General features: G+C 39.2%; 6 protein-coding genes and 1 long non-coding RNA gene across 11 annotated transcripts in view; 2 read left to right on the forward strand and 5 right to left on the reverse strand.

Moving 5' to 3' along the window:
• Positions 1-8,641: 8,641 nt before the first annotated feature.
• On the reverse strand, positions 8,642-20,061 carry trmt11 (tRNA methyltransferase 11). Of its 2 annotated transcripts, XM_078253474.1 has the most exons (13): positions 19,952-20,061; positions 18,316-18,381; positions 17,942-18,015; positions 17,690-17,771; positions 17,484-17,576; positions 17,256-17,390; positions 16,789-16,945; positions 15,840-15,920; positions 15,464-15,628; positions 15,192-15,264; positions 14,783-14,917; positions 11,104-11,224; positions 8,642-8,988 (listed from the first exon to the last, which is right to left on the reverse strand). In XM_078253474.1, exons 1-13 carry the CDS (start codon positions 20,027-20,029, stop codon positions 8,848-8,850), a joined length of 1,401 nt encoding a protein of 466 aa, XP_078109600.1. In that variant the 5' UTR covers positions 20,030-20,061; the 3' UTR covers positions 8,642-8,847. The 2 variants fall into 2 exon arrangements, with proteins under 2 accessions (XP_078109600.1, XP_078109601.1); XM_078253475.1 differs by lacking the exons at positions 17,484-17,576; positions 17,690-17,771; positions 17,942-18,015; positions 18,316-18,381; positions 19,952-20,061 and having other exon boundaries at positions 17,233-17,306.
• Positions 20,062-20,621: 560 nt separating this feature from the next.
• LOC144519940 (actin-binding Rho-activating protein) lies at positions 20,622-23,016 on the forward strand. Its single transcript, XM_078253476.1, has 2 exons — positions 20,622-20,811; positions 21,210-23,016. Exon 2 carries the CDS (start codon positions 21,218-21,220, stop codon positions 21,755-21,757), a length of 540 nt encoding a protein of 179 aa, XP_078109602.1. The 5' UTR covers positions 20,622-20,811; positions 21,210-21,217; the 3' UTR covers positions 21,758-23,016.
• A 103-nt stretch (positions 23,017-23,119) lies between these two features.
• On the reverse strand, positions 23,120-27,477 carry hint3 (histidine triad nucleotide binding protein 3). Its single transcript, XM_078253477.1, has 5 exons — positions 26,847-27,477; positions 26,141-26,258; positions 25,844-25,913; positions 25,132-25,258; positions 23,120-24,179 (listed from the first exon to the last, which is right to left on the reverse strand). Exons 1-5 carry the CDS (start codon positions 26,976-26,978, stop codon positions 24,132-24,134), a joined length of 495 nt encoding a protein of 164 aa, XP_078109603.1. The 5' UTR covers positions 26,979-27,477; the 3' UTR covers positions 23,120-24,131.
• Positions 27,478-29,740: 2,263 nt separating this feature from the next.
• On the reverse strand, positions 29,741-32,356 carry ncoa7a (nuclear receptor coactivator 7a). Its single transcript, XM_078253478.1, has 6 exons — positions 32,208-32,356; positions 31,716-31,868; positions 31,416-31,568; positions 31,205-31,300; positions 30,874-30,947; positions 29,741-30,643 (listed from the first exon to the last, which is right to left on the reverse strand). Exons 1-6 carry the CDS (start codon positions 32,274-32,276, stop codon positions 30,505-30,507), a joined length of 684 nt encoding a protein of 227 aa, XP_078109604.1. The 5' UTR covers positions 32,277-32,356; the 3' UTR covers positions 29,741-30,504.
• A 23,857-nt stretch (positions 32,357-56,213) lies between these two features.
• LOC144519943 (uncharacterized) lies at positions 56,214-59,670 on the reverse strand. 4 transcript variants are annotated; one of them, XR_013502156.1, is made up of 4 exons: positions 59,591-59,670; positions 59,453-59,509; positions 58,766-59,022; positions 56,214-56,684 (listed from the first exon to the last, which is right to left on the reverse strand). It is a non-coding gene; the product is annotated as an uncharacterized LOC144519943 (long non-coding RNA). The 4 variants fall into 4 exon arrangements; XR_013502155.1 differs by having other exon boundaries at positions 56,214-56,687; XR_013502157.1 differs by lacking the exon at positions 56,214-56,684 and having other exon boundaries at positions 58,655-58,819; positions 58,974-59,022.
• Positions 59,671-67,862: 8,192 nt separating this feature from the next.
• Positions 67,863-69,766, forward strand: LOC144519036 (zymogen granule membrane protein 16-like). The gene is made up of 5 exons (XM_078251918.1): positions 67,863-67,911; positions 68,071-68,200; positions 68,778-68,865; positions 68,987-69,091; positions 69,632-69,766. The coding sequence occupies exons 1-5, from the start codon at positions 67,863-67,865 to the stop codon at positions 69,764-69,766; spliced, it is 507 nt and encodes a 168-aa protein (XP_078108044.1).
• A 119-nt stretch (positions 69,767-69,885) lies between these two features.
• cmtm8b (CKLF-like MARVEL transmembrane domain containing 8b) overlaps positions 69,886-71,095 on the reverse strand; it is a 5,859-nt gene continuing 4,649 nt past the window's right edge. The window contains exon 4 of the mRNA XM_078253480.1: positions 69,886-71,095. This exon is cut by the window's right edge and continues 647 nt beyond it. The gene's annotated coding sequence lies outside the window, so the exon portion shown is untranslated.

The following is a 71,095-nucleotide window of genomic DNA, read 5'->3' on the forward strand; positions in this document are numbered from 1 at the left end:
CCTCCAATCATCCTTTCTTAACAACAACTCTGTCTGGAAAGTTCTGATGAGGTGCTAAATGTCTCATAAAGGTTGATATAAACTCCTAAAATCGGGACATGACTTCTTCCATACTTCTTTAACAATGTCTTCATCATTTGCCAAGGAATGTGCCCAATTCTAACTGGCAACACAGATGGTCACTACACCCACTTAAATGTCTGTTTTTAAACAACTAAACCATCAACGGAATAGTTACTGAGGCTTTCTGAACCGCTATACTCTTCAGTTCTGCCTCTCTGCAGGCTCATCAAGAGGTTGGTAAGTAAAAAGTCAAGTTTGTTATTTGCTCACGTAATGGCTATGGTCAACTGCATTGCCAGAATGGTCCACAAAGTACAACTGAGGAAAGCTAATCACCTCCCATTGTTGTTTGCACTGCTGGATCCTCTGCTTGTGGTAGCCTACAGTATAAGGTAATAGGAGAGCTCAATGGTGGTCCAATTTCAAGATTAAATAGACAGACTAAATGTGTTACTTCAGGCATTTCACCCACTGACACACACACATATGTTCAAGCAAAAAGCAAAAAAAAAAAGTTTTATCATACGATCACTCCGAGAAGCCGTGACAATGATGTGCTTTCATCTGAACACCCGCCACCTGTCTTTGGAGCTTCATGATGTCTCTCTTAACATCCTGCTGTGTTGCTGGAATCCAGAACCATCTGGCTCAGTTCTCAGAGGAACCATCACAAACTTTGAAGTGTGGAGATGGCTGGAGCCTGCCTACAAAACTATAAGAGAACTCAAAATTAATGTCAGATAAAATCAGTGTACAGGTCAAACAAAACTCAAATTCTAAACTGATTTGGTCAAACAGAGTTTGCACAAAATGAACAGTCTAAAAGTTTCTCAAGTGTTTGTAGCCATATGGGAACAAGTTAGCAAGAGAAAAACAGATTTTTGAAGAATATTCGAAGAAAATGACCATTTCATTTCAAACTCAAAACTGCTTTAAACTGTAACACGTTGCATATTGTGACAATATTTTTTAAAGGATCATGGTGAAAGACCAGATGCCTGCCATGCATGGTCCATTGTTTTTTTTTTATAAATCTGCTTTACATGTGGAAAACCCCTGCCACAAAGAATGACCATGTTACACCTTGATTCAAATCAAATCCAAATAAAACAGAGTGGTGGTTTTCATACTACCGGGGATGGTTGCTGTTTTATGGCAAATGCTGAATCATTGCATGAGTCTGGCAGGTGGGAGTAAAAACGCATCAGAGGGGAAGGAAAACAAGAAGAGTGCAGATTTCAATGGGGGCAGTTGGGAGGAACATTTGCAAGCAAAGAGAGAGATGTTCTGGAAAACCCCCATGATAAAAAATGTACAGATAGTCAAAATCTCTCTCACACACACACACACACACACACACACACACACACACACACACAGGAATACAAACACAGTCATGGGTGTGCAGACACCTAAACACACTAACATGCTCCTGCATGCACACGCAGAAGCTTACACAAACACATTGTATTTATTTAGATACATAAAACCTCAAAATGTTCAACACAAAGCATGCAAGAATGAAATTAAACACAGCAAGTAAACAAATGAAATCACCTTCCCACCAGTCTCATATTACACGCTATAGATTGTAACATGCCATCTACATTCACATCAAAGCCCTTTTTTTTGTTTCCAGGTGAATTAGTGAGTCAGGCTTTGTTCATAAGGTTTTTTGTTATTCCCCATCTCATCCACAAGTATCACCGAAGTGTGTAGAACCATGAACTAAAGGAAAATAGAAGAAAACATGCATTTTATATGTACTAGATATCCCAGCAACCTGGCAGCCTAACAAGCAGGCCCTGAGACACCAGCAGGGTCTTTTGCGGTCTGCAAATTGTTTATGGTGTTACGGCAGGAAGAGGTAGCAGAGCAACACTGTTTAAAAACAGTAAAAAAAAGAAGAATAAAAATAAACTGCATTTCTTGTGGTTTGCATGAGAATGTTGAGTTTCTGTGTTACTGTAATCTGCCCGTAACAGTTAACTGTATATCAACCATTTGAAATGCCTCAGAAATCCTCTTCCTCCTGCCCTGTGCCTGTTGTTGCTTAGTGGTGAAAGTAAACACATATTAAAACTTTATAGACAATTGAAGCTTGAAATGCAGATCTGTTTGAAAAGACTAATTATATACAACTTAGAGACATTTTACCAGCATTATAGTGTAGTTTTCCTTGCTGCCTTATGATATAAAACCATGTTTGTTACAGCTCTGGGCAGCTCTGAATGCTACATGGATGAAAGTCAGTGTTGGTCCTGGCCTGCGCCAAGCCAAAAAGCTGTAACAACAAGAACAAGCACTAACTCAAATCTACAGGGTTTATTTGGTTTGAGTTCCACACTGTCAGATACTGGCGAGGTCGTTTTTGGCCACACAGCACAGCAGAGAGGAAAATGAAGTTAGAAAAGTTCTTCATCCAAGCACCGTTATATGTGCTGGTTTATCAGATCAGTAAAACTGAATGGAAAAGAACATGATTACGTTGTCTAAATACTGACGACAAGTTTTTATGTAAGGTAGTGGTTATGAGGCTATACAGTGGCCTACTTTTTTTTTATTTAGAGAGCATGAAATATGGTTGAATACAGTATGTGATTATTTTTCATTTTATTCTGCATGCATTCCCTGATGCAACTCCTTTCTGCATTCAGAATATTGTTTAGTAGTTCAACATTTGCTTTCTTTCCGAATAGTGTATTTCTCTCACCAGCGACTCTAACTCACCAATTAACACATTCTATGTTGTTTGTTTAATCTGTACAAGAACGAAAATGTAAAAACGAGTCTTGTTGTAACGGTAAGGTTGTCAAGAAACCAGCAGAGACTCCAGGAAGTTACTGCGCCGACCACAAGAACTGTCCAGCACATATATATACATATATATATATATATATATATATATGTATATACCTGCCTGTAGCACCACAAACTGTTGTTTTAACATTTCGTTTTGGTACCAAGTAAACAAACAAGATATAACATGTTGATTAGTGAGCTTTATAGACGCTGGGAGGTGGACCTTTGGACAAAGCCAGGCTTGCAGTTTTACACTGTTTCTAGTCTTTATGCTGAGCTAAGTTAGCTTAATTTAATGTACAGATGTGAGTGGTATTCATCTTCTCATCTAACTCTCTAAAAGGCAACAGTTAAGAACATTTTCCAAACAGCTGAACTTTTCCTTTAATGTCAAGTTAGATGACAGAACTCAAATATCACTGGGAATCACTAGACAGTTCAACGAGGAGGGACAGGTGTGAGTGTGGTAGCCAGGAGGCACCTCACAAATTCACCAAGCAGTCATAGGGGTGTGATAGTCTCCGCGGGTCCCAGAGGAGAAAACATTTGAGCATCATGCGTGTATCCTGGCCCTGACTAACGCACACCCCCATGGATAACACATTCCACTCAGCTAAACAGCCGTGAGAGCGGTCGGTGGGATCAGCAAAGTACATATCTACGCAGCCTTGTTCACGGACACACAACTGCCTGCAGTACACTGACACACACACACACACACACACACACACACACACACACACAGTGCCCCTACACCTCAATCAAACCCTCTCAAGAGGCACTGAGGTGCATCACTGAAATTCAAACCCAGCACAGACCAGCACTCTTCACTGCTGAGAGGCAGAGCAGTTCATCCTGAAAGATGTAATTTCTCAGGGACAGGAAAGATGTGGGGGATGCAGGGGCCGTGCAAAGTGGGCTGAGGTGGGAGAAATAAAGAGTGGACTTCAGGAATAAAAAGAAATGGAGGAATGGGCATCTGTTGTGTGGAAGAAAAAGTTCTCTCAGGTCCAATTCAGTGGCTGGTTCAGATGAGTTTTATTTACTGCGCAGTGGAAACAGAAGTTCACAAGAAGCAGTAGGATTCTCTCTGGCCAGAATGAGTCTAGTCTCTAATCTAGCAAGGGTTTAACACAAGGTAACAGGAAACAACAGATTAAACAAAAGCTGAGAAGACATTCAACTCACAAGTCTGTCTGAGTAGATTTGCCTAGACTCAATACTGTCAGCTTCAACTAATCAAAATAAATTTTTGTTGGAGCCAAAATGGGCTCTAAACAAAAGGTCTCACTCACAGTAACCAAAGTAAAATGCTTTGTTTTAACACTATAAGCTAGAAAAAGACAGACACTAAAAGTTTGTTGATCAGGTAAAATACTAGGTACTTAATCAGTGAACAGGAAAGAGGATATTAGGAAAAAATTAGACTAAAACTGTTAGGTAATTCATTTTCTTCTACAGCTGTTACTTTTGCACATACAGTGTGAAAGACATAGTCCAATAATGCAGAAGGGAGGTTCTAGAAACTGCAAACTACTGTAGATATATCATGTCAACTAAAGCACAGAGGATATTGATATTTCCTTTTTGTGGTGTTCTTCCTGTGTTTAGATATTTCCTTTGGCAGCTCCAGTTTCCTCCCACTTTGCAAATAGGCTACATAAAAGTCTGGTGAGACTAGAGACTCAAATTTGCTCATTAGTGTGAATGTCAGCGTGAGGGCCATGCCTTCAGTCCAATGCATGCTGGGTTAGGCTCCCAGTATCCCTTAACAGGAAGCTAACGAAAATGTATGAATGGATGAATAATGCCCTCACTACATCCTCAATGGTGTCATATATAAGGCCCAGTTAGAGACATTAGTGCTTTATGATCCCTGCAAGAGTGGAAAAGGAAATATGTCACTACCACCATATTTGCTGTGTGTGTGTGTGTGTGTGTGTGTGTGTGTGTGTGTGTGTGTGTGTGTGTGTGTGTGTGTGTGTGTGTGTGTGTGTGTGTGTACCCACTTGGCAATTAAGAGTCATTAAAAAAGGGCGTAAGGGAGCCATCCAGCGGTTTCTTGTCATTAATGAAGAACAGCACTGACGACTGCAAGAACCCGCACATACACACAAACACTATAAACACAAAATGAAGCACATATGCACACATCCAAATACAACCTTTGACTGTTTGTCTTTGGCATTTGCTTCCTGCTGCTCTCTGCCACTAACGCTTTTTTTCTTCTTTTTCTTTCCGGTCGTATTAAGTGTGATGACTCCATAAACACACTGAAATACATGCACACACAGACAAACATGTAATTTTACAAAATCAACATTGCGTGTGTGAAGTGCTCTGGAGGACTTAAGGGTCATATGCGAGAAAAATAACAGGAAAACATGGAGCTGCACAAACCACAAACTGGGATGTCTGGGGATTTGTTTAAAGTAAAGCCAAGTGGCTGTAGCTTAGTTTCCCCAAGCTTTGCTCTCTGTGATAAAAAACCTTGCGTGATGATACAACAGTCAAATATGGTCATTATAAATGGATAGGTGAAAAAGGATGAGGAAGTTGTGTGACAAGCCGTTCAGTCACCCCCTTTACTTCCTGGGCCAACAACCCTCACCACTTCCAGACGAGTATCTTTAAAGAGGATGTTGTGTGTTTGGAGCTGCTCTGCACTTTCTCAACCACAGCTCTATCACTTCAAAAGCTTAGCCCCTGAACTGTTTGTTTACAAGCTGAACAGCATTGATTGTATGGCAAACAGTCTGTAGGCTGGAGTACAGTATACACAGGAACTCTGGGGGACTCACGTTTTTTTTTTTTTGGGGGGGGGTACTTTAAATGCCAAGTCTGCTCAAGGCTGTCATCTAGTGGCACTCAATTTAATGATGCTGGAAAAAGATGCACCAGATTTATATCCTTGATTATTTAAAAAAAAAAATGGGAAAGCCTATAATCTCAAAATATTCTACTCTCCTCTCTTCTCTGACTGCTCGCTCTTCATTCCTCGTCTTCCTGTTCTACTTTACTCTGAGCATGGTTTGAGTTTCACACAGCTGTGTGAGGTGGGACTCCTGTGGTGATTTGTAGCATTATAATGGCTCTTGTTCTGCTGTGCTTCTCCTCCCAGACATAGAGATAACAGCTCTCACCTTACCTCGATCAACAACTGAGGAGCTGCGGTGGGCTTCCCGGGGTCGATGAGGGCCGCGGGGTGACCTGAGGGCGGGGGCGGCAAGGCGAGAATGGGGTAGAGAACTTGCAGGTGTCCAAACTCCCCTGGCTATGGACAGGTGCACTGCACCTGTGCCACATATGTTCAGACAGTCAATCACACGTGTGTGTGTGTGTGTGTGTGTGTGTGTGTGTGTGTGTGTGTGAAGCTCAGACACTCCTGAATGCCAGCTGTGCGCTATGAAGTCTCTCTCTCTCGCCTTCACACACTTACCACCCTTCCTAAACACCCCCACACAGACAGACACACAGACAGACACACACACACACACACACACACACACACACACACACACACACACACACACACACACACACACACACACAGCCTTCACATACAATCTCCCTGTGACAGACACCAGGTGCCCTACACACGTGTGAATGGATCAATGTTTTAGCCAGTGGTACGGGTCAATAATTTTCCATCAGATCTGATGGGAACATCTTGATAGATGGGGTTGCCTTCTTCTTCAAGTGGTTAAAGGAATAGTTCAACATTTTAGGAAATTTTTGATTGATACCACTTATGAAGAAGAGTGGTATTGATCCTCTCATCTCATTCTGGACAAGAAAGCGAATTATCTAATTTCCCAAAATGTCTTGTGCTTCAATCTGAAAACAAATGAGATGGACATTTAGCGACTTAAGTGATTTTGCAAAGTGCAGGGATTTTGACTGGTGCTCTTCTTAAAGGAGTTGTTTTTAAGGCTAGTGGTGGGTTTAGGTTAAAGTTATAAATTGGTTGTGTGTGTGTGTGTCCTACGGTTCTGTACCAGCTGATTCAGCAGTCCAAAGGTCACTTTCAGACAGAGGGGAGTTTAATCAGGAGCCATTGTTCCAAAACAGCGGTGCTCTCCTCCTACAGGGAGTTCCCCTTTGAGTTAAAAGAGAGGTCTGTAGATGACAGAAGAGAGAGGAGGAAAGGGCAGAGGTGAGGCAGGTGAGGAGGTGAAGAGGAGGCTGGGAGAGCTGGTGGAGGTGAGGGGGAGAGTGAGAAAGGATTTGGGGGAAAGGATGAATGGAGGCGGAATAGAGCCTCTGTTGCTATACAGTAAATAGAACTTTATAAATGTTTAAAAAAAAACACACACATATACACATTTTTAAACAGTAGTATAAAGAAAAAAGGGATTACGGGGAAAAGAACAAGTAAGAATGGAGAATGAAGTAAAGACGGACCAAACCAATATTTAACTATTATTTACAGGTTAGGTCTCAAATTATTTTATTGCCACTAAATTACACCAGGAAACTGCTCTGCTGCAGTGAGCATCCAACATAAAACAAAACCAGATCTCACAAACAGAATTTCCACAACGTCTGGACAGCATTACGAGTTGTAGATCTAATTTTAGTCTGCATCATTGGAGACTGAGGGCTCATGAGAACATAGTTTATCACTGTATTGTGGCAGAGAAAACACATAGCACTCCTCAAACACAGTAATAGAGGGACTGTGTTAAAACTACCATCTTCTGTTGTGGCAAACACATGGTCTTATTTACACGTGACAAGCAAAGAATTGCCAAGAGAGAGAAGAAGACCGATGTGATGAGTAGAGAACAGCGAAGTCTCTTACTGGCTTATGGAATCATTTGATTTTGCTTGATGATGACAGACAACAAAAGGGCACTGTGGGAACTGTAAACAACATGCACTGCAAACGATGGTGAGCCGGGTATCATGTAATCGTGCCTGGAACTCTCTCCCTGTGAAGCACGGCAAATGTGGAAGTGTGGTGGAAAGGCAGAGGCCCAACTGATAAACAGTGCAAAGGGGTAATGTACATAAAGGCCTGCTGTGTCGCTCTCAGAAGATGGATAATGAGCCAGGCTGCATGTAAACAAAATCTGCTGACTAACTGTAGTGGTGTGTGGCGAGGTGGGGACGCCCTGTCATTTGGGCTCTTCCCTGCACAGGGAGGCCTCTCTCGCCTAAACATGCCGCCTTTGCCTGAATAAAGCAGGATTGTGGCTCTAAATGCAGTTAGACATTCTGTTTATAGTGTTCAGGCTCTGCTACTGATTAGTATCTTCCTTAAAAAAGTAAAAATAACAGAATCTGGAAATCCTAACATTCAATATAAAAGTAATTGTAAGAGAATGAATGAATTGTGAATATAATTCAGTAAATAGGAGGAAGTAGAATGTATGTTACCTATGGAAGATTTTAAATGCCTTAAGAAAAACATGGGGAGTACTACTCAATAGCCTGTGAAAACATTCTAAGCGGCTTTGGCAGAGCTGTGTTTGAAAGACAGGTGTTCAGCAGGCATAGAGTAATGAAAGACATTGCATTATGGGGAGTTGAGGATCCATTGATTTTGGAGTTTAACCTATATTTGTGAAAAAAAGTCAGGATATCGCAGCCTCTGCTGCTTCGACTTTGACGATTTTGTCTTTCAACCTAATGGAAGTGTACAACGTAAATCACCTCTTTAATGTTTACACCACAAAGAATTACAAAAGCTGCGTTTACCGTTTAGGCAGTCAACCGTCTCGGTGTAGTAACTGTCTTGTAGTTTTAGTAGTCAGCACTCAGTTAAGGACACTTGTATTTTATCAATTTATTTGCAAAGCAATAAGTACAGGCATAAAAACAATCATAATTAAAATAGTGCGAAAGATTTAAAAAAATTACAACTGTAACAAAAACCTGTGATCAGTTTGCTTCCCTCTTTGAGTCCATTGACAACCACGTTCTGATTCTTGTGTGCGGTTGTTTTCTGTATTCTATAAAGACAGGCAATCGATTCGTTCACTCTCCATTGACAACAGTTTTGCTGTCCTCCTTGCCACACTTCTTGTTTTGTCCACTGAAATACTTCTCTCTGAAGGCGTTGTGCCCCTGGTAAGGGCTGAAGCGTGGGTCTGCTAGATGAGCCAGACTGTCTAATTCCTGTAAAGAGACAAAAGTAGAGGTTATCGTTTTTCCCAATTAGAAAAAAAGCTTCTTAGAGCATTTAGCCACATTATAACGTAGTGGAATACATGTATTTCTTTTTCACCCTCCACTGTTTTTGATAGTAAAAAGCAAGACTTTATCCAGCTTCCTGATGCATCTTGCTATTCAAACTATAAATGTTAAATAATGTTGAGTTCACAAGAATGGGACGAACGTATGACAACCCAAAATCATAATGCTGCAGCTACTGGTTATGCTCAAGTACCCCCACCGCCCCCCCTTCACCAAAAGGACCATGTGTTGAGACTAAAAAATGGAGAACACTAAAACTAATACAGAGGTAATTGTGGATGTTAAAGTTGAAGCAGCTCTTCCTTTTTTCAGTCGATGAAGCAACTCCCACTAAATGTCAGTATAATATTGGCATCACAAGGTTTTCATACTTTTTCAATGTCTGCATGTAGGAACAAGACTGTGCTTGTGTATATTAATAATGTATATGAACTGTTATGAATCCCTTCAGTTAAACAGTTTGTCTTGGCTGTAAGGTAGCCGCTGGTCAACAGAGGGATGGAGGGATGAAGGGAGGAAGAGAGATGCTAGGAAGAGGAATAATGAGGTGAGTTGAGTTGGAAGTGATGACTCCAATGCTGGGCCTGTAATTTGTCAGCAACACCTCTTTTGCTTGCTGATGCTGCCAAGCAACCTGAAAACAGTTTCCATGACCACTCTGAGGGAAAACTCCGGGTAACAAGACTGACAACGTAACCATGACCCGAAATTAATGGATAGAGGGGCATAACTACACACATCTTAAAAACAGTGGAAATAACCAATCAATCTTTGCCAACAACCATACAGGTGGAGGGTTGTAAATGCATCATAGGCAAACCACCCACCCACACCCACCTGCTCGCACACACACATACACACACACAGACACACACACAAAGCTGTGAACCCTGATGCATGAGTGCAGATAGGTGCAGATTGAGGCCTATTTGGAATAGAAAAACTCTGTGACCTGAGATAGATACCAGTCAGATAAGATCAAACAGCTGTGTGTTTGTGTGTGCGTGTCATACAGGGCCCTTTATGGGAGCAATTTGGGGTTTTGAAGTGGAATGGATGTCAGATCCAAAGATGGATTGTTTTCCATACGATGTGTGATTAAGCCATTTAGAGTTCCAGTATAAAAGAAATGAGCCAATCACAGCCAGATGGTGAGGATTTGCCCCAGGCAGACAGAGAGACACCATCACTTCCATTAGGATGACATGTAAAAAACATACACATATGCACAGAGTGCATACATTTACATGACACATACTTTTGTGGTTATATATACAAACAATTATATAAACTACACGTAGAAAACATGAAAGAACAGGCAGCACACATGCTCTCATTTTACATAAACCAAGTCATATCTGTGTTACTGTTCATGCTCACACATAACGGTAAACAAATTCTGCAGCACACACAGGTTGGTACTGTGCACATATGTTGTCATAACTATGCAACCTTAATACATAACTTGTTAAAGACGTTGTGTTTCCAACAAAAGGATGAATAAAATTAGATGATATGGTCAACTTTAAAGTCATACACACATCGGACAAAAAATCTGTTTTGAATCCTGTAAAAAAAAATCTTTTCTGCACATTAACCAAACAACAACGCTAGAATACATGTATGCTACTGTGTGTACAAAACCTGTTGGAAAAAATACAGTTATGAAAATAAGAATGTAATGCAGAATTGCAGTGTTCTTTAATGAAGCACCCAATAATTATAATTTTCTTAAAATAAGCAGCATAGCATCTCCAGATGTCCTCAAATCCTTTATAAGCTCAAACACAGGCCTTCATGAAAACTAGGTTGGCAACTAACGATTACTTTCATTGGTGATTTTTCTGCCAATTCTTTCTCAATTAATCATTTTGTGTCGGAAAATAGTAGTTTTGTAATTTCCCAGAGCCTAAGGTGACTGATTGAAATAACCTGCTTTATCCAACTAACAGATGGAGAAAAAAACAAGTATGTTCCAAGATATTCAGTTTACTTAAATATGACAAAGAAAAGCAAGTGGAAACAGTATGCACACACCTCAGGGTTCTTGATCTTCTCCATGGTGATCAGGCGCCGTGAGGTGTGGCTGGAGAGTGTCTGCTCACAATTACTGATGAGCCGGAGACATGGGTGGAGAGGTACCACCTCCTCACAGTACCTGAACAGGGGACACATACACACTCACAGTTACACATCAGTCTACGTGAGGAGCAGAAAGACGGAAAAACAGCGGTAGAGCAATTCCAATTACACCTACGGAGCTAAATGAGAGGATTGTTTAAGGCACTAGTGAAAACAATGCACTTCCTATTCTGTTTGGAGTCCATAAAAAGACTGCTGGGACACATACAGAAACTAATCCTGTTAAAATTACTACCTAACTGTGCCAACCATTCCAGTGTATTTCCTTTCTCCCTCCATTGCTCTGTTTCTCTCTCACCAATCAAACCACTAAACATTTGACCAGCGCAGTGTAACCACGGCCGGTAAAGCTAAGGTAGCTCATTTTGTGCAAAGATGAAGATGGAAAAAGTGACTCTGACCTGACAGGTCGACTGCTGGCTCTGTCATCACTAGCCAGGCCAGGTTATGGCCTATTAACAGCGGATGATGTATGTGTTTGCATATATGTGTAGCACTTTCTCCTAACCACCATCACAGTAGCAACAGTCCTGACTCAAAACCAGATTTGCACGTCACCGTTTGTCTGCCCTGTTGCCATGGCCACATGCGGGCCTCTGCGGCGATGCAGCCATGTGATAACTCTCTACTGCCAATCAGGAGTTTTACAAAAAACATGTGATTTAAAATGCATCTAATACATTTTAAAACAATATGTGTATTTGTCCCATAATATTTCAAAATCCATCCAATTTATGCTCTCAATTTCACATCATGCAAAATCTGATGCTGTGAAGCAGAGGGCATTGGCCTCTAGTAGAAGAGCCTGTATCACTAAATGAGAGATTTGCCAAAATGTCCAGAAATTTACACTGCAGTAAAGACTTATGACCTGAAAATGAAAACATGGCTAATTTATACTCATTTACAAGGATACCCTTACTTCTGACAACAGAGGCACTTTATTTATTCTCTTCACTTGTTTATGTTGTAATTAGGTCACTTTATGGCTATGATGACTGATATGCCATCATCTGTCTTGATACTTTTTCTTCCTTCATTTATTTTTTTAAAAGGGAAGAGAGTTTAAGGGGTCTGACCTGGTCTAGACGCCGTCTTTTGCTGACAGGACTTTGTGTCACCTGTCATCACGCGCACGCACGCACACACAGCCTTCCCATTCTCATGAAGCAGATACAAACACACAATCCCCACTGTTTCTACCACAGCCATGGACACAGATATGTGGGGGTGACAGAAACATGATATATCCCCTGTAGAGCCCCAGATTAGGCCCAGGAGACAGGCTACGTCTGGGTTTACACACACAGACACACATATCCCAAAACAAATCATTGTACACAGAAACACACACACACACACACACACACAGTTCACATATCTGACTTGCCTGACCTCAGACATTTATTTTGGCACAGCGATCTGACAGGCACAGAGTCAAGCACCGGTAGATGAGTAGCAAAGACAAATGTGTGAACATGATGACATACATGTATGGAAGTTCTCATACACAAGACCACACACATTCATGCATTATATATGGATGCACACACACAGGGACAAACACACTTATGTTGCAAGTTGTGTGTGTAGTAGTGTACATTTGCTTGTTCTGTCTCTCACACACATCCATGATTATCTCATCTCCTCCCCGGTCCTATAATCAGTGACCAGAAGGATTTCCAGCCCTGCAGGGTTTTTCTCCCCCAAAACGTCCGTTGCTGCCGCTGTCTGTTGTGGTTCATACCTTTACAGTCAAACACCTGCACTTAGAGTAAGCAGTCAGCACTTCACTTTCTGCTAGTGCACACAACATTTAACAATGTGTTGTTCTTTGTTTCAGAAGATCTGTCGTATACAGCAAACGTATAAAACAGCTGTCGGTTGTGGTTTACTGTGACCCAGCTGTTTGGGCGGGAAAACTTTTACACACCTGTACACTACTTTGTATAAACACCATCATTCGCTCAGACGGAATGGGAAGGACAAGGTTTTATAGGAGCGGTAATGGAATAGCGCTACAGGGAAATGCTGGAAGGTAAAAAATCCAAGTGGAAAAGTCCTTTGTGTGCCAGTTGACTGGACTCCAACTGAAAGAGCTACAAACACAACCAGGTTTTAAACGCATTTAGCAGCTCATTAACTAATCTGTCATTAGTCAACTGATTATTAAACAGACATTCACTACGGTCTGTGTTACATTTACACTTGGCCATCATTTATTTACAAATTGAATTAGATTTTGTAATTAGATTTTATAAAATGTAATCATGTTTACATTATAATCTGTCCTTGCCTAATGTTGTTGTTGTTGTTAAAGAGGTGCTATGCAGTTTTGGCCATTTGCTCGCTGTTTTCTCGCTTTTTGCTTGGAGGTTTCTCTTTAGAGCTCCCCCTACAGCTTCAGAATAGATATTTGACAGCTCCTATATTTACTTGTGTCTGACTCCTCAGTGTCAGTCTGCCGTTTCCTCTTTCTCTGTTCCTCCGACAATGCTTTCCTAGCTTTCTGCATCTTTTTTGCTGGCTCAACCAAGACAATAGTGTGAAAAACTCCATCGTTACCTTGTTAGCCGGCTCCTGAATGGGCGTATGTGTGCAGTCCCATGAAGCAATTTGTTACATCGTGAGACCTGATATCATACGGTACTTCCTGACGCTGAGGCCAGCGGCTCGCCAGCCAAAAGTTGCAAGGGTGGTTTTTCCGCTCACAGGTGATGGGGGAAAGCGAGACGACCACCATTCAACTCGAAAAAAGTGATATAACCATTCCAATGACTCCAAAGCTGTTCAGTTAAGGTAAATTAAGCTAAAAAAAAAACTGCACAATTCCCCTTAAGGAAAAGAATTAGGCCAACAATAGATTTAAAGGTTGTAGATTGTACTCATGATCTGTGTTTGGTGAAAGTGGTTTTAAAGTTGTTGAACCCTCATCTTGGTGTGAACTACAGTCAACTAAAACTAGATTATTTTATTAGCAAGAAATATTTTAATAACAGGATTACCACTCAATGTAGATGTCCTGTTACTGCTAATTCATTGTTTGACGTAATTTGCTGTTTTGTTTTTAGCCTGTTATTTGTTCTTTTATGTGAAACTCTTTGTGCTTCTGTCGTGGCCGGGACTCCCTTGTAAAAGGAGATTCTGAATCTCAATGGTAATATTCCTGTTAAAATAAAGGTTCATTTAAAAAAAAAAAAAATAACAAGACTGTATTCTGGTTAGTTCTGGTTCATGGTTTGAGCCTGCCCCCTATTGATACAAATTATTATTTGGAAAACAGCACCAGCAAGAGGAGTTTCCAATCCAAGCCTATGAGGACAAAGTAAAATCTAGTATCAAAATATAAATCTCCATGCACTGAAACCTGTTTTTAACAACAACAATAAATCGGGTCACAGACTGGGTTTGACTGCTCGAATAACAGAAATGAGTGAGCTTTAAAGTGCTGGATGATACTGTGAGAGGCTAACGCTTCCTGAAATAGTGACTATCTGAGAGCAGCAGGCTCATCACTCTAAAAGACCTTTATATTATCAGCTAATGACACCGCACAATAAGTATGTTTACTCACTCTGGTCTGTAGACAGGCAGCCAATAGACGAGCCTCCCGCCCAAGACCAGGTGGTGGGCAGAGAAGTTTAACAGATCTGTGAAGATGTCACTCAGGTGGTACGCCTGTGAGACAGGGACGTGAGACTCTGCATAGCTGGGCAGAAGAATCAAATGAACACAGACGGGTTTAGACCGGAGCAACGCACATAACATTTAACATAACAAACAAAACATTAATGGTTTTCTCTAAAAGCATTTCCATTTTTCACAAGTCTTTCATTCATTTTTTCAAGTGCACCGAATTGGGAAATTTACTGAGAACAAATAATCCCAGGCTAGCCCTGCTGTGGTTAGTAACTGATATTCATGCCATGATACAAATTAAGGTGAATTTTCTCATTAAGTCATAGAGTGTCAGGTGAACTTACAGGACATCAGGGGGTCTAGTAATGTCTTTGTGGGAGCCTGTTCTCCTTGTGGACTCACGGATACCGTACGGAGCTGACGTCAGAAGGGCACACGGGAACCACAAACAACAAAACAAAAGACTAAGTTTATCCCATTATGAGAGGACTGCAGCTGGAGCACATGCTTGCTGCAATACTGCTTCAGTGAAGAAAACACAAAAACACACACATTTATCACGTTTTCATACCCAAAGCGTTAATAGTGGTCTGCTAAGAATAAACTAAGGACCTACGATCAGTAATGATGGCATCAAACAGAGCAGCCTTCCTCCACACAGGCTTGGATGCATCAGACACCATTACATCTACATACATCTCCTCTGTTCCATACTGCCGCAGGTTGGCTCTGATATTCTCATCAGGCCCTCGCCACTTCTGGTCTTTGCGGCTTGACCGACCTGAAAGACAAAGGCCCTTTTAGGAAATTTGGATAGCATCTGAAACTCAGAGCAGGATCCTGCCACTGTTGGTTCGAACACAGAAATGACCTGAAGCAATATTTGCTAGCTTGAATTAAAACATAACTGAAGTATAAGACGATGACACAATCTTACAATATAAGAGACTGCAGTTGATGTGCCATATAAGCTCTAAGTAGCCAAAACTTACCTCTGCCATGAATGGTGTTGTAATCAATATCCATTCCACAGACGTAGGCTCTAAAATGAGAACATGCTACCAACAGGCTCCCTAAAACAGATCAAGAGACAAAGAACTTTAAAAACCATGGATTGACCTAGAGTTCCCAAAGCGGGCAACTGTCTATAGCTACAGTGGGGCAAAAAAGTATTTAGTCAGCCACCAATTGTGCAAGTTCTCCCACTTAAAAAGATGAGAGAGGCCTGTCATTTTCATCATAGGTACACTTCAACTATGAGAGACAAAATGAGAAGAAAACAAAATCCAGAACATCACATTGTAGGATTTTTAATTAATTTATTTGCAAATTCCTCGGGAAAATAAGTATTTGGTCACCTACAAACAAGCAAGATTTCTGGCTCTCACAGACCTGTAACTTCTTCTTTAAGAGGCTCCTCTGTCCTCCACTCGTTACCTGTATACCTGTTTGAACTTGTTATCAGTATAAAAGACACTTTGTCCACAAATCCTCAAACAGTCACCCAACTCACTATGGCTAAGACTAAAGAGCTGTCAAAGGACACCAGAAACAAAATTGTAGACCTTCACCAGGCTGGGAAGACTGAATGTAAAACACCAGCAACAGTGTGTGAAAACCTTGTGAAGACTTACAGAAAACGCTAACTTCTCTGTCATTGCCAAAGGGTATATAACAAAGTATTGAGATGCACTTTTGTTATTGACCAAATACTTATTTTCCAACATAATTTGCAAATAAATTACAAAAAATCCTACAATGTGATTTTCTGGATTTTTTTCTTCTCATTTTGTCTCTCATAGTTGAAGTGAACCTATGATGAAAATTACAGGCCTCTCTCATCTTTTTAAGTGGGAGAACTTGCACAATTGGTGGCTGACTAAATACTTTTTTGCCCCACTGTATGTATGTAAGTGGGAGTCAGCAACAGGATTATCTCACCTGTGCCAACAAACGGGTCAAAGACGAGATCATTCTCATTGACTTTAGCGTGGTTGGCCATAATGAATGAGAGCCCAGCATCCATACTGGTGTTCCCTATGAAGTGTCTGTTCTTCACACTGTGGGAGCGAATCAGTTCACGCTGTCCATCCGCTATCTGGTGCAGGGGTGGAAAAAGATGAAGAGTCTTCAGTTGCAGATCAGTTCTTACTCTTACAGTTCTTTTAAATCAAGGCTGAAGACCTTTCTTTTTGATGTTGCCTTTCTTTAAATAATTGTTAATTTCTTATACTGCACTGTAACTTTTATTCTCGAATTTTATTGTTTTTTTTATTTTTTTAATCGTTTTTAACTGCTCTTTAATGTTTTATGTAAAGCACTTTGAATTGCCCTGTAATGAAAATGTGTTCAAATAATGTTTATGTACAAATAAAGCTGCCTTGCCTTACTAGTCAAATGTATCTCACCCATCGGCCAAAATAGATGTAGTTTGGATGCTCAGGGATGTCGTTGGGGTCTGTGCCGTAATCTTCCAACAAACAGAAGCAGTGCTGAGGGCTCTTCAGGCTCACAGCTCCTTCAAACGGAAGAAACTCCATAGCCTGGTGAGAGAATACTAATGACATTCTGTACATACAGGCAGATTCATTTACACACACACACACACACACACACACACACACCTAAATACTTACATCAATCCTTTTGATTCTGTCTGCAAACTCCAGAGTCTTGTTGAAAGTATAGACATTGATTCTGTAAGTTGAGTCTTTTTGCATGAATGGTGACTGTAGGGCAATGTGGAGGAAGAGCACAAACAGAAATTAAACATGTTAGCTTCAACTCATGTATGCTTCATATGAAAGTTTACCTAAAATGTCATTGCTGTAGCATCACGAACCATGTTCTCTGATGGGTAGTTCAAGAGGGATGTTCTAAGTTCACTGTGTGTTTTTCCGTGGCCCCAAAGTTCAAAAGCAGACCTGCAAGGATAACGCAACATGAACTACAGCTTCATCTCAGCCACTATAGTACAGCCATGGAAACAAGGCACAGATTAAGAGGGATGACAATATGTGCAGCATGTTAAGGTCATTCTATCACTAAAGGTGCACGGCCATCACTTACTTTGCGACAAAGCTAAAACACTTACTTTGCACAAACTGATCTGGACATGACACTGCAGACATCCTCCTCAGACAAACCATCCAGACACCAGAAAGGAGACTAGAGAGAAGAGGCAAGAAGACGAGTGACTGTGCAGAAATGGGAGTCTACAGGACAGAAACCTTCTGATGTGGCTGCTGTCGAATAATCAATCATCATAGTCAATCACTTTATTAGAAACATTAGATAAGATATTCTTCATTATCCCTTTAGGGAAATTTGTTTTGGACCCCAAGCACACATACATAATACCTTGACAGTTCTATACAAAACAATACAGCACCAATTGTATCAGTCACAACAATAGATTGCACAGATGGGAAAATAAAGATTCAAAATACGTGCGTTTGATTTGCAAACCTTTTCTTTGAAGTTTACACTCGGATGGAATGGTTTTCCTCTAAGAGCCAGCAAGGCCTTAATCTCCTGCAAGAATGAACAACATATAAATCATAAATACTCATATATGCATTACAGTCTAGTTTTTACAGTCTTGTTTTGAGCAGTCCTCCTGTGTAAATTGAAACATGAATGTGTATCATCAGTGAGGATCCCCTGTGGGGTTAAAGGACACCACAGGAGCACAGTGGAGTACATTAAAAACAACTCAACATAGGGCTGGGCAATATCTCAATATTATATCGATATCCATATATGAGACTAGATATCGTCTTAGATTTTGAAAATCTAAATAATGGGATATGGCATAAGGGTTGTCTTTTTCTGGTTTTAAAGGCTGCATTACAGTAAATTAATGTAATTTCCTTCACTTACCAGACTGTTCTAGCTGTTTCATTATTTGCCTTTACCCACTTAGTCATTATATCCACATTATTGATGATTATTTATCTAAAATCTAATTGTGAAAACATTTTGTTAAAGGTCCTATGACATGCTGCTTTTTGGATGCTTTTATATAGGCCGTAGTGGTCCCCTAATACTGTATCTGAAGTCTCTTTTATATAGGCCTTAGTGGTCCCCTAATACTGTATCTGAAGTCTCTTTTATATAGGCCTTAGTGGTCCCCTAATACTGTATCTGAAGTCTCTTTTATATAGGCCTTAGTGGTCCCCTAATACTGTATCTGAAGTCTCTTTCCCAAAATTCAGCCTTGGTGCAGAATTACAGCCACTAGAGCCAGTCCCACAATGAGCTTTCCTTAGTATGTATTTCGGTTGTTTATTCTGTTTAAATGCTTGTTATAATTATTATGACTGTCATTTATATAGGTTACATGAATGCCTTTGTGTTTGCTAATCTTTAATTGATAGCTCATTGCATTCTAGTTATTATTGTTAGCCATTAACATTGCTCTGTGCATGCTATTCGTAAATGGCTATGTTTAGCTTAGGTTTGTCTTGCTATTGGTCTGTAATTATCCTTTCTAAACAGTCTGTATTGCTGTGCTTTGTTGTTAGAGAACCACACACACACAGAACACAAGCCTATTTGTTTATATAAACCATCTAAACCGCAACCCTGGACTCTGCATCTCCTTTCTCCCCACACTCTCACCTGAACATTGGGGCAGTGTCCTGACCCGACACCCTGAAGCGATTGCTGCCACACCTATTAACCCATATTTACACATTCTATCATACATCTAGCTATATGGAATATATATCCACTTGCCCAGGTGTGCGAACATGCATCTTGGTCCTATTCACGTAGTAAGATTTACAGATAGGCATGCATTTATGATTAAAGGCTAGAGAGTGAACTACCACTTTACCAACATGTCGATGAAGTGCTAATGTGTTATTATCATGTAATAAATCATCGAGATATTCTCACGTGAAACCAAAGCCTTACGCCGTGTTGACAGTTTAACTTAGCACATGTAGCGTTAGCTAACTAAAGTTAATGCAGCACACCACGGGAGCGGGGACTCGTCTGCCAAATTCTGCTCTTTTCACGAACAACTAACAATAAGAGACACATATAAACTGAGAGTAGTTTAGTTAGGTTAGAAGGTAGAAGGTAGTTAGAAGGTTACCGGCAACCTGAAGTCCAAATTATCTTGGGCAAGGTGTAACAGATACTGGAGGCATGATCGACTATTGGAGGTCGCCATATTTGTTGCAGATTCAAAATACGTCCGGTTTGAAACCGGGCTGTAGGAACAAAGTACTGCTTGGGGACCGAATGACCATAAATGGAAAAGAATGAGGTTTTCTCTTTCATTTATGATACATTCAATTGTGCAAGGCGTTTGTTTTTTTGTGCTTTTTTAAACGTCTACAGGCGACATAACATAATTAAAATAAAAACAAAAATAAAAAATCACTCATTTTTATTTTTATTCTTATGTATGCGTGATATATGTGTGTATGTGTTTGTTGTGTTATGGTTATCTAAGCTACTGGATGCCTAAAATTCCCTTCGGGATGAATAAAGTATCTATACTGCACTAGCTGCTGTTAGTTTAACATTATATTTGGCGACCATGTCAAAATGTACCTGTATTGTTGTTGATGTTTAATCTAAACAGTTTATGTCGCCTATAAGCAATTTATTATTACCCATGGGTGTATTTTGCGCTTATGTCCCAGGATAAACCCTTCTCATCTCCGGCTGTAATCTCCTTTACTTCAGAGGCACTTGTCCTCGCCTCCCTCTCTGATAAGTGATTCGCTGTTCGGATCTTTTCTAACAGGCCACTGGCCGAGACAGATGTCCATCAGAGCGGTTTTTCCTTTGGACAGAAAAGCATCCGCACTCTTGCTACTGTCAGCAGTGTTGCAGTATTGTTAAGTTGTTCTATAGTTACAGTGTAACCACCTGATTTTTTTTAGCACTTTGGCTACAATGAAACATTCATGCAGGGGAAGTGAGGTTCGAGTCAGTGTGGGACATGTAAGTTGGATCATGTTCGATAATTGTTTACACCAAATGTCTGAAGGGCTGTAGGGCCTATAGACATAAGTCACTTTACAAAGCTGTGTGTTCTAAAAAACTTGTTCTAGTTGTGATGATGACTGATATTGATTTTGTAAAATAATATGTTCACTTTTATTTAGTTTTTATGAATTGTCAATTTCATTTGTTGCTCAGATTGTGGACTAAAACTGTCATCCGAAAAACCCAACAAATAGCCTACATAACAGGAAATCAATAATTAGGCGAAATATAATGTTTATCCTAAAACCTAGAGATTATTTAGATTATTTTAGTTGTTATTTAAATAATAAAGTAATAAAAACAGCAAAGTGCTATTTTACTCCTGTATTCCTATGTAATCTTCTCCTCAACAGAGACAGTGATGGGGCAGGACAGCCAGATCACCACCATCATGGAAACTGAAGATGACGTCCTACATCCTGCTCAGTTTAGCGATGACACTGCAGCGTGCTTTGTTTCTGTAAAAGGCTTAAAGGAGAACTGGCAGAAGTGGTCTGACGAGCACCAGGAGCACCAGAAGCTCAACCCCTTCAGTCACGACACTAGGCAGTGTGTGGCGGTCCCTCAGAGGGGGCAGGACCACTATGGGAGACCCCTGCAGGGGTCCATGACGGAGCAACGGGGGAAGGATGCTCACACACACATCAGCAGAGAGGTTGAGGAGCTGTGTGAAGTGATAAGGAACATTGGAGAGCCAAGAAACAAAGATGGGGATGGAAGCGGCAGCGAAGGCAGAGATATCACTGTGAAATTTGGGAAACTGTTTGAGCATTATGTGACGATCTCTAATAAACTGGTAGGGATTCTTCTAAGGGCGAGGAAGCAGAGGCTGGTTGACTTTGAGGGGGAGATGCTGTGGCAGGGGAAGGATGACCATGCAGTTATCACTCTGTTGCAGTGATCAGAAACTTGGATTGGTGTTTATGCCATGATTCATGTTACATACACGCAAATATGGAGCTACATCATGGCAGCGCTCACTGTGGTATTCAGATAGCAGGGGGACTGCAGTAATTGTGCCTTAGTCACGTAATGGCACTCTTGTTAAGAAAAAGATAGGTCTATCAGTGGATGATAATTAACTCTACCTTACTGAGGAGTGTACATTAGGCTTACTAATGCATTTTCTCCTCATGCTAAAAAAAACCACACGTTTCTAAAGTGCAGATACATGCAGAGGCTAGAAAAAGTCATGTAAAAACCTGAAATGAATGCAATGACATAGTTAATCACAATAGCAAACGTTACAAAATTTGGGTCATAGCAGGTGAAATGCCAATTAGCAGCATTTGTCAGAAAGCAAAGAGGTTATCAGCATGTTGGCACATGATTTAAAAAGCATTTAACAGCACTTAAAAAAGGCCAAACTGGTTGTACCTAAAATGAAGGTGCATCAGAATCAATCAAATAATTAAATATCAAATAACAAAAATCATATGTCAAAGTGAATGAAATCATGACAGGATATGCACAATTAAAAGTAAAACACAAATAAAGAGAAACATTGGTCATACTGTATGTTAAAACAGAGATAAGACAAATATACTTTCTGTATGGGGGGGTTTAACCTAATATATGTTCCTAGGGTAACTTAGTTACTTCAAAAACAGTACATTTTCATGTATTCACATATACTACACATTTACCGTGTTGCTAAAATAGGATCTTAGCTGAACAAATCCTTCCCTATATTTCCTTGCTAGCTTTTTAATGTGGGGAAAGTGGTGGAGTGAGCAGCTGAAATGAAGTCAGAGTGGTTAATGAGTCTGAAGCAAATCCAAAGAGAACATGAGGCTGCCTGTGACAGACAATATGGTGCTATAGGATGACCTTGATCTGACTTGGCTTAGGTACTTTGGAGCATGTATTTATTACAAGTCTGCTTTGTAATTAGAGAACCTTGTTACAGTTGAAACTTTGTATACCTGCAACACACTGAGATAGATGTACAATAAACTACAAAATGCTGCTTTAATGAAATGAGAACTCCACAGTACACTATGCACTGACTGATAATATATGCCATAATATCCGCTGCTATTAAAACTAATGGCCATGCAAAATAAATTAATGTTTTTTTTAGCATAAGGCAGAAGTAGACTGATCAATTAGCAAGTACTGCTTATGGTATTATAATAAATAAAGTAACTGCGACCTGCATGTTATTGTGTTACTGTGGATGCTTTGTGAACTGTAAGCACTGACTGGAGTAGTTAAACTAATGACTGGGAGAAAAGTGTAAACTGATATCTAGGACTCACTATAGTAGGAACACACGAGGAGCAGCAATGTATTATTCATTCCAAGTTAAATTAATTCTTAAAGTGCATACACTTGTGTACAGTACATACAGTTTGGTTTTCTGTCTTTACATTCCTTAATATACAGTAGTATCGTATGGCATATTCACTTCATGCACAATACCGTTAGTTCATCTTATATATCTTAACACAATCCTAGGACATTGCATCAAATCAAACGTGAGATGAGCATGTATAAACAGATAAATGGCTATATTTTAGTGTTTGTTGAGATCATTTAGCATACTTTACAGTGTTAGAGGATCACTTAGCTGCTTCCACTGTAAAGGAGCCTTGTAAATAGTTAATAATACTCTGGGCTTTGACCCACTTCACCAAGGCCACAAAATTATGAGATAACTCAACATAGCTGAGGAACCTTCGGTTCACAACTATCCAACATGTTATGTAAAAGTGTTAATTAGACAAATTAATTTGTCTTACTTATACTTTTTTCTCAATTACACATGCATAAAATCTGATTTTCAAAGCATTAAACATGCCAGGAAATAAAACAGCTTGTGAATTATATTGGCTATCTACTGTTGTACTCACCTTTCCATTCAGTAAAAAGAAATAACGCCTTCAACATTTTCTTTGGCGATTACCAGATGAAAACAGGGGAATCACACCGTATGCTACTTGGTCCATAAAGTAAATGCATTTTTTACGGCGGATTAATTGAGATTTAATTAACTCCTTCTGTAAAAAAACATTTAAAAAATCATTTGTGTGACATGTCGCAAGTAGCAAGAAACAAGATTTGGCTTCATTCAAGCCTTCATTTTGCTTCCAGTCTGAAAGGTGGTCTCTGGTTACAAACATGTCACCAGTTTAAAATAATGTCATTAGCTCTGACCAAACAGACAGCAACTTTACGTGAGAGTGTATCATCCAACATGACATCTGCAAGAAGGTGGATGTTTCAGTCACATCAAAGTCAAATACTGTCAGAACTGGATCCAAAGCGAGGGATTAGTTGGTCTCTCCTTTAGAGTTGAGAAGCTCAATCAGCTGGTCTGCCTGGAAAACAAATGTGGACAGAATGGAAATTAGATTTAAAACTCCACTTGCATAAACTAAAGTATGGTGGCACCACAGGGTTGTTGTCACTAATTACTAAACTAAATAGCATAATATAGTAAAATAAATAGTCATTTACATTTATAATAACAGCTTTTAGAACTGTAAACCCCTTGTGCAACAGGGGGAAGAGCCTGGCTTTCATTTCAAATGAAGTGTAAGTTTCAGTTTCAAGTTGTATTAGTCATGTGTAGGTTAATACAGGGTCAAGGGTACAATGAAATGTATTTGATGAGAGAACGGGTCAGCTCAGCAATAAAAGCACTAGTTGCCGCAATAAGAGCACTAGTCATATAAAAGATAAAATAACATAAAATTACAATAATAAGATATGACAATAAGATGTAAGATAAGCTGGGATGGCATCAATAAAATATAGCACTAAATACATATATGAAAATGAGGATTGTGTGTAAAAGTGACATGTTTATCCAACAGTTAATATAAGCCAATAAATCACTACATTTTTTATACACACAAAATACTTTTGAACTTTGTGCAGAGGAAGTGAACACACTCTACTGCATTGGTTACTGGTTGAGACGCCTAAAACTACTAATTTCAGAATGAGAAAAAGAACAATAAAAGACAAAGTGGGGTGGGTCATTCATCAATTACTAAATCACTTTAACAGTCCTTACACAATTACTAAATCACTTCAACAGTCCTTACACATTTAAACCACGCTGCCTGCATGAGAGAGACACTTTATGAAGAAAACACATTTTCACGTGGTAAGATGACAGTTGACCTATTTTGCTTAAATGTAGCCTGATGGTGCACACACACTTGAGATTGAGAAGCAATTATTTTATCTTTACTAATCCTTAATTTATATACCATTGCATGTTTAGTACTGGAGCACAGAAGAAATAATGATTAGGAGGCTTACCGTAATAAACCAATAAGAGTTGAGCCTGTAGAAGAGGCGGGACATGAAGCCAATTTGACTGGCAGGTGCCAGGACATGAAGGTGTAGGTGTGTGACAGAACAGAATGGGGGCCAGTGGAAACCGAACCTGCAGACAAGGGAAAGGGAATCAATGCACACAGGCACCATGGTTTAAGATATGATAAGCGTTTTCTAAATTGTTACGTCAACAAAGCAACATACAGTATATGTTAGCAAAGCTTAATGATCAGTCAGTAAGAATTATACATCAGTCTACATATCAATAACAATTTCCTTTAGATTAAGTACTACTGTTCTCTAGGTAAAGACAGTTCATAGTTTACAGTGTTGAACTGATACTGTGACTATGTGTACTGATGATGAGTATAATGTTAAAATCAGCTCCTGGCATCACTGTGGATTGTTTGCTTGTTCTTCTGTCTAGACGGGCATGCTGTAGTATTGATTATTAGTATTGGTTGTTCTTAAAGGGGGACAATTCACCTCGAAATAATTTGTCAGTCACTATTTCTAAACAGAAAACCTGAACTGGGTCTTTACCTGAGGTTTATGTCATCGAGTGACAAAAGTTGTTTCACTAAAAATGTTTGGGGATGTTCCTTTTGTGGTAGTCACATCGTAGCACTTACATTCCTGAGCCACTAGTGTGAAGAGCTGTGAACTACAAAATGTACCACTGAATGTAGTTCACCTGACATCGCTGAGGTCTGTTACGTTGTTTTTCTGGAGGATCTCCTTCCCTGTCTCGACCATCCGCTTCACTGGTTATGACAACAAAAGCAAAAACACATGTATTTTGCCATTACAAATAAGCCAACTATATTTTATTCAGCTGCAGAGTAGTTAACACCAGTCCACATGATCGGTTAGCAATGGCCTGTCAGTGCAATTGAATTTAGCAGCAACATGCAGTAATCTATACAATTATTTTCAAAGTGCAACCGTTTCAACAAGCATCGGTAAATACGGTGTGTAGTTTAAACCTTACCCAAAGGCACATGCTCCTTGCTTAGTGTTTTACAATTCCCTACATGTTTGGTTGGGATGACCAGGTAATGGTGGGGAGCTCCAGGTTTAATGTCTCTAAAACATGAGATCTCCTCATCCTGCAGCGGAGATAAATGAGCAAGTCAGCAAATACAAATGAATAAATCAGCTGGAAGGAAAGAAAGGGTAGAATAGTGGGGACTGTGGTGTTAAGTGCAACTTCTTTTTTTTAACTACATGTTAGTTAGCTTTGTTGTTAGTTTATAAATAACCAAGTCACCTAGCGGCAGTCTCTTTTCAGCTCTTTATCATCTCTCCCAAAGCTGTGGTTTCCAAACTGGAAGCTCCAGTGAGTGTGTCTTTGAGGGGATCCCATAAAATGTATTTATTTAGAGTCCTTATATGTGAAAACGTTTGAGTGCTGAGGTACACCCTGCAATAGACCAGCATAAAACTACAAACTAGCGTAGTTAGTAGTTAAGCACTCAATAAAAATGTGGTAGTTCAATTACTGCACACAACTTACGTCTTAAAGAAAATTAAACAATAAATCTAGCCCAATACTCAAAAAGCCACTAACGCTATGTGTTACAGAGCTATATTGCAGTGCCGTCACGCTGCTTCTTAACCCAGCTGTTTAACAAGAAAGCATGCTAAAGCTAGCTAGCTTAGCACTTCATATTGTTTAAACATTGCGATATTCTTACACAGTGAAGAAGCTCCGTGCCCATTTCATTGTTTACGATCTTGCAGAAAATACATTTCTTTTCATATCCTTCAGCTGGCACGCTGCTGGTTTTGGAAACCTGATCAGGTTGTGTAGCCTCGACTCCTGCCATTGTTGTACAATGAACTGTCAAAGGTAAGACCTGCACAGTCGATCCCAGAGGTCGACGAGCTCACAAGGGGAAACCGAAAGATTGTCGATCCACCGTTCTCTTAAGTGTCCACATCAATGCCGTTTTTTGACGCGAGGAGTCGCCAGTGATGGCGAAAGCTTCGTGATAGAAAGCTTTATTCTGAGTATTATGTGATGAATTTGATAATTATTTTAACCAAATTTTATTTACATAAGTCAAAGTTTTTGAAAAAGAAGCCAAGCTTTTTGGAGCTGACTGCCAATATTAAATAATACATTTGTTTCCATTTCCACCTGTACAAACAAAAAAGCTGTTAGATCATATGACCTTTGTAAGCTTTACAAAATATTTGTATGAATTGTTTTGCTTTGTTTTGGTTTTGTTTTCCTTTAGTAACCCCCTGGCTCGTCTAGAACATAGACTGTTAAGATGTACAGAAGACGTTCCTTCCTACTGTATGTCCACATTCTCCAATAAAGTTTAAAAAGCTTCGTGACGCATGAAGCTTTGCAGCAAATTGGTTCATTTCCTTCTTATATACTGTCTATGTTCATTTATAGAGGCTTTACTGTAAATGCACACAAAGCCACCTGTTGGTCCTGTTGGTCAGTGTAAGTAAAAGTAAGTCAAACAGGCAATGACTGCCAAACAATGAAACAATATATTTTGATGTAATCCATAATAGCACACCAATTCGGGTCTATTCTGATAAACATATGATTGTATACCAATTCATTTCGATGAAAGTATCAGGTAAAAAAAAGGGCTACAAATGAGATCTCTGTGAGAGACCAGCAAACTCCTAGCAAACTATTATGTAGCTCAATGCTGGACATTTCACCCCAAATTCCGGTCACTTTACTGTATTTGTATTTGTTTAGTATTTGGTTTAGAAGCCTTTATTGGTGATTTTTTTTACGGTACAAAGTCCTGCTACATACGTACATATATAGCTAGCTATATGCTCCGCTATGTCGCGTTAGCATGCAGCTACAATAGTTAGCTATGAGTATGCTAACGTTAGATTGTAGTGGAACGAAGCAGCACTTTCTAACGTCAAAAATCGCAGATAAAGGCTTCTGAACCAAACACTACACAATCGGACATGTTTAAGCAGGAATGTGACCCGGAATTGGGGAGAATCTAACGACATTGCCAGCTAAGATGACATGTTTACTGCCGTTAGCATGTAGCTACTATAGTGGTATACAGCAGTGGTGGCTGGAAGAGCTGTCATCCCGTCTTCAAAAGGACACTTATGTACGTTTACACTTCATCACAAGTGTCGATTGTTTGTAGCTATGACTATTGTATAATAAAGATTTCATAAAAAAGTTGTGATGTTTGGTCGTAAAGTGTTTCAACGCATGCGTGGTACAAATCGCACAGGGACATTGTTAGTTTTCTACATAGACATATATACTTTTGACATTGTTGTTTGTTTTCTACTACGTAACTATGCGCATGCGCAGAACGGATTTTACAGGCGGTAAGGATCGGGTACTGACAACGTAAACTGTTCCAGAGAATGCCTTTGGCGCTGGCTTTTCTCTTGTACACCCATGGTGTAGTTCCCGGATTTCAAGCCCCGGGACCACAATGGCGGCTCGTTTGGAAACTTATTTTACGAAAATAGTTCACCAAAATGTGTTTCTGAAAACAATTTGAGCGTGAAAAAAACTATGCAGTTGCTAGATCTGTCTTTATTTTAAATGGACAACAGTCAGTTTAAACGATTTTCGGGAGTTTCAAGAGGTGGCGAAGCCTGCTGGAGTCCACTGATTCGCTCCTTATGGGAAACCAGAGAGTTGTTTTTTTTTTTCTCGGAAACCAGAGAGTTGTAGAACGTTTTTGGGGAAGCCTGGGAATGGCGTTACTGTGGACATATTTTACAGAATGGGCATGTAGCTAAGGGAAGAAGCTGCCCACAGAGAGTATGGCTCTGATTTAACCATAGACTGTTAATATATACAGTCTATGGGTTTTACCTATGGGTTTAACATATACTTGGTAACTCATTTAACCTGATTTTCAAAATTTTCTACCTCTATTTTCTGGCATGATGGACCTTAACATTCAGTTTATCAGTGTACATTAACTGCTTAGTATTTGTCTTCCCAACATTTTAATTCACAATTTTGTCACATTGTAATGAGGGTTGCTGACTCTGTGGATATGACTGTTTCTTAACACCCATATGCTAGATAAATCAAATCAAACATATATATATATATATAATACTTGAAACTATTTTGTTCTTGTTGGGAATTAAAATAAATCCTACTTTGTTAAGTAAAAATATTTTGCTATCAAACATACATTTAAGTTGCTTCACTATATCTAATGTGGTCTTTTTCTGGCCTACATTATATATATATATATATATATATATATATATATATATATATATCACAAATGAACGCAAATATTATAAATACCTGATCAGATTTGGTATCAGCAAATCATATCGACAGAATACACACTTTTTAGTTTCCGTTGTTGTTGACTGATTTGCACACAAACATTAAAATGTGAAATAAACTATACAAACAAATGTTGCTTTTCGGTTTATATTTTCTTAAAATACATTTCGATAAATTGATAATAAAAATATGTAAAAAATGTTCCTATATTGTCTATTCATGCAAATATGCAGGCAGGTGTCCCACTTTCCAAAAACAAAAGTGACAGTTAACAGTTGATGTCTCTTCCTCCACAAACCGCACACACGACAGACGATACGTTGTTTATAGTGCAATCTAATGCTTTTATTTTTCAACCTGAGTGGTTAGGTCTTCACCTGCAGAAGTAGTTTTCAAATGGAGAACAACATTCACCAGCCAGACATCACGTTAGAAAAAAAACAAGTACAATTAGAGTCCATTTAGGACATTGTGCGTACTATCATGTTACAGTGTTTTTACAATAAATTAATTGTTTAACCTTTTAGTTTATACGGCCCCTTATGTGCCAAGTATGTTTCATAAACCTTACATATACTGTAAACACATTTTACATTTCACAAACATGTGGCTGTTAAACAGAAAAAGTTTTTTTTTTCTCCTTAAATCCTGAATGCGCTTACAGTCATTAAAAACTTTTTTATTCAAAAGTGTTTTTGTGAACTTTGTATTATAATGCTCCCCACAAGAAAGGGAGGGCATGGAGGGCTTAAAGCATCAGATGCCAGTGACTGACTGGTCTTAGCACAGGGCTTTTGATGAATAGCCGGTAGTTTAAAGCAGCAGGACCCTGAATTACAGGATTTCTTCTGGCCACTTGTCTTGAACAGGCACAGATCACACCAGCATAAACAGAAAGTCCAGCATGAGAACCAAAAGACTTTTACTTCTGTATGTGGGCTAATCTGAGCCAGGTGCCCAGATGACAGCACCTGCTCTTTCAGGTTTTGTACAGTAGTGGCCAAAACCACATGTACGCCTTGAAATTTTGGAAGTTCTGTAACTCCAGTCAGGACAGTGGGGTCTTTTCAGATGTTGTCCCCTTAAGTTCCCACAGTCCAGACTTCGAGGTCTTTTATAATGAAGTCTTCCTGTGTGGAGAGCGACGCATTGCGGAATGTGGGACAGGAGAAGCTTGAACCATGGTACAGATCAGCATCCAGCCACAGGCCAAATCCGCCCCTACAGACCAAGAAAAAAACAAACACTTTAATGTCAAATCTTTTAAAAGTTGTTAATGTTTTATGCTTTCAGATACCAGGTGGTTGTAATCTCGGCTATGTCACAGTTAAAGTTATTATTTTATGATCTTGCTTTTATTTCTTTATAACACCGACAGACCTAACTGCTTTCTTTTTTTTAAGTGTGTATGTCTATATTTCATAGGGGCAATCAACAACCACATAACTTACCCCCCTCCACCAATCTGCAGAGATTCCAAGTTGCCGCTCACAAAGTAGGAGTTCTCGCCGCTCCACCTGTATACCTGGGAAAATGCCAAATAAAAGACTTAAGACACTTGTACTCAAACCCATTGCACAAGTTTCAAAATATGTCAAATGCACATGCAAAATGTATTTTTGATCCTTTTCTGAAAGTTATTTCTTTCCAGAGATTGTGTTTAGTTTCTTAGCTAAAGAATAGCTCTTAAATAATTTCAAACTTTACTTGTACTATGAATACAACAGTTCTCAGACTAGCTGGTAGATACTTTTCTAACCACACAGGAAACTCCACTCTTACCTGGAAGTCAGGGTTGAAGCTGTACAGAAAGGTTTCCCCTGTGCCATAGCAGTATTTACTGACTTTGAATGGATCAGAAGAAAATGCCCCAAACACCTGAAAAGACCAAGACATTGGGTCATTAAAGGAGTACTCACATATACACTATTAACCAGGGTATCAGTCATTTGTTTAATTAAAAGCAGTGGAGAGTTAAGATAAAGAGGCCAACCTTATTATGCATGTCTTTGATGACCAGCAGCACAGGGCTGTCCAATCTTGCCATATTCCTGTAGATAGTCTTCAGACTGCTCCCATGGATGGCTGTGCTGTAGACCAGTTGCCAAGGATAGCCCTGGGTCCTTGCTGGCAGGTGAAGAGCAAGCTGTTGGGAAAAAAGAGATGTTAATCAAAAGACGTCATACTGAAAGATATAAAAGTAATTATCACAACAAAACGAGTTGATGGCTGTAAATCATTGCTAAATCACTTACACAGATTTTATTTTGAAATGTTGCCGGGTATAACTTACTTTCTCCAGGTGTTGGTCACCCAGCAGCTGGCTGCGGTCACACAGGACAGGGAGAGCACCTTCAGCTTCCTCCTGGTACTCGGGCTCCTCTGCCTCAGAGTCCACCGAGCTGCACAGACTCTGGCGCCGCTTGGAGTCCTTCAGTGTGATGATCTGGAGGAGGACACAAGATGAGACAAAATGAGACTTTCCTCTACAGTACATACAGAAACTTGTGGTTGAACAACTCATTTACAGACAGTGCACACGTAAATTCTAAAGGGTAAATATTTTATTCCAACAGTAGATGCAGGAACAAGTTTAACACAACTTCATTGGCAGTAAATTCACAACTGGATTGCTGAATTCATAACTGGACTTACTGGATCGCAAGCTGTCTAGGAAGGATGGATAATGATGACAACATTTTTTTTTACCCCAGGGTAAAGTATATTTTACCCCATAAATACAGCACATCTCCTAACATAATAACATGCAGTATAGTGGTCCTACCTCAACATACGGCTCCACACAGTCACTGGCGAAATAAAACACCTTGAAATTGTCTGAGAGCAGCTTCATTCTTCCTGGTTTCTCTGTCAAGCTCTACGCTCTGCAGTACCATATGTACCACATCCATCCCTTGTGTTGCATGTGGGCTACCTCTACTTTGTAAATGCTATTGGCTGGCAACTTAAGTGGAGAGGCTTCTCATTGGTTAGCTCTGATACGTAATAGTTTATTTTCTCTCAAACAGGAAAGTGAAGTGTGGCTCTAGGAAAATGGGAAGGAGATTGAGATAGGATGTCCATATATAGAGAGTGGGATTTCCCACAACCTCTGGGATAACTGCCAGGCACTTTGGTGCCTCAGTTACTGTAAATCAGGGATACTTGATGTTCTTTATAAACCAGTGCATTTACAAATGTTAAAAAAAAATGTTTAAACTGTAGAGGTTTATTGTCCTGCCCTGATGTTATCCTGCAGTTAAAGAGCCACAGAGGGCTTTTATTTCATATTTAACCGTGTGTGTGTGTGTGTGTGTGTGTGTGTGTGTGTTCATGCAAACCTTACCTCCCAGTTTTTAGCAGTGGGGTCGACAGGTTTACTGAGGCGCTTGTTGATCACAGCCACCTTGTTCTTCTTCACTACCAGATAGCGCTTCTGATGTTTCTCTCTGATGAAGAAACGGGGCTGGCGGTGCTTCTTGTTGCCCTTAGTGTAGATTTCTGGGGACCACTGTACAAAGAAGGTGTAGAGGTGGTCGACCCTGTAGAATGCAAAATGAGAATTCTTTTATGAGTAGACAATCACCGTTTACCTGAACAGATTTATTCAGGTGGCCTGCTATGGCTAAAATGAGTAGTTTTTTAATAGGAAAAGCAAAGGGCTTATAACATCAATCACCACTTTGAGGTTACAAATAATTCAACTAAAGCAGAATCACTGTGTGTTACATAATCTTAACTGCATTTCAGTAAATCAATCCTCACTTCTTCTACTGGGCATGTCACTTCACTGCAACTGTAAAGCATTAATGACAGTTAACCCATCCTTTCCCATAAGAAAAAAACAAATTGAAAGTTGAGCAACTGCTACTCACAATACTCTATTATCTTTTGAATCGTGCCTGGACATGATTCACAGGAAAGTGAAGCATGCTTTAAATGGTTTAAGCGTTAATCATGCTGGGCTAGGAATATCCGAGGTGAGGACAGAGTGAAAATTAAGAAGCCCTTTTTTTGGAGTTATTTTTTAAGATTCTGCCACCTACAGATTTCCAAAAGAGAGCCACTTCTGAGTAATTCATTACTGAAATCCAGAAAATCCATTTAATATTGAAAAAAGTAGTAATTTTTTTGTCTAAACCTACTTTTAATACCCTTTTTCTCTTCCTGCCAATCTACACTGCAACAACCGCTTTCTACCATGGAATGACTGGAATAACTCCCTGTTTCTTCCTTTGCGCACGTAGTAATACATACACCACCAAGAACTCTAATCACTATACCTTTGCAAAAGGTTTACATCCCATGCATGACCTCGAATAAACTTTTAAAATTGTGTTGTAATTAAAACTTTTGTGATTCTAAGCTCACATTTTCTTGCTTAAATGTTAAAACAAGCAAATCAAAATACTGTGTGATTAAACTCAAGATAACATCACCATATTCAGGACCCAGCATAACAATGTTCACAGCTCTCTTGATGATTCGTTTCACTTACTCTCCAACGCTGTAGGCAACTCCCATGGCTGATTGAAGATGAGGGTAAACTGTAAGGAGAAAGAGAGAGTAGATGGTTTGGAGGTTCAGTGCTGAAGAAGCGCATCCACTGTCCCTGTCCAGAGTCTCAGCCCCCTGAGCATTTTATACCAGTGGGTCAATCACTGAGATAAGCCCCTTTCATCATTAACCCTCCCTTTCTCCCTAAACAGCTTTACATGTATTTGACATGAGGATTTCACAATGGTCCTGAAAGCCAGAGTTAGTGAATCATTAACGTGACCTGCTCAGTCTCTCTGTCCTAAATCTGGCTGGAGTTCAGTTACTGTGTCAAGGTAGTGGCTCGGTGACTGAATGAGGTGGCTTGACAGAAAGTTAAAGGCCTATATGTCCGTCTGTCTGAGTGTCAGATTGTCTTTTCATTGTGCCTTCCTGCCTTTGTTTCTGTCTCTCAGTCTTACCAGATGTCTGGCTTCTCTTTCCATCTCCTCAGAGATTAAAAGTAAACTAATTACATTTCCAGTTAAGTCAATTCTGAGGAACTGTACTTGTACTTTACTTGAGTATCTGCAACTCCACTACATTTCAGGGGGAAATATTGCAGTTTTTTAACTCTGCTACATTCATCTTACTGATATAATATGTAATATTCCTGCAATAAAATGTCTATAAACAACTATACCTGTATTATATATATTTTAGTTGTGTACTTACACTATCCCAACTTTTTCCAACAAGCCAGAGAAATCTGTAACTTCAATCAATGACACGGAGTGTGTGGTTTGGTTGCCTGTCAATGGTGTCATATATAACCTTTGACCCCTGGTCTACATGTCTTCTGCAGTTTTCAGGCATTGAGTTAAGCTAACCGGCTGTGGCCGGTATACCTTGGTAATGATCGTCTCTCTTACTCTTGACAAGAAAGCCAATGTGCATATACCTTTACAGTATATATAAATATTGTATTTTACATTGTGGTATTGGTACTTTTACTTCTGCTTCTCATCATCACATTCATCCCTTTTACTTCCTTTTTCTTTTCTCTCTTGCAGCCTGTTTCAGGTTTTCCTTGAACAATATAAAAGGGAAAGTGTTTAACGATTTGTTCTGCTCTTTTAAAATGACAATTCTAAGAGAAAGAAACGTGCATAACGGATGGGTACATAACATTTGGAAGGTTTTGGGTCTATGCACCATCAGGAAGTTTTGATGATAAATGGTTTGACGGGGTTGTGTTGTCCTAATTTGGTAGCAGAGAACTGCTATTCATGTTTATGATGTGTGTTGTATATATGCATGTGTCTGAGTTGTTGTTGGCTTTTTTTCCCCACATATTGAGTTTGAGTGCACGCAATCACACGGAAAGTTACAGATGTAATCTGTCTCCCTGCAACAATCATTAGAGGCCGTTATTTTAACAGGCCCCACTCCCACTCTATAAGGATTATTGTAACAGGCTCAAGACATCAAATCAAGATTTAATCAAAGAAGCACCATGTAGTGATTACTGATTGCAGTGTTGACCACTGATAAATGATCTATACAAGCCATTCAGACTTGATTAATTTATGTTGAGTATTATCTCTCTATACTAATGCTCAAACAGAATCACAGAGTTGTCTGTTTCTTCTATCTGCAGTCGTTAGGATTAACTGAGTAAACACAAATAAACTCAATGGGCCAGATCATCTGAACATGCTGAGCTGTTGAAGCAATAAAGCTGCTTTGTAGGTGTTATTTCCAAATATCTTCACTTGTTCAACTAGATTTTGTTACAGTCTTGGGCAAGTACAACATATTTATATGTGTGTGTGTGTGTGTGTGTGTGTGTGTGTGTGTGTGTGTGTGTGTGTGTGTGTGTGTGTGTGTGTGTGTGTGTGTGTGTGTGGTGAAACAAGGAACAGCATCAATGAAAATGACATTCAAAAACTATCAGCCATTCGTAAACTCAGAGGACTTTGTGTCATTCATTCGTGTTGTGAATAAGAATGTCTAGTCTAAAGTCTTCATTATTCATCCCTCCCCCAACACACATACACACACACACACACACACACACATACTCGTTTATCGGTGTTTTAAGCCCCCAACGTCGCACTAGGATTAGGCAATGGTTAGGGTTAGGGTTAAGGTCAGGGTTAGGTGCCTTGAAGTCAACGGTCACAGCGCTGCCTGGAAGGAGACGTTGGGGGCTTAAAACACCATCGAGCCACACACTCACACACACACTGGTCTGACATACCCTCCCACACAGACGCACACAGACACATAGACACACAGAGACACACACACACACACACACACACACACACACTTCCTAGTATCATATTGAATATGATGTGCAATGGGCTATATCACTGTAGATGTCTACTATCAGTTATACTGCACCATACAAAGATTGCATACATATTACTATTCCTCATAGCCCTGACCAAAATACCATCAGATCCTAAGTTTTGGTGTTTTTGTACTGTCCCTCTTATTAAACAGTCCAGTTGCTGAAGGAACAGAAGACTTGGTAAACCTAGCTGTTCTTATTTTCCTCTGCAGAATCCTTCCATTGCCCTGACAGCTTAGTTGGAACCTGTTGAGCAGAGGGTGAGTAGGGTCATTGAGGATGCGCTCAGCCTTATTCAGAATAAGGTCCTTACACAACGGAACAGCTGACATCTGGTCACACCCAATGACCCTACACGCCATACTGATCATGAGCTGCAGCCTATGGGATGTTGCGCATGTTTCCCAACACACAAATCAGGCCAAAGGACAGGATGCACTGTAGGAACAGCTTTATAAAACAGTTGCAAAACATAACAATCCAAATTAGAATTCTGTAAGAAAAACATTTGCTGTTGCAGTTTTTTGACCTTCGCAGTGTTGTACAGCCTACATCAAACTTCAGCTTGTCATCAATCTCTATCCGAGTCTCTCTATTAGAGTCAGCGGGAATGTCGCCCTGTCTACCGACAAGACTGTATTTAGCTAAATTACAAATTGATAATGGTTCCAGTGCTCAAACGCATGTTTGTAAAAGATATCAGGTCAGGAGATTACAATAGGGACACTCTGGGGTCATCAATCTTTCACAAGAGAAGTAGCAGGGAGATCAATTTGAGTCGCACACAAGATCATTAAGTAAACACAGGCACACAGATATACACAGTTAAAATACAGATATATAAACGCGTATGTGCAGACACGCATGTGCCCACACTCATATGCACACCTGATGCATGTCAGTCCTTTGTGCACACATTCTATGTGCAGAAAAACTCTCACCATTACTTACTGACCCATTCAAGTCTGCGCAGAAAAAATACAGCTGACATTTTTCTCAAATTTATAATGTAATTCTTAATTTGATGAGATTATGTTTAAAGTTCCTCTGCATTGCTGCTCTGGGAATGTTTTGTTCTCGTCTTGAATCTGTCTGAAGCACTGTTAGTAAAAAGGATGTTTAGCATTGAGAGAGACATTTGTTGCTCAGTATTTTTATTTTTTTATTTCTATCTTCATTTTATGTCTTTTGCAAAATCAGCCCACTGGTTTCCATGACAGCAGAAGTCTCTGGTTTGGCTCCCGCTAAAAAATGTTTTGAAAGTGCAACAACTGTGCTGTATTTTTTGTCATCAAAGCAAGCAAGAAAATGTTTTGTCACCGAAACTTGCAACTGCACTTTAAGAAGATGAAAGTATTGGACAATTATACCTATTGTATATTGTAATACAATGGCAATTGTAATTTTCTGTTTAGATTTTTGCTTTCACATAGCTTTTTCACATAGGTTTATGCCCTGCAGTGCCCTGCTACGCCCTGCAGTGCCCTGCTACGCCTTGAACTACTACAACTACTATTTATAGTCATAGTTCCATTATCTTTATTGTGACTATTATTGCCACTGTTCATCACACCCCCAACCGGCACCGTCAGACACCGCCTACCAAGAGCCTGGGTCTGTCCGAGGTTTCTCCCTGAAAGGAACTTTTCCTCACCACCCGAGGTTTCTTCCTAAAAGGGAGTTTTTCCTCGCCACTGTCGCACTTAATGCTTGCTCTTGGGGGAATTACTGGAATTGTTGGGTATTTGTAAATTATAGAGTGTGGTCTAGACCTACTCTATCTGTAAAGTGTCTTGAGATAACTCTTGTTATGATTTGATACTATAAATAAAATTGAATTGAAAATTGAATCGAATAGCTGGGCATGTGATTTTGGATTTGTTGTTGAAAAAATTACAAACAATAAATATTCCGCATTACATTTTGATGCAAACTACACATATACAATCAGACTAAACTGTTTGTTTGAGTACAGCACAAATATTTTTTTAATTTCACTTGTTGAGACACGATAGTGAGACAAAGTGACCAGGAGATTAGGAGGTAATGGTCTATTGAGATATGTGGCAACATTTTTCCACTATGACTGCAAACAACTGTGTTGATTAAGAGGTCCCTGTATGAATGTGCACAGACCATCAGATATTGTTTGGGTTTTGTCTCAGAGGCCGTGAGTCTTTTGGAAATGATGAGTGTACACACACACACACACACACACACACACACATGTAAACACAACACGCCTTTGTCATTTTCTTGGCAGCAGGTTATTTGTTGCAGAGCCGTTGGTGCCTCACCTCTCCTCCAATTACTGTAAAATCCTCTCTGCCGCTGCACACTTTCATATAAACATGGGAAAAGCCTCTATTAGCCAGCATGCTCATTGCCCTGGGTTCAGTACACAATACATATACACAGACAAACACAAACACACAGGGATACAGACACAGTAATGAGGTGTACGTACACAAACAAACATCACTCTGCTGGTTGGTATATTAGTTCTTATTTACTCCTGCAAGCGTTTGGAGCCTGGAATGTAAATGCATTTGATGATTTGTCGAGTTGCAGATGCCAGCTGGGCCACTTGTTAGCCTAGAGTTGCATGTGTATGTGCCTTGGCAACAATTTCTGCAACAGTTGTGCACAAGTAAGCTGAAAGAGTATGTTGATTTTTCAGAAATCTGTAGACAGGGTGACTATCAATGGTAAATAAATCCAAAGATTGATGCCATTGTTTTGTTTGATTTAAGATGCCTCATAGGTCAATATGTGCTTTTGTTAAGACTATCGTTTTACCACAAACATGGTCTGGTTTTGGTTTGAACAATATCAAAACCTATTTACTGTAAAAGATAACGACCTTTTTATGACAGTGAGATTACTACCTGGCAACCTATTCAAATTAAATCGGCCCTTCGGTGCAATGCAACTCATCAAGCTGTTACTTGATTGTTACTGTCAATTTGATTCTGGTAGTTGTACAGAATGTCACAATGCCAAATGCAATACAAAAGTGAAACATTGAAACATTTACGTCAGTGAAACATTCACGTCAGTGTTTTTGGAAGACATCCAAAGGGGCTTGAGCACCTGCCCTTTTTCCTCCTCTGCTTTTTCTATGCGTTTTTTTTCTTTTCTTTTTTTTTCTTAATTCTTTCTTTTTTTTCTTAATGAATATAGCCTATATATATTCCTTTGCAAACAGCTTCCCTGTCAAACAAATGTATTTATTTAATTAAAAAATGAACGATGCTTTGTGGTGTTCTGCGGCAGTCAAAAGCCTGGGCCATGCATTATCTTATCATTATCTGGGTATTTTACATAATTTATCTCATGCTACTTGATGGACTAATTCTGCCCTGCTGAGCACATTCTGCTCCGTGCAGAAATATATACTCTGCATTACTCTGGTTGTCTAACTACCCCGGGCCAAACCATCACAAGTGTCTCTCTCTCTCTCTCTCTCTCTCTCTCTCTCTCTCTGCGATGCGTCTCCTCGTCAGCAGTGCGTGCCGCACACACACACACACACACACACACACACACACACACACACACACACACACACACACACACACAGAGGCAGGAGGGCAGGCAGAGAGGCAGCAGTCCCTTCCAGCTCCTACCCCAGAAAGTTTTTCTTGGCTTGTGTGGAGGTTAGTGGTGATGAACAAAAGACTAAGCAGCCAGTGCCTCGAGTTTACAGCTAATTAGTCGGAAGACAAAACAAATAGTAAACCTCTGTCTCGCTAACATGCATGAGCTACTAGCTAATGTAATAAGTTAGCTAACGTTCAGCTGAGGCATCATGGTCCTACAGACTAATGTACTGTATTTAATGGAGACACTCCAGGTGAACAGCTACAGTAAAATCTGTGTCTAATAACGTCATCCCAACCCCACATTGTTATGCAAATTAGGCGTTAACTAATTCAAATGCAGTAATTTGCATTCATTTGACAAGGTACTGCAGGTCAACAGGATAAACAAAATAACAAAACATATCAGCACAGAACTTCCCCAGTTAATGAGTTAAGAGTCTTTCCCCTTAAATGTTAGGTTTAAATATGTAGATTCATTTAGAAGATATTTACAGATGCAGTCTAAATCAAATACAATCTAAATATGTATTTTGGAAGTTTTATTTCCATAGAGTTAAAGAAGACATGGAAGCAAAATTGATCAAAACATGGGAAAAGTGTCCTGCGTTAAACAGTAACTTTATTATTTGGATCGTGGGCTCCTCATCTAATAATAACAGTGTTTCTTCATTATTGGTGCAGGGTTTTTTCCTGTAAAATTAACAAAATTGCTTCAACAGCCTTCTTCAGTTTAGTGTGAAGATTTTTGTTGAGATGTTTTATAAAAAAATATTATTAGTTATTTTTTTCAATAACACCAAATTAAAATGATTTATTGCCATTTGCAAAATAAACAAATTCTTAGTGAAACGATGTCCCTCTCCTTGGTGCTGTCACTTATTCTAAATATATCCTTGAAACTAGTAGCATAGAAAACAGTTTCCTTTGCTGTTTGTGATTAACCTGGTGAATACTAAAAAGTCTCTGTGTGAACTGATTATTTTGTTGAGTATATATTAAAACTATTAAACAATTGTGTAAGGGAAATAAGGTAAGGTAGTCAGAGTCGTGTTAATATATTTAGTGTTTTGTTTCGTTTCATATAAATAATTATTTATTAACTATTAGGCCTTTATTTTTCCTTGAGCCCCTGCCGCCCAAAATTTCTGTGCACATCCCTGTTCTAAAATGTATTTTACCAGCATGAAGCTTTATTGCTGAGGAAACTATCTTCAAACCTACAGTACTACTGTACTATAGATCAGTCTGTGCAGCTGTAGAACTTAGTGAGCCACCTGGGAAGCCAAAATCACTCAGTATTAACAGAGCTTGTCTAAATGATTAAAAATTGTGTTTAGTTTGTTGAATGCATCTTGTGCTGTGGGAGATATTATTGACTACTTACTCCTCTTTGACTAGAATTTGACTGTGATACAACATAGCCAACACCAAGCTTCAAATTCTACTGACTGCAGTTTACTGTAAAAGGACTGGGTGTTGTAACAACAGACTAGCCTGGAAATCCAGACCCAAATCCGAAAGATTAAGGTTCTGGCACTGAGTAATGAAAATAGCCCAATTCAAGGGGCGGCACCAAGCATGCATTTGAAAATCTCACTGCACGCAGTTGGATAACACTACGACCACTGTTTACTGACTGATTCCGGACTTCGACGTTGCAGCGCTGTCGTCATCTGTTAAGCCTATATCAGATACACCGATGTGATTGGTGCAGCTCGGCTCCAAGGGCATAGTTAATGAGCATCATTACTCATTGCCAGAGTGACTCGCTGAGCAAATTCAAATTGTGCTCCCGCGAGAACTCTGGATTTCCAGGGTAACAACAGACACCAATGTCTGCTAAATACGATCATTGCTTTGTCATTTTAGGAGTAGACAACATGTTCAACGTTTACCTTTGTGGTTTGGTTGAAAAGCTGTAGCTATTCAAAGATGCAGTGAAAACAAGAAAACGTTTGTTTCCAACTGTGGATGTAACATCGGTGTGAAAAGATGAATTAATGTTGCTTTTGAATCATTTGCTTCGAATGAGTTAAAACACTTGAATGTACCATGTTTTCACCACTACTCAATGGGGCAACATCTTCGCGTCAGCCAGGGGTGAAGCGGAGGAGGGGCCTTCCGGGGCTCCAGCCTTGAATGTTTTCTAAAAATCTCAGAATCTTTTAGGTTTTTAAAATACCTTCAACTTTGTCTCATGAAGCTTTGGTTATACTCACGCATGACACCGTGCCACCGGCCTCCGTAGATGGCACACGCGCTACCAGCATGCACAGAGACGTTTATGCTCAACGCATTATTCGTTGGAGTATTCTCCGAAACACCAGAGGGCTTACAAACAAAATAATCTGTGAATAAGCAAGACGTACGAGAGAAGAAGAGCGGAAGTTAAGGAAAGCAGGCTGCCTGGCAACAGTAGTAAACACATCCATGATAAAAACCCGGCGTACCGCGAAACATTACATTTATCTACTCTAATCATTAACGTTCATCTCCAAATCGAAATGACTGTCTGCCTGTAACACTGTTAAGAACACTCTTTTCATGAAGCCGTTTCTTTAGCTTTGACAAAATGGTCTCTCATGTTTTTCCACACTCTCCAGCTACATGTTTTTTCTTTTCCCAGTGTGGTCGCTCTCTCTGAACACATACTGTATGTAAGGCCATTTGACACCCTGTGGTCTTCCCAGCTGACCATGCTGAACTGAAAGTGCAGCACGCGCCGAGTTACAAAAAATCAGAGGTGCACGACAACTTGCGGAGCCTTCGCGCTGGAAACGGCAGCTGTTGTGACGTCATTTTATACTACTAGTGGTAGTATTTCTACTATGATGCTATTACCTGAAGAAATCTAATATAATCGAGTAAATGGTCTTCTGTTGGCCTAATATTCAATTCAGAGTATTGAAGACCACATTTACTTGGCATTGTTTGGGATCCTTTGCAATTAGAGTAGCCCAGATTGTATTATGGCATTTTGATTCAAATGTATCAGATTTGTTAGCTGAACATTCATTCTGTGAACTCTACTCCAGCATAGTATAGCAAATTTAGGTTTCCGGATTAGTTACGCTGATGACACCAAATTCTTACCTTACCTTATGTAGTCTTGTATTGCCAGACCTATCTCCACAGCGCTGTGGAGTATGGTCTGGCTACACCACACTTACCTTCTAGAAAAGGTGAAAAAAATGCTTGTTTGCATTTCTGTAAACCAATCACAATCATGGGCGGCGCTTAGCTCCGTACGCAGCGACAGTCGATAAAGTTGACTATTCACACAACACACGAATAGCTGGATACATTGTTAAACTGTTGTCTTACCAGTGTATCAACGTTTAGACTTCGTCCGCAGCAATCCTTTCCAATTGTTTCCGAAACACTGGCATTTGCAGAATGGCTCTCGATCACATCACATTTTTCTGGTGATCCGCATACGATAGCGAACTGGCCAGCAGCAATGTTATCGTCCGTGTAATTATCTTACTCTGCTTAATAAGCTTTTTCCACAACCGTTGGGCAAACATGCTTGCACGTCCCGGTTAGATAGTAAATGCCGTAAACCTATAGTATCCTTTGTAAATCTTTAAAATCATTCAACAAAAGAACCAAGCAGCCTGCCTGCCTTGTTGCATGATCCAAAATTCAAATGTTGATGTAAAACCATGTCTCGCACTGTATTTAATAAAATGTATCTAAAGAAAAATCTTTGCTTCCTTTCCTTTTACTTTCCCTAGGAAAATGTACACATAAGCTCTTCTGGTCTACGGGCCATAAATCGTTTTATCTGATGTTGCGGGGAATCGGACCCAGGTACAAGCATTAAGAATAACTATATAGAAGTAGCCTTCTTCTCGCTGATGGCCTCTTTTTCTAATGCAGGTCATAAAACCCTAAATATGTTGTTTTTGAGCCTGTGCTTTAATCATATTTTTAGAGTGACATGAACACATGTTGAACCCTGCAAGGCATTGATTTCCGACTATCCAAAAGTCCATAAGGGGTTATTGCTTAAGTCACGAAATGTATGCGTATGTGTGTGTGTGTGTGTGTGTGTGTGTGTGTGTGCGTGTGTGTGTGTGTGTGTGTGCACGGGCATGCGTGCATGCCTGCTTAGATTTTATCTTTAGTGTGTACAGTATTTATACTCAAGCTATGCAGTATGTGTGGGTGCACATTGCATGCAAGTCCACAGTGTACATGTCTAAATGCAATAAAACAGGACTGAAACATTTGCAAAATCAATTTAGAAACCATGGCCAAGGCAGAGTTCACACAAAGGTTACAGGTGAAAGTGTATCAGCTTGGGTGTCCTGCAAGATCAGTTTTACATGTGAATTGTATTGTACAAACCTGTAATTATAACTATTATATTAGTAGACATATTGTTCAATGTGATTATTGCAACAACAACAAAAACTAATTTTAAGTTAAGTTTTAAGTTAATTGTCTATGGTGCTTGCTTTCAAAGGCATTATTGTGCATTTAGTTGTGGAGTGGAAATTGACTTCAATATTCCACTTGTTGATATGAAGTACTGTAAAGTGTCTTTATTTTATTCACTCCCTTCAGTTCAATACCTTTTCAGTTGTGCATAGTCATAGACTTTTGGCTCATGCCAACTGGGAAGTATTAGTGCTCAAAGCCAGATTAATGCAATTATGTTTTGTTCAGGGTTTTTTGTCTGCATGCTGAGAAATCTCAGAGCTCACAAAAACTGGTTTGGACCAGATAAGGCACTGCTAACCCTGTCATACAAGAAAATACACTTGAAGAAAATTCAAAGTGGTAGCATACAGTACCTATACCATTAGAATTGTTAACCTACATCAACATATATGGCATCGATATTCTTTCTCTCTGAATTATGTTTAATTTTCGTTTCCTTCTCTCTCAACCGTTTACAACCACTTAAACTGCTTACCTAGCACTTTGTTCCCAGAGACATTCAACTTTTAATGCCATTTAGTGACACTCTGATGCAACGACGTATAGCAGCATGTAGTAAAGGACAGATTTAGGCCTGACGGCAGTGTAATAGCTCCAACTCTGCTATGTCAACCAGGGTTAATCATTGATGTTTTCGAGAGAGTGAGGTTTCCAGTGACCCACTTTCAGAACAAGATGCATTGTGGAACACAGAGACACAAGACCACAACAGAGCACTTCTTGACATGTTCAAGAAGAAGCCACAATGGGACTTCTTCTCTACCTGGGGCCTTGATTCAAGGGAAATTTGAGTGTGTAAGTGGTAAAAGGAGGGTTTAAGGAAATGTGCGTAATTTCTAAGTGCATCCGGCTGTACCTTCCGTTGTAGAATTTAATCCGAACCTGTTATCACGTTTCCAAATTTGGAAACGGTCAAAAGAGAAAAACGTTTACCCACAGCTGACGTTGATTTAAGATTCCATGCCAAACCATTTTACTTGTTTTTATTATGATGGTGATCAAAGATCATCTTAACAATGGGCTAAATTTACCAAGAAGCCCTTCTTGTAATCTCATTTTTAGCCATGCTTGCTCTATAGATGATGGTTTGTCGGTCAATCCACCACTGTAAAATTTCAATCTCAACTGGATGGATTGCCATGAAGTTTTGTACAAACACTCGTGGCGCCCAGAAGATTAATTGTTATAACTTTGGCGACCCGTTTTTAACTAGCTCCACCATCAGTTTAAAATATTAATTTGTCCAATACTTTGGTTTACTACTGTGCATGCCTGCATCAGCTTCAGCTTGGCTTTGTGTTCAGTGCTTGTTACCAACTTTTAGCATGCTAACTAATCTAAAAAAAGTGAACATGGTAAACAGTACCTGCTAAATATCAATATCCTAGAATGTGAGCTATGATAATGACTTCTGCTTCATTTAGCTCAAAGCATCGCTATGAGACTGTCCTCTCCTGAAAAAAAGTCTGATTAACAGTCAGTGTACAGTGTTATATAAATAAATATGTTGACATAAATATATAACTTTTAAGATAACGTACAGATGAAACACTCTTTGTCTGATTTATTCACCCAATGAAGCAGAGATGAAACAATCAGTACAATAATAACACAGAAAGGAAGTGGATTGTTTTTTTTTTGGGTGGTAGCAGCTGCATAATAGGGTGGGTGATTTTTTCTGTAATTTGTTTGGAAAAAGAGTAGGAGGGGAGGGAAATCTGACAATCCTCCTCAATATGCAAGTTAGTATGACATTTTTACCTTGACACGTACGTGTACTTTACTTACTTTGTAAATTAATCATCACTGTTTGGGTCTCTGTGTGTGGGTGGGACCCATACCCTCTACATCCTTTAAATGTTATAGTTTATAATTGTGTAATATCTTTGCTCATTTTTTCCGTCTGACAGATGAAAAAATGTCCCTAAGTTTATTCATCCAAATTTGATTTCACACATCAAGGTAAAAGTCAGTGTTTTCAGTGATCAGCCAGCTCTGCTGTTGTGTGAGTGCCAGTGACCTGTTTCTACTATAGACACAAAGACAATGCTTTAGTTAGCAGAGGCATGTACAGGGTGCGAACTACGGGGGAACTAGGGGGAGCTCGGCTCCCCTTAATACGACATGGTCTCTCCTGAAAACGTGATTTGTGAAATTTTTGGGGGGTCTCTAAAAATATTGACAATGTGTCATTTTGACATGCAATTTCAGTTTTGTGTAACGTGATCATCGTGGATTATTATGTGTACAATTGTAAAAATATTATTCATTCATGCATGACGGTGATTTAAATCTAATTCACTTCAATAAAGATAAATATAGATGCTATTCTTGTCATAAGCATTAAGGTGGAGCTGCAGTGCAAATTCAACTCATGTTTAGTACATGTTAACTCAAAGATTCGTAGAAAAAAAATAAACATTGGAGGCCATTAATCGGCGCGCAAAGTCTGTGAAATCCATTCTGCAGTTAGCATCATATAGCCATGGCAAAAAGGAAACAAGGCAGTTTAATTCATTTTGGTTTTTACTAAGAAATTGTGTAGCGATGACGTTAATAGCAACTGATTCACCTGCTGCAAGCCCTTTTAGCACACCTCCAGCCGGGGTGACAACGCAAGAAGAAGCTGAAGAAATATTGTCCTCTCTGGCTGAAGATGGTGGTGGTAACAGCTCGTCATAGGCCGGTCACGATCCTAACCCCTCTTGCTCCTCTCTCCTGTTAAATTGGAACAGCCAGCAGTGGAGAGACTGGAAGAGCCAATATATATATATATATATATATATATATATATATATATATATATATATATATATATATATATATATATATATATATATATATATATATATATATATATATATATATATATATATATATACACATGGCTGTTTGTTAAGGATGGAAGCTTGGGGTGCATCGCTTAGGTCTAATTGAATGGAGGAATTATGGTATTCTTCGGTAGCCTGAGTAACTTTAACCGTTGTTCATGTGAAATCTCAAAGACAGCCTAATGCTTTGTTTATAGACTATTTGTGGCTGGCCGTTTGCAGTTTGACTTATCAATTCCTGTCGATAAAGTATAATAGGGTAAATCCTGTATAGTGCATACACTTGTAGCTGTTATGTATCTTTGTATTTCCCCCCCCCCAAAAAAAAAGTGGGCTCCCCCAAAGGCCATGGTATAGTTCGAACACTGGGCATGTATTCAGGTTGCAGTGCTCATTGAAACTTATAAATGTTTATGAGAGGTATAGTACGCCCGATGAAGCTTGTCAGTATGGTCACATCATTGCTGATCTAGTCTGAAGTATTCTTGCATTGCAAAGTTCAAGAAGATGGGCCATCCCATCTTTTCAGTAGTAAACTCTATATTCCAGAGCTCTAAGGCGCTGCACATAGGTTTGTTTCTATGTCAACGGCATTAAGGTAAGCTAGGTAAGCCCAAGGTAGGGAGTGAGCAGCTGGGATGGCAAGTGACGGTGATGCCCAAAGCTCTCCGCGGGGTAGCGGCGGCACCCTGAGGACAGACCACAGTTTAGTTTTTTGTTTATTTTTCTTTGGACTCAAGTTGACTGGTCTTCTCTCTCTGTCTGTTGTTCCATCATTGTGAGTCAGCAGTAATGAAATGTAGGTGCCCAGCCCAATTAACGTACCATTTCTTTGCATCTTTCCTTGTCGGAAGTTCTCAATTTCCAAGTACAATTGAACGCAGCTTAACCGGCACTGTCAAGCTCCACCTTGGCAGATGGGAAGAGACCAACCCCTGCTGACTGATGTAAAGTGTCACTAACCCTGCGTGCACATTAGAATTTAGTGCGAGAAATTTATATCATGTAAACCACTCCACTGCAGCAAAACATGATGGACCAACAGCTGTGCATGCAGTCAACTGATCTTCAGAAGCTCAATGAGGGCATCTACTGGAGAGAAGCAAAAGAGCAAAAGAAAAACCCTGATCAGTAATTATAGAATTATGGACAATACCTATTACCTCCTGATCAAATGTAAAACTTGTATGTCATTGTATTGGGTTTCCTTTAAGATCATTTCTGGTTTGAAATTATTATTATAATTTTTTTGAATTCTTAATGTTTGTTTGAACTGTCTGCGAGTTTGTTAAATGTATTATGAAACAAATCTAATCTCAGAAAGGAAAGAGGGAGGGAGGGGAGGGAGAGAGGGAGGTGCTTCTCTGTTTGGATTCTTTCTTGTCAAATATGTTTTTGAAGTTTTTCCTCCAAACCCCCCACCCTCAGAGAGAGAAAGCAGCAGGAAAATGTCCATGACATACCCCCTTATCCTTACATATCCTTCTTATAAACGCCATGCCCCCACCCAACCAAAAGTGTAAGACTAAAATCAAAAGAATAATAAAAATAAATAACAATTAGTAATACCATTATTGTCACATGCCATATACACAAAGGATTATAATATTAAAATAAGTTTATAATAGTGGTCACAGTGGATTTGTTCTCATTATAATGTAAGAGGCTACCCAAAACCTGCATAAAACCTTTCTTTGGATTCTAATTTGTCTCTTTTTCTTTCACTCTTCCAGTCATGTGGAAAAGGTGTGGTTATCACATACTGGTCCCACAGTGTTAATAAGGTCTAAGATGTTGTAGATTTACTTCTTCAGGTTTGTAGTTCAGGATGAGAAATGTCTTTACATAAAACTGATAACAAGCAGGCACACACACACACACACACACACACACACACACACACACACACACACACACACACACACACACACACACACACACACACACACACACACACACACACACACACACACTCTCTCTAATGTACTTGACAGTTTGAAACTGCACCAGGAAAATAAAAACATCAATTCCAGTTCAGCAATATTGTTTCCACCACACTTATGTGAAAGGTAGTTGTTAGAATATATTTTGTGAAAAGAGTTAAGAAGAGGTTTTAGAGTTTATGGTGTTGACCTTGTTGCCTTTTTATGCACCCTGGGTTATGAGAGGCCATTTAGTTTTACAGTGATTAGACATTATAAAAGGAGTGTGAGAAAGATCTTCTCTGATTGGGGGAGGGAGCGAGGCAACAACGTTTTGCAAGCGCGCGATTTGTGACACAAAGTATGGAAATGACCTGGCTCTCATGAAAACTCCTTAAAGTTTGCAATAGATTAAAGCACACAGGTGTTCAAATCCAACAATAGGGACTTGTCTCCGTTGAGCTGAGTGGGAAAAGTCAAGGTCATTTTTCATACAGTGTGTTACAGAATCTTAGGAGCCGGCTGGAGCCAGAAGATCTGGACTGTATCCAACTGATGACAGCACCACCAGAGTTTGGGATGGAACTGGATAAATAAGAGAGCATTTTAAGTTAGGGCATCAGATGCTGGGGAAATCTTTGACTGACCAATAGGTGAAAGGTAGACCTGTATAGTATCTGATCTGTATGCATACACTCTTGTATTTTGCAATATCATTTTTCACTAAAGTTTGTTATTAACTTTAACTGGACGAATCCTGAGTCTTATTTCTCTGATCTACCAGTAAACGAACACCATCCAGAGTGAAGTGACCATAAAATTGGAGTCAGATTAAGTCTGGCCTTTTTTAGGGCCAGACCGGTCCATGTGCTGGCTAGATCGGATCATCGGCTTCTGGACCTGGCCAGATTTCTTTTGGCAGCCTCCACCACTCAGACTCTCGCCTCTCCGGGTCCAAACGGTACCGAAACGACTAACAGGTGAGAGAATTACCTATTGCTTGATATAGCTAAAAATTCTCATATTTGGCCCTCACACTAAATTATTTTGGACCTGGGTGAGTGTGTATCATCTGAGCATTTCAAATTTAGCAAAAACATGTGCAGTGACTGATATTGCAATGCTGAAACCTCTATTGACTGTGATCCTGTTGGATAGAGTTTGTTGTTGTGCACTGTGAACATGTGTGCTGAATCCTAGGTGTCGTGACCGTACACTCTGGGTTAAATAAGAGAATTGTTTTGCCGTTGTGACCATACGGTTGGGTTTGTTGTTGTGCACTGTTAACATGTGTGCTGAATCCTAGGTGTCGTGACCGTACACTCTGGGTGACTTAAGTGAATTGTTTTGCCGTTGTGATCATATGACTGGATCTATAATTTCCGTGACCGTGTAATTATACGTAATAGCTATTACAGGAACCGTGACCGAGCTTCCTGATCCAATTGGTACTGTCTTCCTTTGTATTTTTCTTGTGACTGCTGACATTGCGGTTGTGCCTGGTGTTTGAGACATTGTGCAAGAGCATTCAGTTTCCCTTTTTTTCTTCTCTCCGCAAAGTGCATGAACACATTTGTGGACACGCAGTAAGGACTCCGATTGATTAGTACGAGTGTCGAATTAACTATAAACGGAGCTCTGGGCACTCCGGTCTCTAAACCCAGGTGCTAACGCCTTTTCTGGTGGCAGTGTGTTAGTTTATGGTTGTTTGCGGTGTTTCGTGTAATATATGGCGCCGTTTGTCGGTTTTGCTTGTTCTTGTGTCATTTTTATAGTCTGTTTTGCTTGTGTGGTATCTGATTGTTTTACATGTGCTGATTGTGGTTGAGCTGTTTCGGCTGTCTTTGTCTGGTTCTCTGTGTACGTGTGAGGTTTTGTAGTTTGGGGTTAACTGCGCATATTAAGTAGATAATATCATAGGAGATACCCCGGGGAGAGGTTGATAACTCTGATTGGTAAACTACTGATCGAATCATCAAATTTTTATATATAATAGAATAATACCTATATGACTGTTAATAGAATACAATAATCTACTTACCTTAGAATGCTGCCGAGTGTCATTTCTATAACTCTTACACCCGACTCTCATTAATGATCATTGTGACACGGGTAACATTGTGTAAGGTTAAAATCCTCTGAAACACCATAGTGAGAATTACTTATGATATAAGGTGTCCCCCACAACTATAAGACACCGTAGACGTTTAACACTGCTATAAAGGTGTCCTTTACGGCCATAAGACACCTTAGTTAAATGTACGGTTAAATATCTTCAATAAGGTGTTTTCTATAGCCTTAATTGACGAATAAACCGATATCACTAATCAAGAGTCTTCAGTGACATGGTTCACTGATTTTTGGGTGTTTTGGTTGGTATGAATTCCTCAGTAAGCGTTTTAACACTCTGGACTATATTGTCATATACTTTGTATAAAAAATAAATAAATAAACGACTGTTGTGGGTTAGTCAGTCAGTTTGCTTGGCGGTAGAAAGTGTATATCGCTATAACAGGAGGACAGTTTTTGGTAAGGTGTAGAGAGATAGGAAGACTGAAAAGCTTACGGGACAATCTAAGACCGTGGGCTGCCTGGAGAGAAAGAAGTTTGTCAGGCAGCAGTTAGCGAGTGAGTGAGTGGATCAGATTACAGACTGCTGCAGCAGCGAGGAGGAGCCTACTGCAGGCTTTTTGTCTGTGCAGCTCACCACACGAACATAACAGCATGAACTGTAACACATGATCATTTTTTAATACCTTGAATTGGCAAAAAATAAAAAATGTATTTATACTATCAAATCATAACAAGAATTATCTCAAGACACTTGAGGTTGGGACATGTTGACCGCACTCATTTTAAATGCTGAAACTCCTGAGCAACAGGATGAGTTACTGCAAAAACTTAAAGCGCTAAATATACATATTCAGGCCCCACTAGTGGAGCCTCAGAAGCAACCTCCCTCTCAGCGGCAGGCTCCCCAAAAACATCAGCCCCCACTTTACGAGCCTCCAGCTCAATATGCTTATCAGCCTCCTCAGGGTCAGTTCTGCGGACGTGGTAGAGAAAGAGGTGGATCACGGGGCGGATACCAGGGACAGCCACAGAACCAGTCACAGCAATTGTGTTATACGTTAGTGTAATGGAGTTCCTATTGATATTGTAAGTAGCGATCATATCTCTGAGCCCTTGTTCTATTTCACCAGGCATGCGTGCGTGTATATATATAGTGCATGGTGTGTATGACGTGTCAGTGAATGGTATAGATTTACATAACAGTTACAGGCATTGATTTCCGACTATCCAAAAGTCCATAAGGGGTTATTGCTTAAGTCACGAAATGTATGCGTATGTGTGTGTGTGTGTGTGTGTGTGTGTGTGTGTGTGTGTGTGTGTGCGTGCACGGGCATGCGTGCATGCCTGCTTAGATTTTATCTGTAGTGTGTACAGTATTTATACTCAAGCTATGCAGTATGTGTGGGTGCACATTGCATGCAAGTCCACAGTGTACATGTCTAAATGCAATAAAACAGGACTGAAACATTTGCAAAATCAATTTAGAAACCATGGCCAAGGCAGAGTTCACACAAAGGTTACAGGTGAAAGTGTATCAGCTTGGGTGTCCTGCAAGATCAGTTTTACATGTGAATTGTATTGTACAAACCTGTAATTATAACTATTATATTAGTAGACATATTGTTCAATGTGATTATTGCAACAACAACAAAAACTAATTTTAAGTTAAGTTTTAAGTTAATTGTCTATGGCCCTTGCTTTCAAAGGCATTATTGTGCATTTAGTTGTGGAGTGGAAATTGACTTCAATATTCCACTTGTTGATATGAAGTACTGTAAAGTGTCTTTATTTTATTCACTCCCTTCAGTTCAATACCTTTTCAGTTGTGCATAGTCATAGACTTTTGGCTCATGCCAACTGGGAAGTATTAGTGCTCAAAGCCAGATTAATGCAATTATGTTTTGTTCAGGGTTTTTTGTCTGCATGCTGAGAAATCTCAGAGCTCACAAAAACTGGTTTGGACCAGATAAGGCACTGCTAACCCTGTCATACAAGAAAATACACTTGAAGAAAATTCAAAGTGGTAGCATACAGTACCTATACCATTAGAATTGTTAACCTACATCAACATATATGGCATCGATATTCTTTCTCTCTGAATTATGTTTAATTTTTCGTTTCCTTCTCTCTCAACCGTTTACAACCACTTAAACTGCTTACCTAGCACTTTGTTCCCAGAGACATTCAACTTTTAATGCCATTTAGTGACATCTGATGCAACGACGTATAGCAGCATGTAGTAAAGGACAGATTTAGGCCTGACGGCAGTGTAATAGCTCCAACTCTGCTATGTCAACCAGGGTTAATCATTGATGTTTTTCAGAGAGTGAGGTTTCCAGTGACCCACTTTCAGAACAAGATGCATTGTGGAACACAGAGACACAAGACCACAACAGAGCACATCTTGACATGTTCAAGAAGAAGCCACAATGGGACTTCTTCTGTACCTGGGGCCTTGATTCAAGGGAAATTTGAGTGTGTAAGTGGTAAAAGGAGGGTTTAAGGAAATGTGCGTAATTTCTAAGTGCATCCGGCTGTACCTTCCGTTGTAGAATTTAATCCGAACCTGTTATCACGTTTCCAAATTTGGAAACGGTCAAAAGAGAAAAAACGTTTACCCACAGCTGACGTTGATTTAAGATTCCATGCCAAACCATATTACTTGTTTTTATTATGATGGTGATCAAAGATCATCTTAACAATGGGCTAAATTTACCAAGAAGCCCTTCTTGTAATCTCATTTTTAGCCATGCTTGCTCTATAGATGATGGTTTGTCAGTCAATCCACCACTGTAAAATTTCAATCTCAACTGGATGGATTGCCATGAAGTTTTGTACAAACACTCGTGGCGCCCAGAAGATTAATTGTTATAACTTTACGACCCGTTTTTTAACTAGCTCCACCATCAGTTTAAAATATTAATTTGTCCAATACTTTGGTTTACTACTGTGCATGCCTGCATCAGCTTCAGCTTGGCTTTGTGTTCAGTGCTTGTTACCAACTTTTAGCATGCTAACTAATCTAAAAAAAGTGAACATGGTAAACAGTACCTGCTAAATATCAATATCCTAGAATGTGAGCTATGATAATGACTTCTGCTTCATTTAGCTCAAAGCATCGTTTATGAGACTGTCCTCTCCTGAAAAAAAGTCTGATTAACAGTCAGTGTACAGTGTTATATAAATAAATATGTTGACATAAATATATAACTTTTAAGATAACGCATAGATGAAACACTCTTTGTCTGATTTATTCACCCAATGAAGCAGAGATGAAACAATCAGTACAATAATAACACAGAAAGGAAGTGGATTGTGGGTGGTAGCAGCTGCATAATAGGGTGGGTGATTTTTTTCTGTAATTTGTTTGGAAAAAGAGTAGGAGGAGAGGAAATCTGACAATCCTCCTCAATATGCAAGTTAGTATGACATTTTTACCTTGACACGCACGTGTACTTTACTTACTTTGTAAATTAATCATCACTGTTTGGGTCTCTGTGTGTGGGTGGGACCCATACCTCTACATCCTTTAAATGTTATAGTTTATAATTGTGTAATATCTTTGCTCATTTTTTCCGTCTGACAGATGAAAAAAATGTCCCTAAGTTTATTCATCCAAATTTGATTTCACACATCAAGGTAAAAGTCAGTGTTTTTCAGTGATCAGCCAGCTCTGCTGTTGTGTGAGTGCCAGTGACCTGTTTCTGCACTATAGACACAAAGACAATGCTTTAGTTAGCAGAGGCATGTACAGGGTGCGAACTACGGGGGGAACTAGGGGGAGCTCGGACTCTTAATAAGACATGGTCTCTCCTGAAAACGTGATTTGTAGAAATTTTTGGGGGTCTCTAAAAATATTGACAATGTGTCATTTTGACATGCAATTTCAGTTTTGTGTAACGTGATCATCGTGGATTATTATGTGTACAATTGTAAAAATATTATTCATTCATGCATGACGGTGATTTAAATCTAATTCACTTCAATAAAGATAAATATAGATGCTATTCTTGTCATAAGCATTAAGGTGGAGCTGCGGTGCAAATTCAACTCATGTTTAGTACATGTTAACTCAAAGATTCGTAGAAAAAAAATAAACATTGGAGGCCATTAATCGGCGCGTGAAATCCATTCTGCAGTTAGCATCATATAGCCATGGCAAAAAGGAAACAAGGCAGTTTAATTCATTTTGGTTTTTACTAAGAAATTGTGTAGCGATGACGTTAATAGCAACTGATTCACCTGCTGCAAGCCCTTTTAGCACACCTCCCGCCGGGTGACAACGCAAGAAGAAGCTGAAGAAATATTGTCCTCTCTGGCTGAAGATGGTGGTGGTAACAGCTCGTCATAGGCCGGTCACGATCCTAACCCCTCTTGCTCCTCTCTCCTGTTAAATTGGAACAGCCAGCAGTGGAGAGACTGGAAGAGCCAATATATATATAATATATATATATATATATATATATATATATATATATATATATATATATATATATATATATATACACATATGGTTTGTTAAGGATGGAAGCTTTGGGGTGCATCGCTTAGGGTCTAATTTGGAATGGAGTGAATTATGGTATTCTTCGGTAGCCTGAGTAACTTTAACCGTTGTTCATGTGAAATCTCAAAGACAGCCTAATGCTTTGTTTATAGACTATTTGTGGCTGGCCGTTTGCAGTTTGACCTATCAATTCCTGTCGATAAAGTATAATAGGGTAAATCCTGTATAGTGCATACACTTGTAGCTGTTATGTATCTTTGTATTTCCCCCCCCCAAAAAAAAGTGGGCTCCCCCAAAGGCCATGGTATAGTTCGAACACTGGGCATGTATTCAGGTTGCAGTGCTCATTGAAACTTATAAATGTTTATGAGAGGTATAGTACGCCCGATGAAGCTTGTCAGTATGGTCACATCATTGCTGATCTAGTCTGAAGTATTCTTGCATTGCAAAGTTCAAGAAGATGGGCCATCCCATCTTTTCAGTAGTAAACTCTATATTCCAGAGCTCTAAGGCGCTGCACATAGGTTTGTTTCTATGTCAACGGCATTAAGGTAAGCTAGGTGCTTCCAAGGTAGGGAGTGAGCAGCTGGGATGGCAAGTGACGGTGATGCCCAAAGCTCTCCGCGGGGTAGCGGCGGCACCCTGAGGACAGACCACAGTTTAGTTTTTTGTTTATTTTTCTTTGGACTCAAGTTGACTGGTCTTCTCTCTCTGTCTGTTGTTCCATCATTGTGAGTCAGCAGTAATGAAATGTAGGTGCCCAGCCCAATTAACGCATCTATTTCTTTGCATCTTTCCTTGTCGGAAGTTCTCAATTTCCAAGTACAATTGAACGCAGCTTAAACGGCACTGTCAAGCTCCACCTTGGCAGATGGGAAGAGACCAACCCCTGCTGACTGATGTAAAGTGTCACTAACCCTGCGTGCACATTAGAATTTAGTGCGAGAAATTTATATCATGTAAACCACTCCACTGCAGCAAAACATGATGGACCAACAGCTGTGCATGCAGTCAACTGATCTTCAGAAGCTCAATGAGGGCATCTACTGGAGAGAAGCAAAAGAGCAAAAGAAAAACCCTGATCAGTAATTATAGAATTATGGACAATACCTATTACCTCCTGATCAAATGTAAAACTTGTATGTCATTGTATTGGGTTTCCTTTAAGATCATTTCTGGTTTGAAATTATAATTTTTTTGAATTCTTAATGTTTGTTTGAACTGTCTGCGAGTTTGTTAAATGTATTATGAAACAAATCTAATCTCAGAAAGGAAAGAGGGAGGGAGGAGGGAGAGAGGGAGGTGCTTCTCTGTTTGGATTCTTTGTCAAATATGTTTTTGAAGTTTTTCTTCCAAACCCCCACCCTCAGAGAAAAGCAGCAGGAAAATGTCCATGACATACCCCCTTATCCTTACATATCCTTCTTATAAACGCCATGCCCCCACCCAGCCAAAAGTGTAAGACTAAAATCAAAATAAAAATAAATAACAATTAGTAATACCATTATTGTCACATGCCATATACACAAAGGATTATATTAAAATAAGTTTATAATAGTGGTCACAGTGGATTTGTTCTCTTCACTCAGAAGTCAAATTGATATTTGACCTACTTTTTGCCTTTCCTCTGAACTATATATAAATGACAGTTTTCCTATTAATGATGGAAAATATGCCTTCCCATAATGCCATTAGCTGATGGAAATTGTGAAATTAAATTGCAATAACTCATAAAACCCACATTTGATTAAAAGTTATAAAGGTTGACTTCCACAATCGATTTCCTACCTGAAAACAGTATTTATCCGTGTTTACTTTCGTATGCTTTTTCTCTGTCCCTGTTGGGCCAGATGAAAAAGGGAGGGGTAGATTTTAAGTTTAGAAATCTTAACATTTTGAGTTCCCCCTCCCTTGTGGTTTGGTCCACTGCCTGCTGCATGTTAGGATCTGCCCTTGACTCACAGCCACATCAGATAGTGACAGGAATGTAGTAAGTAGGTGGCTCAAGGCTATTTTATTCACATTAGATGAAGATGACTCTTTTCTCAAATAGTAATTAATAAATTAGTCATAAAAAGCCCAATAAAAGTTTATGTTAGCATAATATAATTAGTTCATAGTTAGTTCCTATTTTAGGTGTGTGGCTGTCAGGGTTGGCAGATGATCTTTACCAAGTGGCTCACTAATTTACATTATGATCAGCTAATTTAACAATTGTATAAAAACATTGTGTTTCTTTTCTATGGGGACACTTTCAAAATAAGTCATTATGTTTTAAGGTATTGTTGTGGCTTGATTGTAAAACTTCAAAATAAATACATGGTATAAAAAAATATTTTGGTAAATTTCAGTTTTCATTGAATCGAGAGAAACAATGAAAAGCAGGATAATGGTACAGTCTATGCTACACTAATGATAGTATTGAGAGCTTTCTCTGTGTACACATGTCCTCTACCAGTATAGTTGTGGCTGAATTTTTTAATATATATATATATATATATATATATATATATATATATATATATATATATATATATATATATATATATATATATATATATATATATACACACACACACACACACACATACACACCCCACAAGTAATGTGTCAGCAGGACTTATAGGTATGACTGTTAGGCAGTTCAAATAAAACCATATTTCATAGGTTGTTTACACAGGGAAAATCCCAATTCGTCTTTTCGAGTAGAATATATCTCATCTTATATTACAAGAATATCAACGCATTTACAAAATCCTGATACTGACATCTTAAATTAGTGATGTATACAAAAGTAGCATTAGTTGTCTTAAAGTTTCTAGGTTATGGTGCTTGTGATATAGCATTTTTAATTTCATATAAGTAGTGGCTGAGCACAAAACCTTTCAGACGTGACAACACCACCTCCTACTGAGGGTCAGGAGGAACCCTTTGTACCCTTACTTATGTTAAATAGTGGGTCGTGTGACCAACTCTAGTTCTCCCCTAACAGGAACAATTAACAGGAGGCAAATATTGTACAAAAATACGTTTGGTTTTATTATAAAAGTTTAAAAGAATCCCAATTAAAATAGCAAGGACAGATTAATAAAATAAATTAGATGGCAGATGCATGTGGTCTTACTCTCCTCAAAGTAGGAAGGTCGGGTCAGCACGCGCACACCACTCCGGGAGACGACTGTGGGAGACAGAAGGCCCAGCACTGACAAGGACATGCACTACACACTTATTTCTACACAATTCACTACAAAATATCATGCAAGTCACTACAAAATATACAGCGTCGAGACTACATACACACCGCAACAGAGTGTCACCCAGTGCAGACTCACCCCGAGGAGGCAGTGTGTCGACACGGACCCAGCCTTGTACAGGATCAAGCTGTGAATATACACAAATCGAGGTGAGAAACCTATGTCAAAACTTCCATCAAAATATATCTACAGACCACTTGTAAATTAAAAATCACAAAAAAAATCAACCAAGGCAAATAACCAAAAGAAACAAAATGTTAAAATAACCGTAGAAAACAGTGACTGGACTGGTCACCTTTGCAAGAACACAAACTCCTATAGCACAGTTAATGCAGGAATTTCCAAAGCAGTATTTTCCGGAGCTCTACAGCCACAGCAGCACATCAGTGGTAAACAGAAACATACAAAGAAACTTAACTTAAAAGAAACTACAGGTTGAAAAACCATTCTATAAAAGTAGCGCATGGCTTGCGGTGGCATAATCAACACAAAAGGATAACCTTTAGCCGAAACATTAATTGCTACTACATGTGGCTAAAACAGCTGATAGGCATTACCGTCAATTTGCTCCAGTTCACTCCGTGAAGGACGGGAACTTGCGCCTGGCTATCACCCTAGTGGGACCAAAACCATAAATCAACCTTAAGCTGTACTTGTGATTGCTGGCCAAATTACCGCAGCCAAACATTTCGTACCTGCACAACAGGAGAATCCACACAACACAGTGCGCTCAGTGAGAGGTAAGGAACTAATGACTGAACCTGGTGAGCTTTTTATCACTTCCTGATTGGCCACAGGTCACATGACCACATGCACGGATCAGCTGGTTTCCCACACAAGTGGTTACCCTCCTGAGGTAGAATGTAGTCCCAACACATCACTATTGTCTGTCACAGTTGTTACTGACCTCATGTCTTTGCGCAGACAAGAATATTAGGAGTGCCAATCCTGTTCTGGTAATGGTGGCCCCATTACCAGACGTCATTTGACACAAAGCATAAATGGACTGCCTGCTGGAGGTTCAAATTTAGTTTTTTGTTCTGATCATTTTTCTTTTTTTTCGAAAATATAAGCACTTTTCTGCATTACTATTTTTGTTTATTTTTTCCTCAACCTTTGGGGCATGTTATTTTTATTACATACAGCTCATTGTTTGCAATTTTTACTTTAGTAATCCTTACGCAAATGATTTGACTTCTTCTACTGCTCTGCCTATCTGCATTTTCTTATTCTGTCGCCTAAGATCGACTACAGTGAAATGTTTTCTTCACTGTTGTCATAGATCAGACGTGGATTGGCTGTGCGTTCACATAGCATGGAGGAACTCCTCCTTTCTTTACCAAACGCTCTGAAGACGCTATTGCTCACACAGACACGAAGCGTTTCCCCCCCACAAACCTATTATTGTGGAGTTGTCAGAACTGTTCCAAGTTGATAAATGATCTACTGCATGACGGTGACTAATATAGTTGCTGTGTCTTGTACAGTCCCCACAGTCCTGACAGTTTCACTCAGACTCCCCCCTGTCATGCCTCCATCTGTCTCAGCTGTGTTGAGGTTTGCTTAGTTTTGAAACTGATATCTCATATATACCTGCGCCTCACAATGTCTATTTCATTTCGTTCTCTTTTCCTTGTTGCTTATTGCTCTGAGTTGTGCTTAGGTCTGGAAAAGAGGGTTTTAAGTTCCGAGACACAACGGCTGTCTCGTACATGGATATTATCATAACCTAGCTGAGGGTTTAGCTTGCTTTTATTATTATTTTTGTTCATTTTTAGGTTGGGGCACGTGTGTCAAACTCAAGGCCAGCTGGCCAAATAGATTTTTATCCGACCCGCATATCACGTTTGGTTTACAATAAATTCTGGCACACCTAAGTTTAGTTGCGTTTTCTTTGTATTTTGTTGCTTTTTTTCAAACTTTTGGCCACTTTCTTCTATAATGGCTAACAGCATTTTTGCTTACTTTTTTTTTACGTTTTTTATTTCTATCCAACTATGTATGAGAAGATTATGCGAGGCATTTAATTTTTGATTAAATAAAAGCATGTCGATAATCTACATGTCTGGCCCCTTGTGTGTCCCTTGGTGAACTGGGGTTTTGACACCCCTGGTCTACATTGTATGTTGTGTGCTGCTCGGTGTCTTCCCAGTGCAGTGGCTCAAATTTCAAGGTCGACTACAAACGGGGTGTGGTTTCTTAGTGAACCCTCTGGGAACAGTCAGGGTGGGGCTTCCCGGACACACACACACACACACACACACACACACACACACACACACACTCTCCCATTTGACAGTCAAACATGAATTGTGCTCCTGTTGCTTACACTTAGCACTACTGTACTGTGGTACATTTTTAACTTGCTTTCTATATTTGTTACTTTCTTTCTACTACAACTAGCTCTAGGGTACATTTGTACATTTGTGATGGTTTTTATAAACACCAGACAGCACTATTACTTTCTGTTGCGACCCAAATCGTATATGAAATACACCTGTTGTCTTCGCCCATTTTTTCAAGCTCCTTACCCTGAAAGGGAGATGGAACACTGCCCCCCTGCTATATATATTATGAATGCATTTGCATATTAAACTGGGCCTACGTGTAGGGCGTACTAACACCTTGATATTTACCTATCTAGTGCATGGAATAACAAGTTATCACCATATCCTAAAGATTGTTTTTGTGGTTCTACAAATCATGTTTTAATGCTAAACATGCATGGGCCGTGGTGAATCCTTAAGATTTACTGTATCTGTGGATGGCTACTTTAGACACTACCTTCCCTGGAGGCCTATGAGCAGTGGGGATTTATATTTGCTAATAATATACAGGACTCATGTTAACACTTTAATTAAAAAAACAAACAAAAAAAAACTTTCATCTAATTCAGGACCCCCTCCTTGCATTGACTCTGAGGACCCCCGAGGGGCCACTTACCCCATATTGAAGATCTCTGAAATAGATAACATTTTTTGTTGTTGTTGTTGTTGTTTGATTCATCTCAGTTCATTGGTTGAGATTGTAATTGAAGCCATTTCAGGTAGCTGTGAGATTTTCGTTTTAAATAGCTGTTCTATTCGACTCTGCTGAGTTTGTCAATAACGCTACACTACAGACTTTGTTTTATTAGGACTCGCTATATGACACATTTTTATTTTTATTTTTTTACACTATGTAGTTCATTTTTGCAAAATATTTATCTTTGGGGATTTGTTCTTTTTTTCGACATCATTTATTTAACTTCTATTATTTTATACAGCTTTTGCTATTGTGACAAAGGAGGGTGTTTAAGGTAAAAAAAACAAAAAAAAGAAGAACACTAAACATTATTTTGATTTGTTATTGAGTCATGAGTTTGCATGCCTCAAAAGAGTGATAGCATACCAAATACCAAATTTAAATAAAGTGTTTAATAAATAACGTGTTATTTTGGATATTTTGGATTTTTATTTTGTTTTCTGGATTTTAAAAAAATTTAAATTTGTTTTTACAAAAGTTTCAATTTGTTTTTACCAAATTTGTTTTTTGTTTTATAGCTAAAAATTCTGTTTTGTTCTGTTTGACTTAACATCAGGAACCCGGTGGCTATAGGTGCTCCTTGAAGAGATAAAGCGAAACATATGGTCCAGCCCTAGGTGGAATCATATCAAGTCCTACTCTCTACTGCTACCACTTTGAAATCACTGAAAGGACCACCTGGATTCACCTTCATCACACTGTAATAAGGTATTTGGGTTGTCTGGGGGAGACAGAGCGGGCTGAGGAGTCTAGTCTCACTGATCCGAAGTGGGGGAGGCCCGTGGCATCCTTTTAGACTTCCGGGACTGTGCGGTCTCAGGGGAACGATGTGTTTCCTCTTCTTAGCTGCACTAATTATACTGCCACCGATAATATGGCACGACCTGCAGCTGCTAAAAAACAGGAAAATAACCAAAATCAATGCTACGAATCTGACTCTGAATCTGACCACTGATACACAACCGAGCATACCAACCAAGCCTACCCATGACCATTGACGAATAAAACAAAGTCACCATGCAACCCGCTCGATTACATTAACTAGGGGCAGAACGCAGTCATTTACTGTGGACCCATGTTCAGGCCAACAGTTTGTGTGCAAAGCGAGAGGAAGGGCTACCGATTAAGCCTATCTCAGCACAGAGTACTGTACCAATTGGGACCATGTTTTCCAACACTCTCACACAGATTCCGAGGGTTACAAAGCCGACACTGAGCAGACATCCAGATGGACCTTAGTTAGAAAACCGTCAAATGGCCAGTCACCTAGTTGGGATAGTATAGTGACAGTGAGGAATGTAAACAAAGCAGACCAGGGTGTCTATTGGGTGTGTTTAGATGTAGTTGGAAAAGACCCATGTGAGAGAATTGCTATCCGCGTACAAGAACCTCCAGTCAATGAACCCGAGACAATCTTTAATTTGTAAGATCAAATTGTCACCTATCCCAACCGACTTGACCCGCAAAGATAAAACAGCTATGGAACAATTGCATAAGCATGCTCCACAGTAAGACCCTATTCAAAATTAAACAACAAAAATGATGTCACAGGTTTGCAATGTATCTTTAGTCTGTTTAGCAATGCACTCTCTAAACCTCACACCTAAAATGGAAAATACAAGTCATTGAGTTTACTGTTTCCTTCAGTAAATACTGTCTTACCACCTGTTGCTTAAACCTTTTCCAGGTAATGACATCTGTTTCTCGAGAACAGGACGGGGAAAAAGTGTGCATCTACTAAGCTCGTCTTGGTGTTAACATCACTACCGACATAGGTAACCTCATAGCCTCATGGTTTGTTAATCAAAGCGCCAGTAGAGCTGATGTATGGTGGCTTGTGGGGACGGTTCAAGGACGTATCTTCCATGTTCCACAAGCAGCACCCGAACATGTCCTGTACTGAGCAGGAAGGGGAACTCCTAGTAGCACTTTTGATGACAGATTGTGCATGTGTGATAAAGCTTGATGCACCCAGAGGCGTATCTACCAGACGAGTTCAAAGCACGCAATCAAATTTGGCGCGGGCGTTTAGGTCATTCTTTTCTGGTGGGAAGCAGTAAACTAAATTTGAATTGTATTAAAGCGTTTTGCTAATTACACATGGGATGCGGAGAAGGGGATTGCTAAACCAACTGAGAACAACTTCTCTGATGGCTTGAAAGAATTAGCAGGAAAATTAAATATTTAATGTTGGTATTAATGCCTAAGTTACGTACAATGTGAGCCTGTAGCCAATTGGATGCATGGAATGTTTAAAAGATGAAAAGACATGATAATGTCAATATTGATTTCCATAGCTGTGTTTATTGGTATCCTCATCTGCTGCGAGTGCTGTGCCATTCCCTATTATAGAACTCTAATCAATAGATTAATAACCACGGCCTTATCAAAAGAGGGTGCTCCCCCACTCTACCAAATGGTAGCCACCCAAGAAGCCCCTCTTCCAAGTTACCATCCATCTAGTGATGTGAACAATTTTTACGAGATTGATACTCCCTCAGAGGAGGAAGGAGTTTAGTTCACTGGGTCCAAATTCATCCTGTCACCACCCAGTGCCCCCCTCTCCAATTCCCATCCATCCTATCTCCAACTGTTTTTCTATCCTCTTTCCTGATCCTACTTTGTTTCACAGTTTTGCGCGTGGCCCCAATAGGCCTTTTGATTTGAATTAATGTAACTAAAAAGCTAAAACATAAGTCTAATTTTAGTAGTTTTGTAGTTAGTATAGCCTTAAGCAAGACATATATTTGAAGTGTGATTTTACAATGTTTATAGAAGTAGATGTTGTGTTGAAGTTTTTGCTGTTCCATTAAGTTTAGAGATTTACACAAAAAATAAATGTAACCACCAAGTATAGTCATAGACAACAATGTATTCTGCAGCTTACACTAGCAGCTAAATTCTACATATAGGCTACACGCACCACACCGCACTGCTATTTTATTACCAATATCATAATTCATTTCTCTAATGTTAATCACCTTAAAACTGTGTTTAGGTAGTTAGAGATTAGGTAGTTTTTATGTTACACAGCGTTTGCTGTATAAAAAGGGGGATGTGAAACTTTCCAAAATTTTTACTGTTATACATTCATTATGGTATGCACTGCGTGTGCGGTGCATAAAGAGGGATTGTTGGAATATATTTAGTGAAAAGAGTTAAGAAGAGGTTTTAGAGTTTATGGTGCTGACCTTGTTGCCTTTTTATGCACCCTGGGTTATGAGAGGCCATTTAGTTTTACAGTGATTAGACATTATAAAAGGAGTGTGAGAAAGATCTTCTCTGATCGGGGGAGGGAGCGAGGCAACAATGGTCAACGTTTTGCAAACGCGGGATTTGTGACACAAAGTATGGAAATGACCTGGCTCTCATGAAAACTCCTTAAAGTTTGCAATAGATTAAAGCACACAGGTGTTCAAATCCAACAATAGGGACTTGTCTCCGTTGAGCTGAGTGGGAAAAGTCAAGGTCATTTTTCATACAGTGTGTTACAGAATCTTAGGAGCCGGCTGGAGCCAGAAGATCTGGACTGTATCCAACTGATGACAGCACCACCAGAGTTTGGGATGGAACTGGATAAATAAGAGAGCATTTTAAGTTAGGGCATCAGATGCTGGGGAAATCTTTGACTGACCAATAGGTGAAAGGTAGACCTGTATAGTATCTGATCTGTATGCATACACTCTTGTATTTTGCAATATAATTTTTCACTAAAGCTTGTTATTAACTTTAACTGGACGAATCCTGAGTCTTATTTCTCTGATCTACCAGTAAACGAACACCATCCAGAGTGAAGTGACCATAAAATTGGAGTCAGATTAAGTCTGGCCTTTTTTAGGGCCAGACCGGTCAATTACGGTCACATTTTAGTATAAAATCTTACATAGTCTATTGCATTTGTGGTTCACTGTCATAAACCAGTTTGTAAACTCCATCTCTCTTTAATATTATCTGTGTCTCATAATTTACTACCTCATTATGCAATTTCAAATGAGTATAGCTGTTACATAAGTGTGTATGTGCCTCTTAAACCCGTGTAACATTATTTTTCATACAGTTTGGGTGACTGAAATAGAGTTCAAAGTTCATTCCTGACCTGGGAAAAGTAGATGGCAAGTCAGTTTCATCTCAAGGTCCATTGTAAGTAGCTGTTCTGGATCTTTTGAAAACAATCTTTATTAGCAGATAACGTTTACCCAGATGTCATGGAAATGTAAATGTTCAAGATCCAATTACTTCTGAACACTTTAAGGACTTCTCATTCATGTTGACATAAAGTTGAATGTTGAAGTCTTTCCTGACCTTGAAGCATGCAGATAAAGATTTTGAAAGCTTAAGAACAGCTACTAAATGGACTAAATGGAGGTGTTTTGACAACACATCTTTCACATCAATGCTCTTCACCATTAGGTTTTGTAGTCACCCACACAGAGTTTTGAATTTTAAATCAAAAACATGATATTTTACCAAATGTACCATCAGCCACTTTTCAGTCTCGGCCTCAATCTACTTTTGCTTTTATTAGTTTTGTTTGTCAAATTGCACTCAAATATTACCGTTTACAAATAAAAGAAAGAAAGAAAGTTATTGTGTCCTACGTGGCTCTCAGTTCAACAGGCTACATCAAGTATCAAGTATCACAGGCCAAGAAATGTCTTATCTTATCTTGGAAAAACTGCCTTAAATGGTAATGTGCAACATCATTTTTACACTCAGCTACAACAACTAACTACTGCCTTGATTGTTGTTTATGAATTTGTTTTCTTATTATTATTATTACTAATAGTAGTAGTAGTGGTAGCATTGTCTTTTTATTGATTGGTAAAGTCCAAAAGCAGGAAGTTTTGTTGTTGAGAAGTGTGTGACTTAAGCTACGTGTAAGAAATGCTATTCCAGTAGAACCAGTTCAAACAATGCGCTGTAGAACTTTCCACTCATGTTCAGGGCATCATTTCTTCATCTCAGAGCGATTAGTTCAATCAGAGGACGTTTAAACTTAATCAGTTCCATTATTTGCTAATTAATTCCTGGTTTGACAAACACTCAAATTAATAACAAAAAATGTGTCACTCAAATATTACCGTTTACAAATAAAAACAAAGAAAGAAAGAAAGTTCTTGTGTCCTACGTGGCTCTCAGTTCAACAGGCTACATCAAGTATCAATCACAGGCAATAGAATTATTATTATTGTTAAAAAATAAAAACAAATGAATCAACTAAAATAATTCAAGGTGCATTGGTCCGCTATAGAAACACACATGTGCAGCATTGTACATGTATGTATTGCCCTTAGTAACAGACTTCATTTAAAACACATTTGAAATGTTATCAGCCTTTTCTAATTATCTCAACAACTGCCATAATATATTAATCAAACTTCTAACAACATTATAAACAGCAGTTTTCATTCAGCAATATAACAGTAATAATGTCACATGAATAATTATAAAAAAAAACAACTTTAAATAATAACTAATAACTGAACAGCAATATGCACCTGTGTGTGAGTTTGAACAGCTGCATCGGCTGGTTTTAACTACGTGGGTCTTAATTCTCTTTTACCATTTTATTAGTGTCTTACTGTGGTTACAGCTACTAGTTGTTTAAATTCTACTGATTTTTATAATCATTTGCACTGACTTTAGGTCATGTACTTAAGATCTATTGTAGATAGTGCTTAGAAAGAAATTTGGTAGATGAAGATTTGTGAGCTAATGAATTCTGATCAAAGTTCTGTCCCTCCTTCAACCTGAGTCAAGGTCTATTTAGCCAATATAACTGAAAACACCTGTGTGGGTGTTCAGAGGATTTAAAAACAAATGCCAGATTGGTTTTGTGTCTAAAGGTATGTTAATAATTATTTGATGATGTTGATGATGCTGATGTTTGATGAATGGGGTTCTGATTCCAGCGTTGTGCTCTGAACCCCTTCACACGCCACAATGTTTTGCCTCCTGTTCTTTGCTGTGTTCTGCGCCAGCTGCCTGGCTGGTAAGATTTGAATCCATCTGTTTAGTCCTTTTTATACCAATTGCACATTTTTAACACAAACATGTACTGTAGCTTCTAAATGGTTAGGTCAAGTTGACTCAATACACAGTAGCTTCCTCTTGTTCATCATCACATAATAACTTGGTTTGACCTCTCCAGCTCCGACGAGTCACAGGTCCTTCTCTCCTGATGTTGGACCTGGTTCTGGCACTGCCTTCGTCACAGGAGGAGGAGACCAAAGGATCACAGCCATCAAGATCTGGGAGAGAAGCGGCGCTTACATCTGTGGGTCAGTATTTTGTCTGAAGGGAGGGTGGTCTGAAGTGTTTTGGAAGAGCAGACGTGTAATTATTCCAGATTTATATTTGATCTCGGCCGGCCCTTGAGCTGCACAGAGCCTGTAACCAGTGCATTTAGTCACTGACAGTGGTAATAACTGTTCAATTAGTAGCTCCTTGTTCAAAAACAGGGTGGCTGGAACATTTGACAAATAAACTGTTGTTAGCTATTTTATCTTATGTGTAATTTGGGAGATACTGTGAAATGTATCTGATTAAATGAGCTATACCTATTAAATGCTGTTATATTATTTTCAGTTATTATTTGGAACGGTGTTTTGTTTTTTTTAGGTCCAAGGGAAGGTCCATTAGAAGTATAATAAAGCTGGGGAGGGCACCAAGAGGTTCAGCTACCCTTCAAAGCCCAATATTTCTATGCATTTGCTTCATTGTCTACTTCTTCTTGCAGTTATTATTACAATTTCCAGCTACTGTGCATTATGACTGTACATTATGTTTTCTACCTGATCAATCGTCTCATTAAGTGCCCTCATATTTGTTCTCTCTCTCCTGTGTCTGTCCTTGCAGTATCCAGCTGCGCTTCGGTTTCATTTGGGCTGAAAGGTTTGGTCTCGAAGATGGAATTGCGCAAGAGCTGGATCTGTTTGATGGAGAGATTTCATTGATACTAAATTATTAGTCTGATATAGATATTCATCTATCATTATATAAAATACACATGCTATGTTTACTCATCGAGAACCAACCACATGTACCAACTGTGTTAATGTGCTCACCTTGTCATGTTTCAGGTCTCCGGCAAATTCCACAGCTACTACATCTATCAGCTGACGTTTGTGACCTCCAGAGGGCGTTTTCTGATGGTTGGCCAGCCATTAACGGTAATTACCTTTTTCATTTTCTTTTTGTGACAATTATTCAGTGTCCCCTGTGACTGTTATACCATTATATATCATTAGATTTACTCATGCATTCATTTAAAGGCATAATATGGAGCGATGGATTGATTATGTCATGCCAATAAAGCAAATTGAAATTGGGAGAGAGAGAGGGAGAAAGAGAGAGAGAGAGAAGCGGTGGTAGAGCAAGCTAAAGAATGAATGAAGAGAAGCAGCGCCGATAAAGCAGTGAATCAGAGGAATAAAATGCTATTTTCTAAACGTTTGACTGGGGTCATGTTTTACGACACAAATAGACACACAGTGATTTTCTGTCAATCGACTAATTGAATAATCGACTAATCGCTTCTGCTGTACTCGTTTAAACTGTTGGGTGCGTTAATCTTTATTAAAATGGACTGTTTGATTAAAAAAAAAACTTATTTTTGAAGCTCTTCATATGTTTTGTGTGTAAAAACGTATAAAGTAATTAAAGCTGTCATAAAAATGTAGTAAAAAGTAACTTTTGATGCTGTTTTACAGAACTCCTTCAACTTGTACCCCACCTACTCGGATGAAGAGCTCAGACTGCTGAGTGGCCACTTCAATGGTGCAGGGATTACTTCACTGGCGGCTCACTGGGGAGTGTTTCAAGGCAACAGCTCTGACATACAATGATGAACAACTGAGTAACAGATTAATCATAGAATAGTGATAAATAATCGTGAACTGATAATGATCGACATAAATATTTTCATTAAGAAATGATTAAATTAACACACGTGATTTAACATGTACTAGATAGACATTACTTGTTCATGTATCAAATGAAGGGGCTTTAATAAAAAGCATTTTGCACATCTGCAGCATTGAAGGAAACAAAGCAGTGACTTATTGCACTAATGCATCTACATGTTTTTGAGGAATAGTAACTGTACGTATTACAAGATTATACAAATGCAAATGACAATTTGATTTGATTTTGTGATAATGGTTGTAGAAATGTTCAATCTGAGCCATAATAAATTCTGTTGCATGCAACATCCTCTTTTGTATTTCATATTAGTTATGGGTGTGACTTTTTTCCTTTCGTGACTTTTTTGGCTATCATGCAAAATTAATAAACAAACAAAATAAAAGTAACTTGGTTGTAGGCCAGTCGCGTTTTGGTGGGATTCAGTGACAGCCAATGAAGTTGCAGCATTATTAATGCTGTTCAAGGTGCTGAACCAGCTGAGTTTTCCAATGATTATGTGGACGCAGGTTCATGTTGGGGCAAAGCCTGTGATACATTATCAAAGATAAAGAGCTATTTATGAATCAAGTAGTCTGACTTCCACTTTGTTGTTCACTTTTATTTCCAATTATCAATCGATATTTTGTGGCAAAGGTAAGTGTTCATTTTTTTTAATCTTTTAAGTTATGTAGTACCTTAAAATAAATAACTCAAAGGCCCTGAACTCTAAGGTAGTGTATAGTCTATATCCACGACGTTCCTCCTCCCGGATTGCTCCGGTGCTGCCGGAAATTTTGCTGGATGTCCCTCTTTTCGGCCGGATGTCCGTTACCTTCCGCTTTCTTTGTGTTGGAATTTTAAACTCCGGTGGATTTCTGAGGACTATGGTTAACTGCTCCTCAGATCTCTGCAGGGTAAATCCAGACAGCTAGCTAGACTATCTGTCCAATCTGAGTTTTCTGTTGCACAACTTTTGAATGTACACGTTCCACCAAAACAAGTTCCTTCACGAGTCTATTTTGCAGAGGCGCTGTGGTTCCGTCCAGTGCTTAGCGCCGCCCAGGACGATTGTGATTGGTTTAAAGAAATTCCAATAAACCAGAACACGTTTTTCTCCCATCCGGGAATGCTGTGTGGACTAGCCAGACCCTCCTCCGCAGCGCTGTGGAGGAAGGTCTGGCAATGCGAGACTATTCTAGGGATAACAACAGAATGTGCAAATGGCAATGTGATTTTTATTTCTGCATAATTTTAATGGTTGTAAAAATGTT

This window comes from Sander vitreus, chromosome 6 (assembly GCF_031162955.1).
Source record: "Sander vitreus isolate 19-12246 chromosome 6, sanVit1, whole genome shotgun sequence".
NCBI lineage: Eukaryota > Metazoa > Chordata > Actinopteri > Perciformes > Percidae > Sander > Sander vitreus.

Coding starts and splice junctions, on each gene's coding strand:
- trmt11 (XM_078253474.1), bottom strand. CDS start 20,029: ATGGCGACCTCCAATAGTCGATCATGCCTCCAGTATCTGTTACACCTT. Junction 17,391..17,483: donor ACAGAATCAAAAGGATTGAT/GTAAGTATTTAG, acceptor TTCTCTCACCAG/GCTATGGAGTTTCTTCCGTT. Junction 8,989..11,103: donor AGAAGATCAAGAACCCTGAG/GTGTGTGCATAC, acceptor GTCTCTTTACAG/GAATTAGACAGTCTGGCTCA.
- LOC144519940 (XM_078253476.1), top strand. CDS start 21,218: ATGGGGCAGGACAGCCAGATCACCACCATCATGGAAACTGAAGATGAC.
- hint3 (XM_078253477.1), bottom strand. CDS start 26,978: ATGGCAGGAGTCGAGGCTACACAACCTGATCAGGTTTCCAAAACCAGC. Junction 25,914..26,140: donor CAAGGAGCATGTGCCTTTGG/GTAAGGTTTAAA, acceptor TGTCATAACCAG/TGAAGCGGATGGTCGAGACA. Junction 25,259..25,843: donor ACAGACCTCAGCGATGTCAG/GTGAACTACATT, acceptor CCTTGTCTGCAG/GTTCGGTTTCCACTGGCCCC.
- ncoa7a (XM_078253478.1), bottom strand. CDS start 32,276: ATGAAGCTGCTCTCAGACAATTTCAAGGTGTTTTATTTCGCCAGTGAC. Junction 31,869..32,207: donor GTGTGGAGCCGTATGTTGAG/GTAGGACCACTA, acceptor GTCCTCCTCCAG/ATCATCACACTGAAGGACTC. Junction 30,948..31,204: donor GCTTCAACCCTGACTTCCAG/GTAAGAGTGGAG, acceptor GCATTTTCCCAG/GTATACAGGTGGAGCGGCGA.
- LOC144519036 (XM_078251918.1), top strand. CDS start 67,863: ATGTTTTGCCTCCTGTTCTTTGCTGTGTTCTGCGCCAGCTGCCTGGCT. Junction 67,912..68,070: donor CTGCGCCAGCTGCCTGGCTG/GTAAGATTTGAA, acceptor TGACCTCTCCAG/CTCCGACGAGTCACAGGTCC. Junction 69,092..69,631: donor TGGTTGGCCAGCCATTAACG/GTAATTACCTTT, acceptor GCTGTTTTACAG/AACTCCTTCAACTTGTACCC.